Here is a 72,089-nt window from a genome sequence, read left to right as displayed (position 1 = left end):
GTCTATAAATCTCCGTCTATAAATTAAAAAAACGTAACTTAAATATTAATTACATTACCAAGTCACAAATACTTTTGCAGACATACAGTATACTTGAGCTGTTAATAATAATAACATTTTAACATTTAAACATGGCAAACAATATATGTTTTCTAGAAGTTTACTTTCTTTCTTAAATAAGACTAGATCAAGAAATGCTTGACCAAGGCTTGTCATCATATTCATAACATGTTTCACACAAGCAAAAATAACGTAAGATCATTAAAACAGTGAACTGGTCGGGGGGTCCCAGAGCTGTCTTGGAGAAAGATGGGTACAGCCCTGACTGGTAACCTTTCACAGACGGGGCCTTAGCTCTCTACTGGCGAGAGGCCGTCCGGATTGGGTTTACACCGGGTGAGCGCAATTCTTAATCAGAGAAGCGCTGCAAAGGCCACCTCCTACCCGTGGGGAGGAATATGGTGGATATAAGTATGGTCTCGTCCTTGGAGGAGAACGCATGGAACGTGTGGACTGGGTAGTTAACCACGAGGTGGAGGTCCACCTGGGGAAGCTCTTGGGTTACCATGTGTGGGAACCATTGTCATGAGGGTAAAGCAGACGGAACAGCCCACGGGGGGGTGTTACTGCGTCTGATAGCACCAGGCCGGTTAGAACTATCTGTGATAGGTCATATGCTGTCCCGGCCTAAGGGGGAAGGCTGCTCTGCCCAGCCAACGTCTGGGTCTGGGTCTCAGGATAACGTGAGAGTTACCAGGGCCGAATTTAAGGCAATCCGGGGACACAAAGAATGCTTGGAGATCCCTTACCCTCTTGAGCCCCAACAGGGGGGCAGTCTTACTCAGGTGAGGAAGATCGGAACCTCCAAAGGGCTCTTGGACCCACGTTAGGGTCCAAGAGGGTATGGGGCGGAGGTGAGGCGGATTCCGCCCTCTCGCGCTCCTTAGGAACCTGGTGACCAGGTCGTGTTGCCCTAGAAACTTTCCATCAACTGAGTCGTGATGAGTGGCGATAGCGACTACATACACTTTCAGTGTGGAGGGGAGATGTTAATCTCCAGTCTCGTAAGAAGGACAACACAATCCTGATCGAACACCTCAGTGGGTCTTTCTCACTGAGAGAGACACCAGGACGAGAAGAGGCACCATCTAGAGGCGTGTAACCGCCTAGTAGATGGGGCCCTAGCCTGGGTGATGGTCTCTGCCGTAGAGGGAGTGTAGCCATCTCAGGATCTTCTTGTCCCGTTTATAGACCAGACATGGGTGTTCCAGAGGTCTGATCTGGGATGCCAGAACGTGTCCTTCCCCTGAGAGAGCAGGTCCTCTCTCAGGGGAATGGTTCAGGGGGAGTTGCTGTCCAGAGCATCAGCTCTAAAGCCAAGTGTGGTTAAAGCAGTGCGGTGTAACAAATAACACTTGGTGCTCCTCTTCCCTGACCTTGCACAGTGTCTGTGCAAGGAGGCTCCTGGGGGGAACGGTGTGCTTCCGCCCATCAGCTGAGCACCAGGGCATCCGTGCCGAGGGGGGCCTCGGTCAGGGAGTACCAAAGCAGACAATGGGTGGTGTCGCGGGAGGCGAAGAGGTCTATCTGTGCCTGTCCGAACAGCACCCAAATGAGCTTGATCGGGGGTGGAGTCGCCACTCTCCGCAAGGCGTATACTGACAAGAGAGCGCGTCGGCTGTGTGGTTCAGTTTGCCTGGGATGTGTGTGGCCCGCAGGGAGCGGATCACCTGCTAACTCCGCAGGAGGAGGCGTCGGGCAAGTTGTGTTAGCTGCCGTGAGCGTACGTCACCCTGGCGATGTACGGTACGGCTGTCGTGCTTTCCCAGAGGACCAACACGTGCTGGCCCTGCACTAGAGGACGGAGCATTCTCAGCGCAAGCCGCACAGCCCACAACTCTAGGCAATTGCATGCCAGCACAGACGGGGGCCCGTCCAGCGCCCCGCTACTGCGTGTCCGTTGCACACTGCACCCCACCCCTGCAGCGAGGCGTCCGTCGTCACCACGACGTGCTTCGTAACCTGCCCGAGGGGAACCCCGCCCGGAGGAAGGTCATGGAAGACCAGGGGGTTAGGGTGCGTCGGCAGCAGGGCGACAATACCATGGGCCTGCTGTCGGTGTGTCACGCTGTCCTCGGAACTCGACTCTGTAGCCAGTGTTGAAACGGTCTCATGTGCATCAACCCAAGGAGTTTTACCCCCGTGGAGAATGCCATGTGTCCCAGGAGCCTCCAGTTCAACACTGACTAAGCGAGTGCTGCGGACAGCTGCGCCGTCATGGTGCAGAGTTTAGTTCCATACCGAGAAAGAGGATGCTCTGCACTGGGGAGAGTTTGCTCTTTTCTCGTTTGACCTGAAATCCCAATCGATCTAGATGCCGGAGCACGAGGTCCCTCTGTACACAACAGATCTCGCGAGTGTGCCAAGATAAGCCAGTCGTCGAGATAGTTTAATACCCGCAGGGACAGACCGAAAGGGAGGACTCTGTCCTGATATGCCCGCCCCTCGAACGCGAACCGTAGGAACGGCCGGTGTCGAGGGGGATCGAGACATATAAGTAAGTGTCCTTCATATCGACACCTGATAGATGTCAGGATGTGCCCCTGCGTGAGCACCCTGAACTGCAGCTTGTGAAGGTGCTTTGTTCAGGGTACACAGAACTATGGGGCGCAACCTGCCGTCTTTCTTGGGAACGATGAAGTGCGGGTCGTGACCCATAGAACATCTTGGTTTTGAGGGACGAACTCGATACCTATTTTGCCAGAATATTTTGCCTCTACCCGAAGTACGGAGGCGACCCTGCCTCTGACAGAGGGAGAGATGATGCCCCGAAACTTGGGAGAGTCTCTGGCGGACTGGATTGAATAACCAAGACGGACCGCCCGCATTGGTCAGCGAGACAGTGTGGGCAGCTCTCGAGCTCCCAGGGACTGTGACAGGGTGACCAAGGGGACAGTCTGCTTCATCATTCCCACGGGGGTGGTTCGTCGGCAGGCGGAGCTAATCATCTGTCGCGGGGGGTCCCCGGAGGGAAGGTTGGCTCCGCCTTTTTACTTGCCTGGCGGGACAACGGCACGCACTGTCGGTTTGAGAGTGGTGACGGCTGTCGTTTGTATACGACCTCACACCTCGCCAGGGTGTGAGGTCGGTTCGCCGAGCACAGTCCAGTGGAGTGTGCGATCGGCTGCAAGTACACCCGGGAAGAACGGAAAAACTCTGCGAGTAAGTGGGCGCCAGGGCCTGTAAAGGGCCCGGCTTTGGTGACGAGGCAGGAGTCGTCCCGTACCGACCGATCAGAGCCGTGGCTGTGAAGGTTCGGGCCCGATGTTGTTCTCCCTGGGGTCGTCCCGTCAGTGTCCCTTCTCGCGAGAAGGTTGCTGACGGGGTGGAGGTTTCCCCCTCGACCCCTGCTACCGGGGTGCCGCCTGTGGGGGCACAGGAACCGGAGCCGATGTTGAAGGGGTCCTGGGTTGCAGGTAAGCAAACGTCACGCGGGATCTCGGAGGCCCCTAGGCGGCCGAGTCGCGGCGTGAAAAAATGTGGCTAATTGCCACTGTCTGCTTCACCGTCAAAAAACTGCTGAGCGCAGTCCTCAACGGTGTTACCAACAACCCACCCTGCGAGATGGGTGCATCAAGAAAGAGGACTTCCTTGGTGTCACTCTTCTGCACAAGGTATAGCCAGGGGTGTCGCTCCTGGACCACTACCGTGGACATCATCCGACCCAGGGACCGTGCAGCCGCCTTGGTCACCCGTAGAACGCTGTCAGCAGCGGCACGGAGATCCTGCATTATACCCGGGTCGGCCTTACCCTCGTGGAGCTCTCTCAACGCCTTGGCCTGGCGGACCTGCAGGATGGCCATGGCATAGAGAGAGGAGGCAGCCTGGCCTGCGGCATCGCAAGCCTTCGACACCAGTGATGCCGAAGTCTCACGCGCTTTGGGCAGTAGGCGTGGCCGATTCCCCCCAGGTGGTAGCAATCCGCGGCACAGGAGCACCACGGGCGGACGTTCCAACTGGGGGATCTCAACGTAGTCCTTGGCTGCCCCACCATTGAGGGAAGTAAGGGAGCCGGAGCTGGAACGGTCCGTGAGTTGAGCGTTCCAAGTTTTACACAGCTCCTCATGCACCTCCGGGAAAAACATGGCACCCGGGGTGGGCACGGTTTGCACCGCGCTACGACCTCAGGAACCACGCATCCTCGGGTGAGCATGGATGACATCACTTCTGCTTCCTCCTGAACTCGACCGCTGTGGGTGGAGCTCAGATTCGTCAGAGTCGGATGTCAGTCTCCCTCCGATGCTGCGAGCGACATCTCATCTACGTCACACATCGTTTCCGAGTGTGTGCGTGAGAATCCGGACGGTATGCCACCGCCGGTTGGGGAACGTTCAGAAGAGCGAATCGGGGTGCGAACGGCCCGTGAGCACTTGGCTGGCGGGTTTACGTTCGCATATCACTAACGCTGATCTGTCGTTCATGACACAACATCGAGAGACCGACAGAAAGGGAACTTGCATTTAATGCACTGATCAGGTAAATTTACAGACAACAACATCTGCATGAGTAAATTACGTTAGTCCGTAACAGGAACAGCATATGCTATGTTTAGCACTTCACGTTAGCATACATGATCTTACTGATAAGTTGAAGCTAACCAGTAGCTACTCTTGGAAACACCGCATCTATTCGCCATTAGCTTGAAACGGTAACTCACTGCCGCTCACCCCAAAGATGAGACGCCGGAGTTGAGAAGTGAGATCTTATGCACTGTAGTGCGATACAAGTAACGGAGGTGAAGCTAAAGATGATCCAAACACATCAAATCCAGATGAGCTTAGCATAACGCAGGTTAATTTATACGGGTAATGTAGTGAATTGTAGAAGGAATAATCTTAAATAACAGCTTGGAAACCAAAACACTGTCTACCTACTACAAGCTGGGTGTGCTGCAATAGCACATAAAATATTTCCAAACAACTTGCAATAGGGATGGAATAAGTTTTTTTATTTTTAAATTTCAGGATGCAAGACTGAACAGCTGTAGAGGACACAGTCAAGTACTTGTTGTATCACTATTGGTTGACACTGATAACTGCACCTGATGAGATCAGCTGAGCAAGATTGACTTACGTGGTCTGCCAGAACTAACACTTCTTGAGCAAGAAATCCTTGCTCAAAGGGGTCATATGGCGCGAATACGTGTTTTTCAGTTTCTATGGTGTTCTACATACATAGCTAAAATTAAAGTGTCAGAACAAAAATTGCATTCTAAAAGCGAATCCGAACCCAGACCTGGCTGAAACACCTTGTGAAATCACACCCCCGCGAATGTACGTCACTTAGAAACAAGATTACTTGTAGATCTCATTGTATGTCACCGCTGCAGCCATGTTGCGGAGACACTGTGTGTTTCGTTGAGAAAAGAAAAAAGTTAGCCTTTTGTTTGCCCTACCAAAAGATGATACAACTAAAAACGAATTGTTACATTTTATTCAGAACACTGTCCCAGAAAAGTACAATCCGAAATGTTCAAGTTTGTGCCGCGCAATTCACAGACAATTTCTTCACAAACGTGGGAGAGAGATTTAGACCGGCTATGCGCGAAAGCTTTGGTTTAAAAGTGATTCCAACTTCTTTGAAAAGTAGCTTACTGGATGTTCAACCCCATCAGCACCAACTTGCAGCAAAACAGCTCCCACGCCAGTATCACTTGCGTCAACTCTCAAACAGAGAGGTTCCTCAAACCGGGGAGCAACCAACACCGGATTACTGGCCAAAAAAGTCTTAGCGGTTTCAAAAACCTGTTGACAAGCTTCAGTCCATACAAACTGAATTTTTGGACTCAGATGGTCATTAAGAGGCAAAACTACTGTAGCAAAGTTTTTGCAAAATCCTTGATAATATCCTGACATTCCCAAGAAGCATCGTAAATTACAACAGTAGAATTACATATCGCCTCAATTTCACATCAACTGGACGAACATTTCCACAACCTTGCCCAAATAGTGGCCTTCCCAAACTCGCATTTCGTAATTAATTGTAAAATGAGCCTCTGAATAACGCCTAAAAAGTTCTCGAAGCTGATCAAGATGTTCTGACCAATCTAAAAGGCCACACACCCAGGCATGTCAGATAATACCAGATTAATTAAGCTTTGGAAAGTCGCTGGGGCATTCCTAACTCCAAAAGGCATAACCTTGTACAGCAGAAAGAGTCAGGGGTAAAGTCATGTTCTAACACAAGCCACCTTCACACTGCAAGCCTTAATGCTCAATCCCGTTTCGGAGTTTAGGGGTCATTTTCCCAGAGAGGCTTCGTACGGACACCACACGACGTGTCAAAGCGCTACGGTCGTGGACCCTAGTGCCACAAAATGCCTATTCATCCCCTTACCGCCTAATCTTCATCACTGCATCCACGAAGAGCCTTTCGCGTCCCCCTGACCGCCTAACTCTGCCCTAGTCTTCCTCACGTCCGCAGCACGCTTGGTAGTTTGCTGCACCTAGCTTCCTATTCATGGCGCATCCAAAAGATGCCAAAATGTCTAGTTTCTGTTAGAAAGATGTCGGATATCTGAGCCCACCGCGCAGGGGTTTGCTGGCCCATAGAGAACCCCTATCGGAGCCCTATCGGTATACCGTCGACAGTCACATGACAGCCACTTTCTCTAATGTTTCGGGCTCCTGGGGCCTTCGTGACCCTTATGAGAGCCTATGATAAGTGCAACCTATCAAATTATTTTCATAGGAGACCCCCGGACCGACCCCGGGGACTCCAAATGACCCCGATTCCAATTTTATAGCTCCTCACGGCCCCCTCATTCGGTTCTCAAAGTTTGAATTCGGTGCGGCCTCGTTATGTACTATACTCCATGTTTTGGGGACGTTGTGGGCCGTTTATTTTTCTGGAATATTTTTTGCAATATAGCAATATGGGGTGTTTCTATGATACACATCTGTAGGTTTGTCATACAAAAGCTTATTACAGTCTTAAAAATTGACATTTTACAGTCACATGGGACATAGAGATCAATGCGAGGGAGAGAGATGTATTAAATATAAGAAAAAATATTTAAATTCATATCCCGACCTAGCCCTATTGGTGTGTCATCCAGAGCCATGTGATGGGCTCCTTTCGGGCTCCTTGGTTCTCTGCAGGTTCTCTAACCCAACCTATCCTATTTTTTTCATAGGTGGCTATCGTACGATGACCCTGGAGTGGCCCAGGAGTCTTCAAATGACCCCGATTCAAATTCTGTAGATCCTCGTGACCCCCTCATTCGGTTCCCAAAGTTTGAAGTCAGTATGGCCTCGTAATGTAATATATTGACCGTTTTGGGTAGGTTTTGGGCCGTTTATTTTTCCGGAATCTTTTTTGTGATTTTTTTCGAGCTCTTGTCGTATGCTGAGGGGTGTTTTTTGTACAAAAATAAAGCAGAATTATGCAAAAAAGGTTGTGCAGTGACTTATTTCTGTGAAAAGTGCATTGGTATGCAAAATAAGCATGTTAATAAGTGTTTCTGAAGTGTGTAATATACAAATATCTGGTGCTTCTTTGACACAAGAAAGTTGTTTACGTCTAAAATATTGACAATTTACAGAATTGTCCACTCTTATAATACGAGGGACCTGTCAAATAAGTTATGACTGGGACATCCACAGTAAGTCCCACTCATAACACTTTTGAAGGGCTATGCCTCCCATACACTCTACTGTTGGTTGAGCTATATAACTCCTTATAATGACCATTAAAAGGCTTTGTCCATTATTTACCTATCCGGGTCCCGTAAAATAAGCTACGTGTGTTCATGGCACACATAACTTGTTTGACAGGGCTTCCATAGGTAGACAATGTACATCCCACTCATAACACCTTTGGCATGGCTCCCATAGGTAAATGATGGACACACCATTTTTAAGCTTCTGGAGCACATCAGTGAGCCCTAATGCACGTCATTGTGAAGGGCTGTGTCTCTTATACGCTCCATAACTTCTTATCTAGACTTATAATGACCCTTGATAGGCTTTGTCCACTATTTACCTATGAGGGTCCGATTAAATAAGTTACGAATGTACATGCCACATAACTTGATGCCGGGGAAGAGAGCTGGCGTCAAACAGGACCAGGTGATGATCGATGTCCTCTTGTAGAAGTGCGAGGAGTAGACCGGTGAGAGGACGACCTCGCGGCTGAGATAATGGCTCCGTTGTCGTGTCCTTGACGGGGTCAGAATGCTGGATAGCGCTTGAACGAGCCGGTGAGACACGGACAGTGGAACTGTCCCATCTGGATGAGGAGGAAGTATCAGACATGTCGAGGTTGTTCTTTGAAGGCTTTTACGTAGAGCCTCTGGTTGAAGCAAAAGCAGAGATATTTCCCAGACTTACGATGTCGAAAGACTGAAAAAGTGAAGCTAAAATGGTTACCTATTTATTTATGTGCATCAGCCGGGCTTGATCATATGCTCCAGCTTCTCCCAAACTTGGTTAATAAAACATCATATAATAAAAGATCTGTGGTGTATTTTGAGTTGTGTTAAAAATTCACAGACACATTCTGTGGACTCCTAAGATTTACTAAATGTTCAAAATGAAAAGGATTTAACACTCTTTTGACAGTTCTGCTCACTTGGGAACATCATAACTTAAAATATTTTATGTAACTGATTCCTCAAATATTGAATTTTGAATGGTATACTTTCATGTTTTAAATTCTGTACTATATGGAATGCATGGTAACACTAGATGGTAAGTGCCCCATTTTGTTCATGTATTAATTGCTTATGCAAGTTCAGAACATGAATGTTGTGTGTTTTAGCTTTCACAGGTTTTGATGGTTGGTGTAATATTCATGTAAAACGAAGGTAAAAAATGCAGACATGCTTTCAGCTTTCCTGTAGCTCAGTGGTTAGATGGCGCTAACAAGGCCAAGGTCATGGGTTCGATCCCAAGGGATTGTACATACTTAGAAACAAACTGAGTAATACAATCTAATGTTTGTCGCTTTGGAGAAAAGCTGCTGCCAAATGAATAAATGTAAATGTGAAAATCGTATTTCCCATGGGAGCTGTGCATTTTAAGCGTTTAACAGAACTTTCTACCACAGTACATGTAGCTTGTTCTCTGCAGCACCTTTCTGAACTCCTTGTGATCCTTTATCCTAAAGAGAGCAGCAGAGTTTGCAACAAACTCATCCTTATATAACCTAAGATGGTCATTATATGCTTCTTATTCAGATTTGGGGGGAGATAAGGCCTGTAAGATGCTTTGCTGCTGCTCGAACAATGTACCCATTGTGTTTTTTTGCGCTTAATTGGACATATAAAGCTTGAAGTATTTTCTTATTTTGAAGTCAAATTCTGACTGTAACTAACTAGAAATGATCCACTCATGTAAAATCCTAATTAGCCTACATATCCTTTCTGACAGGGCAGACCATGATATGAGTGCATTGACAGTTGATGTTGCGATGGGGAAAAGCAAAACAATATTTTAAATTATTTATTTTTCACCAATAAATGTATACATACAGTTCCATATTTTCTAGGAGTTAAAAATATTTCCAACATTCATCATTGTTTTAACAAATACAGAACGAAAATATAAGATTTTTTGAATAAACCCATTAAGAAAATAGTCTTAAAATATTTATGGCTTCATTTAACAAGATATATGTTTGTGCCAGTGTAATTCTAATATAAAAAGGAATATTTTATATTCTGACAAAGAGAATAATTAATTTTAAGACAGAACTAAATTTAAGTTTCCTCTGCACAAATGTTATTTTACAATAATGTTGATGAGTATATAAGTGTAAAATTGGTCCAAGTAATTGAACTTAAATACCTTACATACTAATATATTGCTGATAAAGTGTCATTTCTCTATTGACAGCCTGAGAGCACAAAGATTAGTCAGGTACTTATCATTGTCTACATAACTCAAAGCTTTCTCGTAGCACTCAATGGCTTGGCTCTTCTCTCCTTTCTCTTTATGAATAAACCCTAGTATCCCATAAGCCTCCCCGTCCTGTGTGTTTTTATAAATCCACTTCTCTGCAATCTTTCTTAAACCACGAGCACTTTTCTGCCCTTCAGGGGAATCTTGGTTAATCTTCAGGCATTCCATGTAGTGCTTGATAGCTAAAGCTTCACGTCTGTTGCAGTACAACTGGAATTCAGCATAATAAAAATTAACCACATGTAGATTATCATTTTTCTCTTTGGCTGTTTTGAAAATCATCTGAAACATCTCTTCAGCTCGTGTAATCTCACACCGTTCTCCGTAATGCAGTGCTAGATCACTCATTGCTGTGATGAAGCAGGGTGCATGAGTAAAAGCCATTTCTAAATGGAAGATGATCTTATCACGAATCTGTTGAACCAAAGTTGATCTGGCGTGATGATATCCCTCCTGCAGCAGTTGGATTTTCTTTGTTTTATAGCAGAGAGCTAATTGATGATGTGCGAGGCTTGAATTAGGTGAATATTCAAGGGCTTTGCTCAACAAATCAATACCCCTGTCCACACATCCTCTATATCTGAAGAATTTTCAAGCATATCGCATGACATGTGGGTGATCTGGAGATCTTTCTATAGCCTCATCTACCAAGCTGTCAGCCTCCCTGTACTTTTTGTATAAAACAAGTTGCATAGCTAAGTAGATCTTAAGCACATCATCATCAGGATTTGTTTCAATGGCTCGTCTCAGTTGCTTGATTACTGGTGAATTCTCAATAGTGAATTCTCCATATTCTGTTCGATACAGAGCGATGGCATAACCAGCGTTCCACTCACCAACTTCTGGTTCCAGATCTAAAGCCTTCTTGAAACATTCTTTGGCTCTCTCATAATACTTGCGAGAAAATTTAAGAAAGGTCCATCCCTTCTCACCAATCACCTCTGGAATAGATAAAGACTCAGATGAAAAGTTTTCATTTATCTTCAGGACTTTCTGCAGGTAACTTTCACACTCTTTGTAGTTCTTCATGTGGTAGTTTATCCAGGCAAGGTTTCCATAGGTAACAATGAGATCTTTGTGGGATTCCTCTTCATGGCACTCTTTGAAAAGCTGCACAGATGTCATGAGACTGCTAAGTGTCTCATCCAGAAACCCTTGAAGGAACTTCACATATGCTAAGGAATTGTAAATTCGTGCGAGCGTTTCTTTTTTATCATAATCCAATTTAAGCTGTTCATCAATCCTATTGAGAACGCTAGGTAGATCCAAGTCATCTTTTATCAGAGCCCAGGTGAAGTGACATTCCAGCTGGTCAAGTTTTGTTTTCAAAACTGTATCATGATCCATACTTGTGAAGAAATAGAAATGATTTGCATAAGAAATTCACATATTTATAATGGTATAATTTGTTATTGTGTATTAGCATTAATGTTGTATTAAACTTACAATTACATTTATTCATTTGGCAGACGCTTTTAGCCAAAGCGACTTACAAAAGAACATATAGACATTTTGTCAACACGCTAAACAGTAGTGTTAGATTACAAGGCCATGCTACTAGGAGGATTAAAGCTGGAGTCAGCTAATGAGAGAATGAACAACAATATTTTATTTTTAGACACCAGACAAAGAGAGTTAATCGTTAACATAGACAGTCTCCTGTTTCACATGACTCCTGTTACACATAGACATACTATTGCGGTAAATTATTTGTTCCTAAATTTTATAAAATAGAACTCAAGGTGGACATGGAGAGGCGAAAGTATTCATAATAATTCCTGAATGAGATTAGTTTCACTTTTTAATTCTTGAAAATGTTTAGTGCATTAGATAAACAAGCTCTCGCAGAATTTGCATTTCAAATGAGCTCTCTTTTACAATCACGTATTTGATATTTTACTAGGTGAAGTAACTAGGCTATCCAAAGAGCATGTTGTTAGCAAGAAGTTAAAATCTTAAATGTTTAGCTTAAAAATTATATCATAACATGTATTTGTTAAAGTATAGCCAAACACTTACCTCATCTTGGTCTGAGTCCGTGTGTTATAGATATTGTTTGATGAGAAAGAGGGTGCATGGGTGCGGCTTTAATATTTCCAGAGCTGGGAGGGTGAACATCAGAATGGAAACTGACACCATGGTGAGGCGTGGGTTGGTTGCCTTAAGCTTTTGTGAAATGTTTGCTTTGCAGGGTATATAAAGTCAGGGATAAATAAATGTTTTTTTTCGTGTTAACTGATACAAAGTTTTAAGACAAAAAAAGCTAATGCCACTGAACGTCTTCTCACATCCTAAACCAAGAAACACTACAATACAACATTGTCAGGGTCCTGTCCAGCCTTTCCTAAGTTTTTGTTCCCTGGGGACAGGGCCGTGACAGTACCATGTCTTGTGTGTGTGTCTCGTCTTGTGTGGAGACACGTGGCTCCGCCCCCTTGTTTCTCAGTTAATCTCCCATTAGTGTTTCATCTCCATCACCTGTTCCATGCCTTCACGCCAGAGCACCTTTAATGTTAAGTCTTGTCACCTGCCCGTCATTCTCCTGCCGCCATTATCCCTCGTTAGTGTTCCCCTTCATAAACCCTGTGTATTCATGGTTCAGGGTTGGTTCATCGTTTGTTATCCAAGTCTCATCATGTCTTAATGTTGGATTACCTTGTTCCTGTTTATTATTCCCTTCGTGGTTTTGGATTTATCATTTGGATTACCGTTTTTGGTATTGGTATACCGTTTTTGGTATTGGTATACCGTTTTTGGTATTACCGATACCATTAGCACAACTTGAAAACAAACTAGTTCTTTCCCTGGCGAACAATAATTCATTGCACATATTATATACCAATTTTCCAAATACATTTTGTAAAAATGTTTTAATTATAAAAGTTTTGGCTACAGAAACTCTATACTTAAAGCTAGGCTTTAATTTAGTCTATACATAATAATAATAATATTTTTTTTTTTTAATGCGTTGCATTCAAGACAGCTTGTCCCATTCGTGAGCAGTTTTACCCCAGTGACTTTGTGGTAATCCATGCAAGCTTTTGTGGTGAAAGGTATTTCAAATTGTTTCCATTTTTTTCTGAAGCTACATTTCAAATACCATACAACTATTTCATCTTGTTATGCTAGTAACAATATCTCAGCTTTTAGTAACATGTTACAGTAGATTGATATTCCCACAGATTTTGTGATGAAACAGAGGCCATCGACTTTGATAAAAAAGAAGCTGATGAAACGAAGAACTATCCAAAACGATTTAAAATGCACCAAGAGATTAAAAATGATCAAAATCTTCTTCAGATTATTTGTTTTACACTAATATTACATTTTCCAATGTGCAATTCTAAACTTTTTTTCTCTATTCCTAATAAGCATCGCTGATGTCATCAAAAACCTTACTGATAGGGTGGACGAAAGCAGCAACTTCAGCATTTGTGTGACCAGGGATCAGATGCTTAAAAGAGGCATCATACAAAGACAGAGGCAGAAAAAGTCTTCTCCGGTAAATGCCCAAAGAAATTCATTTATTGGAGAGGCTGGCATTGACAATGGGGCTCTGCGGACAGAATTTTTAACCGGTCCGCGTATATATATATATATTAGTTGCTACTCTCATTACCTATGCATTTCACGTATTTGTTTACCCTTTTATGAAAAGAAATGATCTCAGAAATAGAGACGCAGTCCTTTGAGCAAGGGGAGGATTGCAAAATCCCCAAGTATTTAAAAGCATACTTGGACAAACATAACTTCAGGTAGTTTATTTAAAAATGGAAATTATGGACTTACGCTTTTCCAATTCCAATTTTATATGTGAATTATATGAGTATGAATATATTTTTATGTTTAGGTAGTGAATATTACATCCTTTTGAAACAAGAAGTTAAACTTGTAAACTCTGACGAGGTCTTACAGTTTACATTTGGGTTTGTTTGGGTTTTTTGTGTTTCAAAGATTCAGGCAGCTGACAACACAAGCCTGATGGAATGTACAGACATGTGTCAATAGAATGAAAATAAGAGATTGTAAGGTAGGACATTTCTTCTGTTAAAGGCAATTTTAGTGGACATGATTTTTTAATTCACCACTTTACTTTGTTTTACAGCTCTGTAGTTCTACACGTTACAGTGAGGTTACTTTCCATGCTACAAGAAATCTACTCTGGAATAAAACTGTATGGGCTTGGTCCAAAAAGATACTGACATTTGTAGACAGCTGTTTGTTCCAGGATCGTTTTGCAAGGCAAGCAATAAATGCTATCTTATTGATAATATGAACTGAATCAAGAACCATTTCAAATATGAATTTATGGTTTTCTCTTTTTTTTGTAAATTTAAGGTGATGCTGATTTTTTAGTGACATCCCTATCAGCTGTCTTCAGTGAAATGGGTACAATGAGGCGTCAAAGAGAGTCCAGAGTAGTCAGTTTTCTGCAGGACTATGTACAGGCCATAGAGGATGAAGGTGAATAATTAGAACAAATTAAAAATGTTATTATACTAAAGTTGAAACTATTCAACTTTCTTTTTGAGTGAATTTTCAGTAGTTGTGGAAATGTTTACTGCATTGTGTTTGGCAATGTCATACCTTACACCCAAAGCTTGAACTGCTAGTACATTCTAAATGTAGAACTTGATTTTATGGAAATGATTACTAATGTAGTGTTAGTAATGGAAACTCGAAGTGATTACTAGGAAAGCTGTGAAAGAAATTTGAATTGCAACTTTGGTTGTGCACGCTTTTTCTTGAGATGAAGCTTCCTGGATTATTGCAATGGATAATGAACATAAACCATTTTTTTCTTTTCTCCACTCCCTGGTCAGCTCTTAACCTGAAATGACAACAATAATAGTGGAATCAACAAAAAATATATTTAAACATTTGATTAAGGCTCTGATAAATTAACATCCTCAAGTAAAAAAAAACATTAACCTTTTTTGAACAAATGTTTTTCATTGAATGGCCATACAAATTCTCAAACCCACTGTATATGTAATATTCAGTCTGTAGTAGAGTAGGCGGGGCGAGACCATGGTTCGAGTCCGGTGAGTAATTGTGAATGAGCGCCAGCCGTGCGCACACCGGGCTCGAATCACGTAGGAGATTGGGAGCATATAAAAGGAACAAGCGACCGGACCGTCGAAGAGAGAGGTCCGGGCCCGAAGTGTTTGTATATGTATTTATGTTCTACTGTGTTGTAGTTCGCCGGCGGTCGTCCGTGAGGGGCAGCCGGCTGTTATATTACTTTATTAAATATTTTAAAAATGTCTCCCGTTTCCCGAATCCTTCCCTACTTGAATCTCGTTACACAGTCAAATGTGGGATGAGCCAAAAATGTCCCACAAGGATTTTGCAAGTGTCATTATGGACGCGTGATTAAAAACATAATGTCTTGCTTTACATGAACTTCTGAAGGGAACAGCTTGATGCTGTAATCTGGCAAAGTAAGGGTGCATAAAGTATATAAAAAGTCATCAAATTCTTTACTACATAATTCTCTAGTCCCTTGTGTTGCACCTAGTAGATGTGGTGTGAAATGATCTCTATATACTCTATCTATATGCTTTCAGTACACTTTGTGTTTTGAATAAAACATAGTCCTGTCGTAAACATAAACATAGGCTATGTATAAGAAATCCAGCCTAAACATCATTCTAATTATCAGATCAGCATTTGATTTCAAGCATTAATTTCACTGTGATTTCAAACTTTGACTTATCCGATCTTAGTCAATATTAAACAATCATGGATATGGTCACACTTGTGTGTGTGGAGTTTGCATGTTCTCCCCGTGCCTCGGGGGTTTCCTCCGGGTACTCCGGTTTCCTCCCCTGGTCCAAAGACATGCATGGTAGGTTGATTGGCATCTCTGGAAAAATTGTCCGTAGGGTGTGTGTGTGAGTGAATGAGTGAGTGTGTGTGCCCTGCGATGGGTTGGCACTCCATCCAGGGTGTATCCTGCCTTGATGCCCGATGACTCCTGAGATAGGCGCAGGCTCCCCGTGACCCGAGGTAGTTCGGATAAGCGGTAGAAAATGGAATGGAATGGAATGGATATGGTCACAAAATTATCCAATGTAAATAACATTCTATGTAGAAAACAGTAAACCACAAAAAATTCTTAAACTGGATTTACACATGCAGGGTCACAGTCAGCCAGGGACTATTTTTCCAGTGGCATGAAGGCTTTTAGTAATTTAAATTCATGCATTGATACATGCTCTTTGACTTTATTATTTGTTTTATGTTGTTACATTAACAGTTTTATAAATAAATAACACACTAGAGGCGAGTGAGACTAACTTAACCATAAACAGTTTGAGGGTTAAAGGTTAACATAGTCAGGCAAATTAGCTTTATCAAACTTTATTAAGGCCCTGTGCAAACCGTTGCAAGGTGATATTATCTTAACTATACTTTTTATCAACTAAATTAAACAGTGAACAAAATCAATACATTCAAAAATTGCCTACCCAGGCCAGCCTGAACACCATGGGCCGGTTTCACAGACAAGGTTTAGCTTAAACCAGGACTATTAAAATATTTATGTTGAGAACAGTATATCAAAATGCATTAGAAGAATACATTGCTGGTGTGCATCTCGAGACAAAACAATGGCAGGGATTTATTTCACTTTTTTCTTCGGCCAAGAAATATTAATTTTAGACGGGGACTAGCCATGTAACTAACAAATTAATTACCTGTTCCGACATGATGGTCCCACAAAACAATTTGAGAGGCTCCTCGGACACATAGCACCCTCAGCGGGGGTGATACCCCTCGGGTTAATGAACATGAAACCGGTCCAACAGTGGCTAAAGAGCCGAGTTCCCTGGAGAGTGTGGCACACAGGCAGCAGGAAAAAGATCATTATGCCTCTCTGTAGCGTACAAACCATCAGGGTGGCATTCTCTCACGGCAGCTAATACAACTTGCCCGACACCTCCTCTTGTGGAGTCACCAGGTGATCCGCTCCCTGAGAGCAACATACCACCCAAGCTACCCCTCGGGTTGATGCACATGAGACAACACTCCAACACAGAGTCAGGTTCCCTGGAGAGTGTGGTACACCACCAGCAGGCGTATGGTCATCACGTCTCTCTGCCGACGCACCCTAACCCCCGGTCTTCAATTTCTACGGGCAGGGGTCGCTCTATGGGCAGGTTACAAGGCATGTCTCGGTCACGATGGACACCTCCCTGCAGGGCTCTTCAGCCCATAGGTGAATCAATGCAGCACGCCGTCTCCCTTTTATACACGGATATCCGGGGGCGGAATCCGGCATGCAAATTTCATTCGCCAATTTCATTGGCCTTTTCTATGTCTGGTCGAAGTTGATAGGTTCTCAAGACAAACCCCATCTGTCGGTTCGACACAACATCTCGTTCTCTCCATCAGGGAACTAAGGTAACATCCGTAACCAAGATGTTTCCTTGGGATGGAGATTATGGTGGAGTGTTTAAAACAAGAAGGGACTGTGAACAACTTGGAAGACAAAGGCTGAATAGCACAGGTTTTAAGACAGGCTGATGAGACCCTTTCCTTGTCTTCTGTTTTTTTTTAAGATTTTGCAATAAATTAGCATTAATGTAGTATTAACCTGTTCTATTAAATAATTTTTCTTAAATTTTAATAAAATAGACCTCGAAATGTACATAGAGAGAAGAAAGAATTCAAAAATGTATCTTTGAAAGAGATAAACTTTTTAATTCTTGAAAAATGTTTGGTGTATTAGATAAACCAGCTCCTGCAGAATTACATTACTAATACATTACAAATATATAGGTGGTTGTGAAGGGTAGTAGCAATAAAATGATTGCTTTGCTCAGCATTGGATACTCCGTGGAAAGGCCGATCCAGAACAAAGACAATTTTACTGTTTTGTGACTAGTCTTCAACGTGCTGTCACAAGAAAGATGAAGCATTTCTGATTCTTCTTCAGAGGTTAAATTCAGGCGCGTGGCGCGTAATTGAATGTCTTTCCATCTTCGCTGTCACGGTTCTGCCTATCTTGTTTGGCTTATTCTTGGTCTTGGGACAGAACCAGTGCAGAATTCCCTGTTTCATGTGGGGAGAGAGATTTTGGACCTTTTGGGCTTCCATACTCTCCCCGAGTCTCGTCTGTGTTTCCCGCCATTTCGTGTCATTAGCTTCCCCTTAGTGTTTCATCTGTTTCACCTGTCCCCTATTAATTATCCTGTCATTGTCTCCCTATAAAGACTCCTCATGTTTCTTTGTCTCGTTGCTCGTGCATTGAATGTGTTAATGCTGAATGTGAATGTGATTGTCTTTACTTCACGTTGTTTGAATGTCTTTCGTATGCTATATGCTGTTCCTGTTTCCCGTTCCTGTTCCGTGTCAAAGTAAGTGTAGTTTAGTCAGTGTTAGTGTTTTGTATCAAGTGTTTGTTTTATCAGTTTAGTTAGTTAGTGTCCTTGTTCGTTGTTGTTAAAGTTATATATATATATCCCTGTATTGTTTTCCCCCATCGTGGGTTTTGTTTTGCTTGTTTTGTGTTTTATAGTCCTGTTATTGTCAAATAAACCCTGTTAACCCCATACACATCCACCTTGTCTTGTGCCTGCACTTGGGTTCTCTACCATGCCTATAGAGAAGATCCATAACAGAATGCACGAGCCAGATCCGAACCCAGCAGGCAGCATGGACGGTAAGGGGTCAGTTCCACGGTCTCTTCAGGCCCACTTAATGCTTGGACTCCGCCAGGGGAGTGTCGGTGACCGGGAGTTCACCAAGCTATTCTCGACGGCGGCGGTGATGACCGAGTTTGGAGAGGAAGAGTTGAAAACAATTTTCAACTGCTGCCTCACTCGGCCCCTCACGCCGTCAGAGAAGAGGCTGCTGGCTCCCCTGGGGTTTGCGGACATGGTCAGGTTCGTGAGCAACCGGAGTGATCCCGGAGGCGAGGTTCCACTTGGGACTTCCACCTCGCGGTCGAGCGCTCCGAAGGATCTCGTCCTGGCCACCGCAGCCCTGGGGGACTCCGTACCCGCTGGCTTGAGCTCCATGGTCGCCGATTCCTCTGGTGGGGCCCAAGATGAACGGGGGAGGAGAGACTCGGGGACGCTGCCAGTAGACTCCTCTGTCCCAGAAAACCCTCTGTCCTCCTCGGGCCCAGCCACGGGTCCGATTTTCCGGAGGAGGAGCCAGGGTGGAGGAGCGTCCAGTCTGGTGCAGCAACCGATACCCAGTCCGGAGCTACCCAGTCCGGAGCTACCCAGTCCGGAGCTACCCAGTCCGGAGCTACCCAGTCCGGAGCTACCCAGTCCGGAGCTACCCAGTCCGGAGCTACCCAGTCCGGAGCTACCCAGTCCGGAGCTACCCAGTCCGGAGCTACCCAGTCCGGAGCTACCCAGTCCGGAGCTACCCAGTCCGGAGCTACCCAGTCCGGAGCTACCCAGTCCGGAGCTACCCAGTCCGGAGCTACCCAGTCCGGAGCTACCCAGTCCGGAGCCGGAGCTATCCAGCCCCAAATATTTTTTGGGGGGGTGCCGTGGGGAGATCGCTGCCACAAGAGACCACCAAGCCCACGTTTTGTTTGGCCTCCGGCAGCGGGGAAGGTTCGTGAAGGACTTTGCCTTTGACTTCCTGGCCGCGGCGCGGTCTTCGGGGTTCAACGAGGCGGAGTTAAAAGCTATTTTTAATAGTTGCCTCGATGAGCCCCTAGAACCCGCTGAAATGCGCCAGTTGAAGTCCAAGGGCTTCGCGGACACAGTCCAGACCCTGCTGGATCGTGAGTGGTCCAGACTGGATTCTCCATCTGGGCTAGCCTCGATTCCCGAGGGTCGTGCCCTGCAGATCGGTTTCTTAGGTCTCTCCTCGCCTCCTGTAGCCACTCCACCGCCAACCAGCTCTGTTGGCAAGCAGGGGAGAAAGAAGAGGCAACGGAGTCCTGCGGTCCCGAGTCCTGCGGTCCCGAGTCCTGCGGTCCCGAGTCCTGCGGTCCCGAGTCCTGCGGTCCCGAGTCCTGCGGTCCCGAGTCCTGCGGTCCCGAGTCCTGCGGTCCCGAGTCCTGCGGTCCCGAGTCCTGCGGTCCCGAGTCCTGCGGTCCCGAGTCCTGCGGTCCCGAGTCCTGCGGTCCCGAGTCCTGCGGTCCCGAGTCCTGCGGTCCCGAGTCCTGCGGTCCCGAGTCCTGCGGTCCCGAGTCCTGCGGTCCCGAGTCCTGCGGTCCCGAGTCCTGCGGTCCCGAGTCCTGCGGTCCCGAGTCCTGCGGTCCCGAGTCCTGCGGTCCCGAGTCCTGCGGTCCCGAGTCCTGCGGTCCCGAGTCCTGCGGTCCCGAGTCCTGCGGTCCCGAGTCCTGCGGTCCCGAGTCCTGCGGTCCCGAGTCCTGCGGTCCCGAGTCCTGCGGTCCCGAGTCCTGCGGTCCCGAGTCCTGCGGTCCCGAGTCCTGCGGTCCCGAGTCCTGCGGTCCCGAGTCCTGCGGTCCCGAGACGTGCGGTGTCAAACCCCAAATATTTTTTGGGGGGGCGCTGTGGGAAGGTGATGGTCCGTCCGGCACCGAGCCCGGCCCAGCAGCCGCCAGAGGTCGCTGCCCAGCCGCCGTCAGAGGTCGCTGCCCAGCCGCCGTCAGAGGTCGCTGCCCAGCCGCCGTCAGAGGTCGCTGCCCAGCCGCCGTCAGAGGTCGCTGCCCAGCCGCCGTCAGAGGTCGCTGCCCAGCCGCCGTCAGAGGTCGCTGCCCAGCCGCCGTCAGAGGTCGCTGCCCAGCCGCCGTCAGAGGTCGCTGCCCAGCCGCCGTCAGAGGTCGCTGCCCAGCCGCCGTCAGAGGTCGCTGCCCAGCCGCCGTCAGAGGTCGCTGCCCAGCCGCCGTCAGAGGTCGCTGCCCAGCCGCCGTCAGAGGTCGCTGCCCAGCCGCCGTCAGAGGTCGCTGCCCAGCCGCCGTCAGAGGTCGCTGCCCAGCCGCCGTCAGAGGTCGCTGCCCAGCCGCCGTCAGAGGTCGCTGCCCAGCCGCCGTCAGAGGTCGCTGCCCAGCCGCCGTCAGAGGTCGCTGCCCAGCCGCCGTCAGAGGTCGCTGCCCAGCCGCCGTCAGAGGTCGCTGCCCAGCCGCCGTCAGAGGTCGCTGCCCAGCCGCCGTCAGAGGTCGCTGCCCAGCCGCCGTCAGAGGTCGCTGCCCAGCCGCCGTCAGAGGTCGCTGCCCAGCCGCCGTCAGAGGTCGCTGCCCAGCCGCCGTCAGAGGTCGCTGCCCAGCCGCCGTCAGAGGTCGCTGCCCAGCCGCCGTCAGAGGTCGCTGCCCAGCCGCCGTCAGAGGTCGCTGCCCAGCCGCCGTCAGAGGTCGCTGCCCAGCCGCCGTCAGAGGTCGCTGCCCAGCCGCCGTCAGAGGTCGCTGCCCAGCCGCCGTCAGAGGTCGCTGCCCAGCCGCCGTCAGAGGTCGCTGCCCAGCCGCCGTCAGAGGTCGCTGCCCAGCCGCCGTCAGAGGTCGCTGCCCAGCCGCCGTCAGAGGTCGCTGCCCAGCCGCCGTCAGAGGTCGCTGCCCAGCCGCCGTCAGAGGTCGCTGCCCAGCCGCCGTCAGAGGTCGCTGCCCAGCCGCCGTCAGAGGTCGCTGCCCAGCCGCCGTCAGAGGTCGCTGCCCAGCCGCCGTCAGAGGTCGCTGCCCAGCCGCCGTCAGAGGTCGCTGCCCAGCCGCCGTCAGAGGTCGCTGCCCAGCCGCCGTCAGAGGTCGCTGCCCAGCCGCCGTCAGAGGTCGCTGCCCAGCCGCCGTCAGAGGTCGCTGCCCAGCCGCCGTCAGAGGTCGCTGCCCAGCCGCCGTCAGAGGTCGCTGCCCAGCCGCCGTCAGAGGTCGCTGCCCAGCCGCCGGCACCAAGCCCGGTCCAGCCACCGGCACCAAGCCCGGTCCAGCCACCGGCACCAAGCCCGGCTGCCCAGCCGATCTTCCAACCCTGGTCCAGCCCGGCATTCCAGCCGTGGTCCAGCCCTACAGTCCTGCAGGGGACTAGGACAGTTCCCCCCAGGACTACCCCTGTCAAGTCCCCTGGGGCTCCGCGCCCTGGCGCGTCCCCAAGGGCTGGAACTTTCCCACCCAGCCCTCCCCCTTTTGGACTTCCCATGTCTTCTTGTTTGCCCCCACCCCCCCTCCCTTGTTTGTTATTTTTATTAAGTCACCCTAATCCCCTATTGATTTTTGCCTGTCTGCCACTGATTTTGTTTTCCATGTTTTGTTTAGTCTTGTCTATGTCTCAGTCTGTCTTGTCCTGTGGGTCTCCTTGAGGAGCGTCAGGATGTCGCTCCTTAAGGCGGGGGTTCTGTCACGGTTCTGCCTATCTTGTTTGGCTTATTCTTGGTCTTGGGACAGAACCAGTGCAGAATTCCCTGTTTCATGTGGGGAGAGAGATTTTGGACCTTTTGGGCTTCCATACTCTCCCCGAGTCTCGTCTGTGTTTCCCGCCATTTCGTGTCATTAGCTTCCCCTTAGTGTTTCATCTGTTTCACCTGTCCCCTATTAATTATCCTGTCATTGTCTCCCTATAAAGACTCCTCATGTTTCTTTGTCTCGTTGCTCGTGCATTGAATGTGTTAATGCTGAATGTGAATGTGATTGTCTTTACTTCACGTTGTTTGAATGTCTTTCGTATGCTATATGCTGTTCCTGTTTCCCGTTCCTGTTCCGTGTCAAAGTAAGTGTAGTTTAGTCAGTGTTAGTGTTTTGTATCAAGTGTTTGTTTTATCAGTTTAGTTAGTTAGTGTCCTTGTTCGTTGTTGTTAAAGTTATATATATATATCCCTGTATTGTTTTCCCCCATCGTGGGTTTTGTTTTGCTTGTTTTGTGTTTTATAGTCCTGTTATTGTCAAATAAACCCTGTTAACCCCATAAACATCCACCTTGTCTTGTGCCTGCACTTGGGTTCTCTACCATGCCTATAGAGAAGATCCATAACATTCGCTGGCTTTAAACTTTCATTTGCTAACTTTTCCCCGCAAATCACACACATTGGTATTGCAGCATGGTATGCGTCAGAACAGTTGACAAATCCAAACTGTAAGAAGTCATCTTTATATGGCCTTGCTGAAGATTTCTGCTTTTACATCGCCCTCGCTGTCTTTCGTGCTGAGCTGTGCTTCGGGATACAAGGATGGACCGCTGACGGCATTTTCAGCTCCTTCATTTAAAAAGGTCTCGGTCTCAGGCCCTCTTTTACTTTTGAAAAAACATAAATTTTTTGGCCTTGACTTGCTCATGTTTAGCATAAAGACTTGCTACTAATGTCACGCTGATGCTAGTGAACTATTTGCGTCATCTCACAGGATTAGAAAAATGGCTGCGTCAACGACACTGCGCACAATTTACGTGGGTCAGGTGACACCGTGTTTGATTTATGAATTATTTTGCCTGTATTTAAATAGATTTAGGTGTATTTCTATAAAAAAAAATGTTATCTTTATTACTGTATAATAAAATGTAATTTATTATTTTAGTAAAAATTGTCTTAAATCATCCTAGCGACCCATTTTTTAATTTGCGCGACCCACCCGAGGGTCGCGACCCAGGGTTTGAAAACCATTGGATTACAGTATGGCCATCTTGGACAGTGTCTGTATGATATTTCAATGTTGTTTGATGGGGACGAGGGTGCTTGAGTGCTGCTTTAAAGGGATACTCCACCCAAAAATGGAAATTCATGAGTCATGAAGTACAGCCCTCCAAGTTGTTACAATCCTGTATAAATGTCTTGTTTGGTTGAACACAAAAAGAGATATTTTTAAAAATGATATCAACTGACATTTCTGAGGCACCATTGACTAGTTGACTGGATTACTTGGTCAAAATAATGTATAGTACAAGTCCAGCATAGAAGGAAATGCATTCAATACTGTTTAAAAGTCTCCCAGGTTGAGACATTAAGAAGCTGGCATATAAAATGCCAAGAGAACAATTTTACAAATTCTAGTCAAAGGGTAACTATTTTGAAGGTACTCAAAAATAGAATGAAGAGTTCATTTATTTTGAATGCTTTTAGTCACAACATAATTTCCCACGCTTACAACATACATGGTTTTGATGAGTTTACTATCATTCTGAAATGTAGAAAAAAATGAATGACTGAATGATCCCAAACTTTTGACCGATAGTGTATCTTAATGGCATGATGCTTACTGCCTACTGCTTACTACTTACTTCATTTTCAGTTTTGTGTTTTAATTTTAATTTCTTATTTGGCGTACTGTGTTATTAGCAGTTATATTTTGATTTTTGAACATTACGGGATAACATAGTCAATGAAAAGAAGCAGATCAATGTTGTGTCTTCTAAAATCGGTCTTTCCAAATTTCCAAGATGAAGCATATCACAGCCCAGTAATTTTATACACCAAGTGTATTATACCCATGTATTTTATTTATGTTAAACAGTTTATACATTCTCAAAAAAATTATAAATGATGTGTAAAATATTTAAGAAAAGTACATTGTGCAAAATATACAGAAAAATAATTGTTAAAATGGGACGTTACTGAATAATGATTTTTTTCCTATAGAAAACAGTACAAATGTCTGAACTACAGTATTTACATAACTTTACTATTTGGATAGCCTGAGAGCACAGAGATTAGTGAGGTACTCCTCCTTGTCTACATAACTCAAAGCTTTCTCATAGCACTCAATTGCCTGGGTATTTTCTCCTTTTTCCTTGTGAATGAACCCAAGTATCCCATAAGCCTCCCCAACCTGGGTGTTTTTATTAATATGCTCTCCGGCAATCTTCCTCAAATTGAGTGCACTTCTCTTCCCTTCAGATGAATCTTGGTTCATCTTCAGGCATTCCATGTAGTGCTTGATAGCTAAAGCTTCACTTCTTTCGGAGTAGTGCTGGAATTTAGCATAATAAAAATGAACCACGTATAGACTGTCATTTTTCTTTTTGGCTGTCTCAAACGTCTTCTGAAACATCTCTTCAGCTTGTAAAATGTCACGTTGTTCTCCGTAATGCAGTGCTAGATCACTCATTGCAGCGATAAAGCCCGTTGAATGCAGTGTTATAGCCATTTTTAAATGGTAGATGATTTGATCACGAATCTGTTGAACCTCAGGATGTCTGGCATGACGATTTCCCTCCTGTAGCAGTTGGATTTTCTTTCTTTTATAGCAGTGAGCTAACTGATGATGTGCGAGCCTTGAATTAGGTGACAGTTCAAGTGCTTTTCTCAATAAAGCAATACCTTGGTCCACACATCCTTTATTCTTATAGAATTTTCCAGCATATCTCAAGACATGTGGGTGATCTGGAGATCTTTGTAAAGCTTTTTCCACCAATCTTTCAGCCTCTTCATAGATTGCGTATTTAACCAGTTGCATAGCTAAGAAGATCTTAAGAACATCATCATCAGGATTTGTTTCAATGGCTCGTCTCAGTTGTTTGATTGTGGATGAATTCTCATGGGTGAAGTCATCAAATTCTGTTCGATACAGAGCGATGGCATAACCAGCATTCCACTCACCAACTTCTGGTTCCAGATCTAAAGCCTTCTTGAAACATTTTCTTGCTCTTTCATAATAGTTTTGAGAAAATTTAAGAAAGGCCCATCCCTTCTCACCAAGCACCTCTGGAACAGATGAAGATTCACATGAAATGTTTTCATTTATCTTTTGGACTTTTTGCATGTAACTTTCACACTCTGTGTAGTTCTTCATGTGGTAATTCAACCAGGCAAGGCTTCCATAGGTGACAATAAGAGCTTTGTGGAATTCCTCCTCATGGCACTCTTTATATAGCTTGACAGATGTCAGGAGATTACTAAATGCCTCTTCTTGAAACCCTTGAAGGAACTTTACATATGCTAAAGCATTGTATGTTCGTATGAGTCTTTCTTTTTTTCCAGAATCCAACTTAAGCTGTTCTTCCAGCCTATTGAGAACATCGGGTAGATCCAAGTCATTTTCTATCAGAGCCCATGTGAAGTGACATTCCAGCTGGTAAAGTTTTGTCCTCAAAACTCTGTTATGATCTATACCGCTAAATAAAGGCAAGTTGAAATATGGATTACTTATATTAGCTATTGTGTCACTCCATAGAATGAGAATAAAAAATATAACTTTAATTTGATTTAAACATGATTAAAATAACAAAACATGCTAGTTTATAAATGTGAATAGATAAAGAAGAGGTGATGCAAAGAAATGTCAAAGGAGATATTATCTTTTATCTTGTTGGAATTTGTAAATATATTGATATCAGATGAGTAGGCTTTCTTTCATACATTTTACACATAAGTCTTTATGATGGCAAGTTCTCTTATCAGACAAAAGCTCTAGGGGTCGACCGATTATCGAACTGGCAGATTATCGACGTCAATATTAAGCGTTTTCTCAATTATCGACATCTGTCATTTTAAAAGCGGATTTGCCGACTAAGTAATTCAATTTTAAAATGTGCTATTTGGCTGTGATGCAGCCAAGAATTAAATGAGAGCCGTCGGAAAACTGCACTCTAGTCTGTTACTCACTCTGAGTAATGCACGCCCTGTGCCCACCGCCCATCTGATTTGTTGGGTGTCACAAGTCTCTGGATGAAGTCACTGGAAGGATTGGACTTCTCACTGAAAACATTTGCTAGTTCGAGCTAATTAGAGATCATGTGCGGCAGTGAAGGCATACTATGAAAAGCCAAGTGATTCAAATATACGTGAATTTTAACAGGTTATGTACACGTCAGTAACGTGTATTTCACCTCAGCGTGTATTTAACGTGTACTTAATGTGTTTAATTACATTTAAAATGTTTACGTATATACTGTTTTATGAAAAACTGTATAAAAAATTAAATAACTTTCTTTCACTACACTCATGCCTTTTTCTTATATAAGCACAACAGTAAACATTCTAGCTTATCCATTCGTCAAATTTAGGTTAGCAACAAAAAAACGAATATTTGTGTTGGAAAGCAGTTACAACAGAGGTAATCAATTAAAACACAATTGATCAATTGCTTACATTTATAACCAGCAGGTGGTGCTTGTTAAAACCTTTTTTGTTCAGAGACTATGCACTTATAATATCAATTAATTTAGGATTAGGATGAGCACTTGTACCTTATTCTTATTAAACACTATTTGTGAAATGAGTGAACAACAACATGAAAGACTGACGTCTGCGCCTACAACCAAATCCTAACTCAAAGTGGTACTGGCACTGAAGTTTTGTCAACCTTTATAAGTTTGAAACAAATAAAGAAGAGACACTTTCTGTGAGCTGTGTCAGAATTTATGAGGTAAATATTTTTTATTGCACACATTTGAATGCGAGCATGAACTACTGCCCCCATCCCGAGAAACTGAAGCCTCTACATCCAGTAGGTACAAGATGAATAGGAGATAAACCAGGTGGAAAACAGATGTCAATATGTTAACTAATTTAATTAAGCAACAATGAACACTATATATTGGCTACTTATTGATGTAGACTTTACTTCCTCTATTTACCCATATGATAAACAAAATAACACTTTGAGATTCATTATGCAATTAAAGTGACATATGATGTATTGATGTCATCTTTGATGGCTGGTCCCAGCTGAGTGGTCAGCAGAAGCATACAATATTAATTATTTGGGTCAACACCATCCTGACACTGGTTTGAGTGAGGGCCTGATCTCCTTATTAGTTAATTAGTCCCTCACCTGATTCTGTTTAAACTTATTATGTTCCCCTATGAATTTAGGCCTGTCTTGTCCCTCAGTTATTGTTTGGTATTGTTCTTCCATGTTTATGGGTGTCAGTATGTGTCTGCTCCTGGTTTATCCTTGTTCAATTATTATTGAAGTTTCTTTGGAATTCTACTTTGTCTGAGCTTGAATTATATAGCTTCCGTGACACTAAGAGACTTTATTTTCACAAAACCAGAACAAAAACATATAACAATGTCCAGGTAAGTATTTAAACAATGGACTCAACAAACTGGCCAAATCTTGCGCATAGTAATCACAGTAACTATTATAATAACCATAGTTTAACCACTGATAGATCATGGATCTGAATTTCTTAAAAGCGCCTAGTTTGTTTATTTTCTTAGAAATTGTTAAATTCTGACTTGAGAGTACTTTCATACATTTGTGTAATTCATTTATTATCTTATTTCTATACTGTATAACTTTTCTTTACCTATTTATATATAATTAGTTTAGTATTTATATATTATATACACACGTCATTCTACCTATTTATTTGACTTTTCTGTAATGCTGTTTTTGTATTGTCTTCACAAGTATAAATGAGTTTTAAATGGTCTGCTCCTCAAGGTTCTTGACATGATGAGACATGAAGGTTACTCACATAAGATTGCTGTGCCATTCCTATCAGATCCAATATTGAAGGCACAGCACTGCTTTTTAACTCTAGCTAGCTCCACAAATTCAGTGTTGACCTGATCCTTGTTCACGAAGGAATCCTCAGAGAAATGAAATGAACACACGGTGCACATTTTCCCAAACTTTAACCCCGCATTCCTAATATCGGAATGAGAAGGAAGGTTATGCAGCAACTGTATTCTTCCCAAACAAGGATGGCACAATATTTAGCAATCTTTAACGGTATGTTTGTTTATTGCTTGCTTGCTCTATCTGGTTCCGTGCCACTTGTCGTACTTCAGTTCAGTCATCCGCGAACCAATCATATTTTTCTGTGGAGGTTGTGTTCAACCTATAACAGATGCAATCTAAGTAACAAGGGCGTTTTCAGTTCTGACACTTATATAATGTTCGCGTGAATACGATCCCCTCTTATATAACAAGAGCTCGGGTTAAAATTGTGATTTTTAATTCGTGCCTCCTTTAACACGCAGCAAAATCTTTTTTTATTACTGCTGATAAGACTTAAATTAGGGTGACCATATGTGCCATTTATCCCGGAAGCGTCCATGCAAGGATTCGAATGACTCTTACGTCAGTCTCATTTGCCGACCGCATACGTCATCGAGGTTTATTATTTCAGATTAAGGCAGCCGTTCAATTTCAAGGTAATAATGACTACAACGAACTACAATGATTATATGTCCTAAATTATGTACAATGTTAACTTAATAATGCTTTTTTATTGAAATGTGAGAACCTCGATGACGTATGCGGTTGACAAATGCGACTCCCGGAAGACGAACGCAAATCTTGGCAAGGACGTGTCAGGGAGAAATGTCTCATGGTTACCCTCTTTAAATTCGCCTACTTTGGTCATACAAATAAGATTAATACTTGATTGGTCTACTTTTATTTGTTTGTACTCATTATCTACAGAATGTTTTGCCTTTGTAAAACAATGACAATAAACAGGCTGTGCTTTCAGGTTTCTCTCTCCGCGTGCATCTTCTTAAACGCCTCATTAAAACAGATTTAAAATTCTGCGTATACTCATCATAGAAACCTAAAGCATATGTCTAAAGAAAGCTTGAAGTGTCTACTTTTAAATGATCCCATTAATATTAATATTTTCGGATTACATAGGCGACGGTGTATGATGTAAAGACAGATGCAGTTTCTCCCGCATCAGCTTGTTATGTGATCACATCCTTGCGACGAGCGCTCTATTTCATGTGATCCGCGCAATCTTCGTTAAATATTTTGATTTAACTATCGTTTGATTATTTCCTTACTGTTTATCCTGGTGTTACTATAGTAAACGAGTAACCATGGTTTTCGGCCAAAGTTCTTGTTAGAGCTCTTGTTATTCTTAATTTTTTTGATGATTCATTCTCTCCCAGAGAAGGGAGGCTAAAAGTCACAATAAAAAGAGAGAGCACTAGAGAGAAAGGGAGGTTGCACTAAAGCTGTGGAATATTTGCAAGTTAAATAATGCTTCCTACTGCATAGGCCTACATGCTAATCAAACATTTACAAACATTTACACATCAAATTTTAGATTAGATGCCAACAAACATTTAGACATCAAATTATAGATTAGATGCCAACAAATAAGGGAATATTAAATACATTTATTTTACGATATAATAGTAACATATTTAATTAACGTTTAAAATAAAATGCATTCTGTAATAAATATTATTATTTATAATAAGCTTGACTTCACAGCAGGTGTGCTGTTTTTATTATGGACAATTAATGTATTATTAAAGGAGCCAGTCTTATGTTGTTTTTAAGGCTTTGATTATGTTTTTGGGTACTTAACAATGTTCATGTTTCTAGTTTTAAAAAAAAGCTTTATATTTCACATATCTCAAGTCTATTCACCGCTCTCCCTCTTCTAACAAAACGACTGTATTTCTTCCGGTCTAAATAAAGTCCCTCCTTACAAAACGTTATGATTGGTAAAGCTGACAAGGTTTGTCTTGATTGGTTCCCGCTTAGTGTGTGTTTTAAGATGTCCCACCCATACCATATCAGCGAGCTTTCTCTTCTCGGGCTGTTGTGATTGGTTGATGCCCCTCTCAGTGCACTTGTATTCATAAACTTTTAGCAATAAACAGTAACAATGGCGGCAACTTCACTTTCTCATTTAAAAACATGCGGATCGATAGAATATATAGGAGGTATAGAGGTCTGCTAGTACATGTGCAAACTTAAATATTTGTTAGAGATCGTGAACTTTGACATTCTTTTGGGCACTCTGAATGGTGACATCACGACCCGGGAATACGAGGGCTGTAGTCCGATTCCAGCCGCTTGGGAGTCCTTAAAAATGCGAATTCTGTTAAAGACAATATCTCGCTTGGCAGTGAACTTTGAGCTTCATAATTTTGTAGGTATTGTTTTTGCTCTAACGGCAACATTACTGGCTAACTAAAGGTTGAAAATGTGATCGCGGAGAACGGGACATTTAATAACTATATATATTATATTTGTGGTGTGGATATATAATTTTCATAAATATATATACAGCTAACAGTTTGGTAACAATAATTCAGGAACAATAGTGTTACTGCTAAATTCTTTGAGAGGCAAATGGTAACTTCCTTAAGGCATTATAGAACTGAGTCATGGCATTGAACATGTATTTCTTTAGTAAATACTAATGATATCTACTCTGTTAATAATGATGTCTGGGGGTTTGAACACAGTTTCATTTATTCTGTCTTATACTTTGTTAAACGTGCTGGATTCTCATGATAAACATGGACAAAGTGTAAAAAATGAGTTTGAGTTACAACGTAGTATTTCTATGCCAAATACATTCCCTCAGCTTCAGGTACGTAAGCAGAATTTTGGAAATATGAGTTTCAAAAACTGAATTTGTCACAAACATCAAAAAATACTATTTTGATCATGCAGTATGCGCATTTTAAAACGTTTGGAGAGATCTGTAATGAAATTAAACACATAGTCGATTGATATTTTTATACAAATACTTCCAGATTGAAATACAACTTGTCTTTCATACAGGATCATAATGCATTTGGGTTTGAAATTAAATAAAGGTAAGAGGTTTCCATTTTTGAGTTAACTGACCTTTTAACTTTTTTGTGTAGCTACAGAAGTTGCAGACACTTTTATAGAAAATAGATGAACTAAATTATTAAGAAACAGAATTAAATAACGAGAATTTGTTTAAAAGTGATGCGTTTTGAATTTCTGAAAATCATATGTGACCCTGGATCACAAAACCAGTCTTAAGTAGCATGGTTACTTTTTTTGTAAAAGCCAAAAATACATTGTATTGGTCAAAATGACCTCCCCTGGTCCAAAGACATGCATGGTAGGTTGATTGGCATCTCTGGAAAAAATTGTCCGTAGTGTCTGAGTGCGTGAGTTAATGAGTGTGTGTGTGTGCCCTGCGATGGGTTGGCACTCCATCCAGGGTGTATCCTGCCTTGATGCCCAAAGACTCCTGAGATAGGCGCAGGCTCCCCGTGACCCGAGGTAGTTCGGATAAGCGGTAGAAAATGGATGGATGGATGGATGGTCAAAATGATTGATTTTTCTTTTATGCCGAAAATCATTAGGATATTAAGTAAAGATCATGTTCCATGAAGATATTTTGTAAATTTCCTACCCTAAATACTTAAAAACATTACTTTTGTGAGTGGATGGCCTGCTACAGCATCCCTGATGGACAACTTTAAAGGCTATTTTCTCAATGTTTAGATTTTTCTAGCAACCTCAGATTCCAGAGTTATAAATCTCTGTATCTCCGCCACATATTGTCCAATCCTTAACAACTCATACATCAATAGAAAGCTTAATTATTCAGCTTTCAGATGATGTAAAAATGTCAATTTCCAAAAATTGACCCAAAAGACTGGTTTTGTTGTCCAGGGTCACATATAGTTGTTTTAATAGGCTTACAACAACCTATAAACACACCTGAATCAAAGCCACGCAGTTTAGCATGAACTAGAGGAGGTCTGGTAATGTTTTTGTCGCGTCAAACTGACATTAAAATGTTTTTGACGTTTTGTTGTTTGGATTACTGGATAATACAATTGGTCATTTACCTAGGTTTGTTGTTTAAATATTGACGCGCGTCAAGCCAGGGCCGGATTATCCAATGGGCATTATGGGTACAGGCCCAGGGTCCCATGCGCACATTTTATTTGTATTTTCAGTTAATGAAAACACATAACGTATAAGCAATAAAAAGCACAGATATATATTTTCAACTAACCAGAATGACATAATTGGTCAAGAGTGCACCTAACAATGCCAGCGCGCAACAACGCCAGCGCATAACCAAGCGTAACGTAAGAATGAGGAGGAAAAGAGGATAGGGAGGCATCTTTAGTAAGAAATGTGTCGTCTATTTAAACGTTCTTTAAATGGAGCCAGAGAATCAGGAAAAAGACGTTGTGAAAGATGACAAGCAAGCTAGCCAGGGTCGGGGACCGAAGGAGGCTAGTGTTTGCGGCGCAGCAGAACCGGTTGACAAGACTAGTTTTAAGTGGAGGCTGCGGAGAACAACCAGAGGTTGAGGCCAGTGTTAGTGGCGGAGCGTGAGTAGAACCGGAGGCTGCCGAGGCTGGTGGTATAGCGGCGAAAGAAGCAGCACACAGTTGATTTATCAGGTGTCTGACCAAGCATTGTGGTGACCAGTCAACAAAAAACAATTTCTTTTTACAGAAACTATTTTCCAACTGCTTCATAGTGTTACAGATACACAATTCTGAAAAGATAAATAACAATCTGAAAAATAATGAAACAAAGTAGCAAATAGTATTAAAAGTTTATGTTATGACACATGTTTATGTTGTTTTTTTATTATTGGATATCAGGTTAAACAACTTTTAATTGGATCTTTTGCTTATGAAAACTAAATTAAACCTCAAATAAGGCTATTTATTGTGTGAAAGACCATCCATTGGCCCAACGACGGAATCCAATGGCGCGGTTGAAGGGATCTTGTGTTCTGCTTCTCCTCAGCGATTTCTACATTAAGTTATTTTAGAACTGTTACAATTTATTAAATTCATGAGTCTGTGGTTAAGGCCGATCTGACTCCAATTTTAATATAATATTGAATAACTTGTATGACATTTCAAATGTATCTGTTGATCTAAGTTAATGTATCTATAAATCTCCATACTTTAATATTTATTATTTATAGTTTTTCTTTCAATTGGGACCGGCAGTCGCACAGATTCTCGAGCCGGCAGGGTTCATGAATCTCACGGACACAAAACGGGAAGTTCTGATCTAGTCAGAGGTTGCCGGGTAAACTAATATCATTAAGTTTGGCCGCGATATGCTTGCTCAGAAACATAACAATAGTTATTTTAGTCACGATAATGCAACGTGCTAAGCCTGTTGATAGGTGGAAATCTGTAACGTGAGCTTTAGTAATACCCCATTTATAATTTAAAGTCTAGTATAAACTAGTCCATCCTATCCTGACACATCAATTTTGTGGTAACAGAACAGGTTCCTTTCAATCTACTGGTAATAACAGACTTTGAAGAATTTTGATAACATCAACAATAACAATTTATTATACCAGGCAGGCACAACATTAATTAAATTCATAGAATGCACATACAAAGAAATTCCTAATAATCAAAGATTATCCACATAGTATAAGAACAAAATTAAACCACAAAGTTTATCATACCTGGTAAAATCGAGACACACAGTTGCAGTTTGGGAAGTTCTGGTTACAGAAGCTTCCCTAAATCTTTTGGCAATGCACCTTTTATACCCAAATGTAACAAAGAATCATGAATTCAATGGTCATTGTGAAATTTAGTTTAACTTGTTGCAGACGAGATCATCAAATGGGATGCCAATTTATCTTTTAGAGGATTGGCTTTATCTGGGAATCCTTTTCAGAGGAGTGCAGGTAATGTCCTCAAGTTAAAAAAGTTCTAATACACTATTTGTTAGGTTTGAAGGAACAAGACCCTTTCACCCAACGCACCAAGACCTTTAAAACAATACCAAACATGATGTTCAAATCTTGCATGACAAAACATTATAAACACAATATGGAATGTGTAAGCACTTTTCCAATGATCACGGCCTGAAGAGATGAAGGGGAGGAGAGAGGTTTGATAAGAATAGGGGTTCAGGTCATGGACATCAACCCCTGATAGGAGGAAAGGATATCCTTCCTCAGGATCTAGCAACAAATGGGGTTTGATTGATTTGTGTCCTAGCATCCCAAACAACCTTAGTTCTTAGCACTTTTCCATCTGCCTTAGAATTGTATTATTTGAAAAGAGAGTTTCACTTATGTAGTCTTGAATTTTGACATTTAAAACCTTTAACAAAAAAGCTTGTCCAGTTTTAAACAATAAAACTTTTTTAAATATCCCAAATATAAGTAGCAATTGAGTTGTAGCCCATTCGAGATGTGCTGGCTAGGATCTTCACAGTTATACATTTATATTATTCAATTTCCTTCAAGAGAAAGTATTATTAAGGTTATTTATTAATATCAGAATAAGACGAATAAAACGTATCACATGACATACTCCCGTTGTATAACGCCAAAAAACAGTCTTTGTTTTTTCCCACTTAGGCCTACTTTAAAAATAATGCTTGGTTTGTGGTTCATTAATATTAAATAAAAACACAACACTAAAATAGCCTATGTTAAACATACCTTACTGTGAATTTATATTTAAACTTTTATTGAAAAACTAAAAAAGATTGAAAACACACATCATAATGCAAATAAATACAAAAAACCTTTGGATTTTCCCCTCGCTTTAAAACATTTTTAGTTTGTGTTTCACATTTTATGAAAACACAACATCATTAAAGAAAAATTAAAGACAACTCACTTAAAAAAATTTAACAAAGTTTTTTTGTGCTCATGTCTCTGTCATGTCAATCATTTCTCCGTTTCACTGTCCTCACGCAATCTCTCTGATGCACTGTGCTGTTCCGCTGTTTGCAGAAGACGCATCTGCTAGCGTTATATCAAGAACACAGGCCTGACGTTCAAACTGCACAGCTCGCTTTGTCATACGGTGAAAACGCTTCTGACGTTTAATCAAAAATGCGTGATAGTGGGAGACTTAACAGCTTTAACAACGTCTCAGACTCTCCCGAATGTAATTATAAAGCTCCTTCACAAACATAGATTTATTTTGGAAGCACCAAAGATGTAGGCCTAGAGGTGAACTGATTGTATTATGATATGAACTACCAATCAGGCAACGTTAAATAACTTAGAGATTTACAGAGCTGAAAAATAATCGATATTTTCACACATTGTTTTTACCTGTCAATTTACTTGTTTTTCATTTTCAAGTTCTGTTCTGCGCTTTGGGAAGTTTCTTCGCCTGATCCATTTGGGCATTTGACTGTCAAAGAGGGATTGGTTGACACAATAACTTGATTAAATAAACTATATATTTATTGAAATCGTTTAAAATACTAGACAAATGTGAAACTAGAACGTGTTAGATAATGACTTTTTCGTTATATTTCTTATTATTTACAACGTTTTAATGAAAAAAACCTTTAAATAATATTTTGGCACAATGGCGCCCTCCCCTTGTGTGGCGCCCCTATGCACCACATATACTGCATACCCCATTTTGCGCCACTGACCGAACCTGTGCCCTGTGATAGTGGACTTTACTCCTGACCTTTCACATACTGAACAGCTGACATTTTTCTTAGATTTGTGAGTAAAGAAGGGAAAATAATCGAACAATTTGTTGGCTTTCTCCCCGTGCCTCGGGGGTTTCCTCCGGGTACTCCGGTTTCCTCCCCTGGTCCAAAGACATGCATGGTGGGTTGATTGGCATCTCTGGAAAAAATTGTCCGTAGGGTGTGAGTGTGTGAGTGAATGAGTGAGTGTGTGTGCCCTGCGATGGGTTGGCACTCCATCCAGGGTGTATCCTGCCTTGATGCCCGATGACTCCTGAGATAGGCGCAGGCTCCCCGTGACCCGAGGTAGTTCGGATAAGCGGTAGAAAATGGAATGGAATGGAATTTGTTGGCTTTGAACCAATTGAGAGTCACACAGGGGATAGTCTGTTTAACACTGTAAAGACATTGCTTGACAGTTTAAGCTTAGATATTGTAAACGGCAGAGGCAAAGGATATGATAATGACAGCAATATCTCAGGCTGTTTTAACAGGCTGCAGGCTCACTTCAAGAATAGATATCCATTAATCCGTTACATACCATGCGCAGCACCATCTCTAAATTTGGTGGGTGTCAATGGTATAGAAGGCAAATGTCAAGATGGAAGTCAGTTCTTTGACCTCATGCAGTCCCTATATGCATTTTGTGCTGGTTCCACTCATAGATGGAACATATTCTTCAAAAATACAAATATTAAGCTAGACATGACATGACATTGAAATCGCTGTTATCAACATGTTGTTGTTGCCGTGCAGATGCCTCTAAGGCCCTTTGTGGAAATTATGCAAATATCAGGGAAATACTTCAGAGCCTATCGTCTGATACAGGGGAAAAACGTGATACGCAGTGAGGCAGCGGTACTGTGCACAAAATTGCGCTCTCTTTAAATGTAATTTATGGCACAGTTTTGCCACTGTATCTTAAGCAGATTCAAAGTGACAAGTGAGTCATTACAAAAGGCTGACATTGAATTGATGACAGCAATTCATCTGTTTGAGTCTTTGAGATTATGGGTTGTATCACTTCGAGAGCAATTAGACAATTCTGAAACATCTGCAAATGTTCCCTGTGTGTGCATGTCATATAAGGATGAACTGCTGCGGGTCAAAAAGCGCAAAGTGTTTTTAGATGAATCTACAGAGCATGAAGTAACTCTGAAAGGCCGGGAGCAATACCAGGTAGAATCATTCAATGTCATTATTTACAACCTTGTCAGCTGTTTAAACCATAGAGGGGATGCATGCCGAAACATAAATAACAGGTTTGGGATTCTACTAAACATGCAATCTAATCATTTTCCCACTGTTTGAAAACAGGCTGATGTGCTCTAGGGTTGTACGGTAAACCGGTTCTTGAAATTTACCGGTACATGTTAGATTTCAATCGGTTCAATACCAGAATTTTGCTCATTTTGGTTAAGAAACAGTACTGTTTCAAAGTTCACCGCTATAAGGCAGTATGCCACAGAACTGACACAGAACCTGCAACATAAAAAAACAAGATGAATTGCTCTGTATCCACTTTTGCGACCATTTAAACTGACACAGGATTTATTATGAGGCTCTTTCTACTGCAATATGTCTGTACATCCCCATTCAACAGCTTACATCGCATATATGACTTTATCTCTGTTCCAGACATCTCAGTTAGCCTAATAATCATCATGAAGTTCTTTTTCGTTTCTTGTATATGTTCTTATACTGTCAAATACACACGCTGTTATATCAAAAACACAAAGTTTACATAAGCACCTGACCATTGGCATTGTGTTTTAATTGTAAATTTAAAAAGCGGAGCGGCACGCGTTTTGGCAAGAAGGACACAACGTCTCCTTCCATCTGTCGAGCCGGCAGATGGGGTTCCTATGGAAATCGCCACGGCGCTGTGCCGTATCACTATCTCTAGCGAAGCGACAGTGAAAGGGCTGGGCGTGTTAGACGTGAGCGCTACCACAAAATTGTAACCTACCAGTGGATAGGTAGGGGGTCCCAGAGCTTCAGCCCTCACAGCTGCGCCTTGTTTCTCTAACAGCGAGAAGCCACCCGGTACTGCAAGGCCACTGGGTAAGCGCTACTACCTCAAATGGGGGATGCGCTACAGAGACCACTTCCTACTGTAGGGAGGAGTTTAGTGGACTCACCAACATGGTCTCGCCATCAGGGGAGAGCTCATGGGAAAATGTGCGGACTGAAGTATTTTACCGCAAGGTGGAGGTCCACCTAGGGAAGGTCATGGGTTACCAAGGTGACTTTAGGTTTAGTGTTTTTTTGTAACAGTTTGCACTCTCTTTCCATGCAATTTTAAAGACCTCTTATTGGGTTTGTTTGCATTTTCGCTCCAGTTTACTTGTTTCTCTTTTTAGGGTGCGAGTGGTGTTATTATACCATGGTGCTATGATCTTTTCATTAATCTTTTTTGACTTCATAGGTGCGACCGCTTCTAATGTATTAGAGAAAATAGTGCCCATGTTGCTGGTCATGTCATCGAGAAATTCTATATTTGTTGGCAGGGTCAAATCTGGCAAGTTCTTTACGAAACTATCTTTGGTAGTTGAAGTGATTGTTCTACCCTGTCGATAACGAGATATACAACTGATTTCTGCAGTGCGCAGTGTACATGTTATAAGATGGTGATCGGAAACGTTGTCGCTTTGAGGTATAACATCGATATTGGTTAGATCGGCTCCGTGAGATATAATTAAGTCTAGTGTATGATGTAAGTCGATGAGTAGGTCTATTGATGTATTGTGTTACACCACAAGAGTGTAGAAGCTCTTTAAACGCCACTGCTAATGGATCGTTAGCACCATCTATGTGGATATTAAAATCTCTGACAATCAGTACTTTATCGACATAAACCAATAGGTCCGATAAGAAGTCTGTGAACTCTATCAGAAAATTAGTGTAAGGCCCAGGGTGTCAGGGTTCCGTCCTTCCTGTTTCGGGCTTTCATGCCTTGTGGACGGGACCGTGACAGTACAATGTCTTGATGTATGTTTTATTATTTGTGGAGACACGCGGCTGTATGTTTTGATAATTCGCCGCGTGTCCTCCTGTCCGTGTAGCTCCGCCCCTTGTTTCTCTGTTAGTCTCCCATTAGTGTTTTATCTCCGTCACCTGTCTCCCTTTAATGTTTTGCCTTGTTACGCCTCCTGTCTCATTATCCCTCGCTAGTATTCAATTCAAGTTTATTTATATAGCGCTTTTCACAATGTGTATTGTTTCAAAGCAGCTTTGCAGGGGCAAACAGGAAAAACAGAAAAGTTAATCACAGCACAGTGCATGTATTATACAACGAGTAAGATCATTCTAATAAATAATATCTAATTTCTAATTAAATAAATAAATGAATAAATGCAGTATCCCGGTGAGCAGGCCAACACTGCCTTGCTGTGGCGAGGAACCCAAACTCCAATGATTGATTAATGGAGAAAAAAACCTCGGGAGAAACCAGGCTCAACCGGGAGGGCCAGATCCCCTCTGACGTGTCATAGCTGCTCTCAAACTGGTGACATGTGATTTTAGTTTAGCATTTAATACCAAATATTGTAACTTCAGCATTAATAAGACAAATAGTCCGTCTTTGCTCTTGGTTGGGGATGTAGTGGTCTGAGCTGGGATGGTCCGATGGTCGTATTTCTCTTGGCTGGTGGTGGAATTGCCTTAGATGGAGCTGGGATGGTCAATCAGTCTGCAGCTGTAGCTGGCGTAATCTCAAAGTGGGGATGGGCATCTGTCGGTCGTCTGGACATGATGGAACTTCTTCCTACCGGAAAGAGAATAAAGAGAATAATTAGCGTAGCTGCTGTTCATTAACTATGCATTAAGTGAAAGCTTGTCTGAAAAGATGTGTCTTTAATCTAGATTTAAATTGGGAGAGTGTGTCTGACCCTCGAATAGTATCAGGAAGGCTATTCCAGAGTTTAGGTGCTACGTATGAGAAAGCTCGTCCCCCTTTGGTGGATTTTGTTATTCTAGGTGTTGTCAAAAGTCCTCAGTTTTGAGATCTTAGAGAGCGTGATGGGTTGTAACGTGATAAAAGCTCGGTTAAGTAAGTAGGTGCTAAACCGTTCAGGGCTTTGTAAGTATTCCCTTCTTAAACCCTGTGTTTCCCGAGTCCGGGGTCGGTTCGTTGTATGCTGTTCGTAAATTTTATGCTTTTATGTTTAGGTTGTTCTGGTTCATACTGTGGTTTACCTGTGCGCACTGGATTATTTTTCCCCGCCTTTTCGTGTGGGAATGTTCGTGTAGTCTTCGTGTGGCATTGTCCCCTGTATGTTCTGGATTATTTTTTCCCAGCCTTTTCGTGTGGGATTGTCCGTGTATTCTTCGTGTGATATTGTTTATTTGCTCCTGTTATTTTTACCCCCTCGTGGGTTTTGTTTTCACCATTTTGTTTATTAAATATTTTTTACTCGCTGTACTGCATCTGGGTCCTGTTTCCCTATCACACCCATTATACGCAACACAGGGGGTCTATACACAGTTGCCAATGTAAGAGAGAGCAAAGTTTTTTTACTTTTGATTGAATGTATCCACAACGGCTGCCCCTGCTTGCTGGAAACCCAACACTTGAGGCAGCCATTGTGTCCATTCCCCCTTCTCGATGAGTGTATTGCACCCATGAGAGTAGCGGGACATGCCACACTGGAGAAATTTGCTCTTTTAGAGAAAAAACTTCAGAACTGCCGAGACGCCCAGGGGAAGTCGCTGCAGGAAGGGACAGTCCGCTGCAGGAAGGGACAGTCCGCTGCAGGAAGGGACAGTCCGCTGCACCATGTCGTAAGATTCCAGCAGTAATTCAGCATAGAGGTTGAAGTCTCGAAGTCGATCATGTGTAAAGGCTCCGAAGAACAAAAGGAGAATGAATGCACCATGCTGTCTCCCTTGTGTACCCGGATATCCGGGGGCGAAGTCCGACATGCAAATTTAATTTGCCAATTTCATTGGCCTTTTCTAAGCTAGTCGAAGTTGATAGGTTCTCAAGGGCAAACCCCATCTGTCGGTCCGACACAACGTCGAGAGACCGACAGAAAAGGAACCATGGTGTCATATTTTTTAATTCTTTTATTTTAAAGCAATCTGTTCATTCAGAGAGTGGCACCGCCTGTCATTTTACAAGTCTAATTATTATTTTAAAAATGTTGAAAATGTATTTATACTAAATTATAGAATAAAGTTAAACGTTATAATTGTATCAAGTTTAAAAGAAAAATTCCCCCGGACACAACAAAAACACTGACCCACTAAACAGTGCAATATTCTATAAAAAAATATTAATCATTTAGTTTGAAAAATGACAGGCGTGTAAAAGCAAGTAAATGGAAAGCAAGTCGTAGTCGTGTCTGCCCCTTTAAATGACGAGCAATACGCTTGATCACCTGTTCTACAGATGACGTTGTCCTCAAATGACGTTGATTCTGGTGCTTATCTGCGAAATATGTATAGCCTATGGTTTTGCGCTTTGATTTAGCTCCTGCTGTCGTTTAGCTGCCTTACATCGGGCAGTTTCTAACTCACGCAAAAAAATGAGGTAAGTTTAATTTATGTTGCTGAACTTCTGTTTGCGCTTGCCTCGGACTGTGGTGACGCCCACTGCATTAGGAAATTGTATTACTGATGCGTCACTAAATTAACAAATGTAGGTTCACAATAAACATTACATATGAAATGATGAATGAATAAATACCGTAATGGAAAGAAGAGCTGTATTTTGATGTGTGTGAAAGTTTTCGGCCAAAATGTTGTCTAAGCAACAACGACCACTCCGCTTCCTGTTAGTATGTCCAGGACTCCAGGTGTGTGCAATCTCTTTTGCCATGAACTCAGAAGCAGGCCTACATACTATTCCAACTGAAAACAGTACCTACTATTAGGATTGGTATAAATAGGCGATTTGGAACGAGTGGATTTTGTTTTTAAAGAAATGCACCAATTGCATGAACGAATTGTAAACGCTGAACAGTTAAAGGGAAAACAACCACAAACGCAGCTTGGAGACGTTAAGCAGGAGAACAAGGAATACGCTAATATAGATCTTAAAAAGTCGTTATACGCAAACAAGTAAACCCTTATGGCGTATGGTTACCGACTATTTCATTATTTTTAACGTGAATTTTGCTGAGAGTATACAATATACTGTAACTTTCATCTTCATCACTTTATAAGTGCGTATGCATAGGCCTATACAACATATAAGTTAGTAAGTTTCTTTAACTGGAATTGTGTTCTTCTTTATTCCATGTTTTTATCTGTTGTCAAAATGTCTTATTGTCATGGAATAATTGTTTTATTATGTAAATACCAAACAAGGATAGCTTTTAGATTGCTATGTCTTTGTCTAAAACATGTTAGATAGCAAAAGATTAATGCAAAAATCTGATGAGGTTTACACCAGAGGGTTTTTTCCCAGGTAGTCTTTGCCTTGTAACTACATTTAGCAAATGTTTGAATAATTTTTCTCTATGATAAAGTTATTATTAAATATGTTGTATGTATACATGCATGTTCTATATAAAGGGGGTCATCTTCCCCATAGAATAAATACATTTATTAATTCTTATTTATTGCAGTTGTACAGAGGATAAACGTCTCAATACAGAACTTACCAAGCTGGAATGTCACTTTACATGGAAAATGAAAAAAGAGGATACAAATATCACTGATCATTTAATTAAACTAGAGGATAATCTGGATTTATATCTGGGTCAGAAAGATGGGATTGCACGCACACACAACTCTTTGGCATACGTCAAGTATCTCTTGGGTTCTTATGAAGAAGCCCTAACAAACCTGGAGAAATCTGTGGAGCTCACTAAAGATTGTTATGGGGAAAACTGCGACGCGGGACTAATTGTCACATATGGAAATTTTGCTTGGTTACACTTTCACATGAAACGGTATGCTGAATGCAAAAGTTACCTGGACAAACTGAAGGAGATTAAGGAACAAAAACAACCTGTCTCTACTTTTGATGTTCATCCTCGTGTAGTCGGTGAGAAAGCCTGGGCCTTGTTTAAATTTTCACGTAAATACTATAACAGAGCAATAGAGTGTTTCAGAATAGCATTAGAGATGGAGCCAGAAAGAGGCGAGTGGAATGCTGGTTATGCCATTGTACTATATAGAACAGAAACTAAATGCACTAGTCCAGAGGATTCAACTGCAATTCAACAACTCAGACAGGCGATAGAAACAAACCCAGATAATGATGAAATAAAGCTTCTTTTAGCTCTGAAACTTGCTGAGTTTAAGCTGTTTGATGAAGCAGAGGATCTGGTGGAAAGGGCACTTGATAAGTCTCCAGATAGTCCACATGTGATTCGATATGTTGGGAAATACATGAGAAACTATGGCCAACCTGTAGACCGGTCAATTGGCTTGTTGAAAAGAGCTTTGGAGGGGACTCCGAATTCAGGATTTATACACCATCAGTTAGCTCTGTGCTACAAAAAGAAAAAACAAGAATTTGGCTCGCATAGTGACTGTAAGAAATTTCTTCAGTTATGCATATATCACCTTGAGAAGGCTATCACCCTGAAGAGTGGCTTCATATTTGCAATGACAGATCTAGCATTTCTCTACGGTGAGGATGGGCAAATTGAGCGGGCTGATGAAATGTTTCAGAAAGCCTTGTCCACAGTTGAAGACAAGACTGAAGATCAGCAGGCAGTTTACTTGCATTACGGGGGGTTCCAGGAACACAGAAACAGGAGTGAAACTATGGCTGTCAATTATTACATGAAATGTTTCAAAATTGCACCTAACTCACGAAACGGCATTAAGAGTGCTATGAATCTGAGGAAGATTGCAGATAAGCATTTATCTAAAAACATAAATGACACGTGGGCTTTAGGCATACTAGAAATCATAGAGCAGGTAAAAGGTGGGAATCAATCCACTTCAGAGAACTGCGTACATCTTTTAGAGTCTACATGCAATGAGGATTAATACAGAATGTACATTTATTACATTTTAAAGACTGTAAAATGTGAATAATTGGAAATTACTGCAGTTATTATAATTGAAGATTGATTTTCCAAGAAAGACTAAATGCAAATAAAGCTATAAATCAATTTAAAGGTATTGACTGTGGTAACACTTAAGGTGTTTATTCAGTTTACTGAAAGTGCTTAACAGCCGTTATTTGTGTTTTCTAGCCTTATTTCTATAGCTTAACTTATAAAGTTTGATATATTTTTTTGTCAAGCTAAATAATATATTATCAAGGTGTAAGGTCAAGTATGATCTGATTTCTTTGAATTTTGTAACAATTCAAAATTATTATGCAATAAAAACATTGTCATATGCTTATTCAGCTTTGACTATATTGTTGTTCAGAACTGCTGTTGTGAAAAACGACTTGTGTATGATGGTTCTGAAATCTATGCATCCACACTCATTTGTATTTTAAAAGCCTTCTTTTAACAATATATTTATTTAAATCTGGCAAAGTGGTAAGATATGACAGAACAACTCTCTAGATCAGGGGTCTGCAAACTTTGTGACCAAAAGAGCCATTTTGGGCCTTCACCCACCAAATAAAATTTGCCTGTAGCCGCAATATATATGTTACCTTTAAATTACTAATAGACAGGTTATGTATGTATGGTAGTAGTTACCCAGTTGTACTACTATGTGGCAATATAGCGTGAATTTTCCTGTATTAAGATGATAAGCAATTTATACATTTTTTTCCCTTGCAAGAAATAGAAGAGTTTCCTTGCAATAGGAGTGTTGCACGAGCTGCTTTAGTAAGACTTTTGCTTTTTTCAGTGAACTTTTGTTTTGGCTTTTGTTTTTGAAGCGTTTGATGAAAAGCGATTAGAGACGTCTACTCTCTGCATACGGACATCTTGCATAAACATTATGAGAAGCACGCAAGCCATGGGTGTCGCTAGCACTATTTATTCGGGGCTCAAGTCCCAAATGTTTTTTATCTAGCCCCGAATGTTTTGGTCTAGAAATATCCCACACGGACCGAGTCTGACACAAACAGGCACGCACATACACACACCACGTGACTGATTTCAACCTATCTCTAGAACATCACCATGCAGTTGATCTGCTTGACAAAATAAAATATAAGGTATTATTAGGAGGTCAGTGAGGGATATGTGCGATTTTCTTACCTGGCTCCTGCCTCACATTAGTGCAACAGCTCAAAATGACTCCCAAATGAGCTTAAACAAGAACTTGTGTCTCGGTTATCGTGGCTCAACAAATGGTCGCCTCACTCACAACTCGCTGAATCATTCAGAGAAATTTCTGAATTAATATCTGACTCACTCACTAATCTTCAAATGAGTAACTCAGTTTGTTTAAACAAAGGGTATATTTATATTTCATTTATTTGTATTTACTGAAAATTATTTGTGAGGTCGAGAAAGATGACTTGTGTTCACCAGGATGACCCTGTGTGTTATAGATTAAGCATCTATTATTGAGGAATAAAATACCTTGAAATGATGCAACTGACCATTCAGAATCAAGTGTTTTGAAAGCCATTAAAAATAATTATGTAACAGTTTATAAACATACAGTAGTGATGGTTGTTTAATTTGTCATGAATGCACAGGCCTATGTACAGTGACCCCCCACACTTCTCTTGTTAATTTCTTACCCTATTGCCTTAGTCCACATTAAGTCCACATACCACACCTAGTCATATTACTAATTGTTTGTTCATGCTTGCATGTGTTTGGTATATTTTTCTTAATTATAAAGATAAACAAAGGTGTTCCCTTTCGAGAGCGGTCACTTTGACATTGCGGAGAACCGCATATGAAACTCCTCCCCTTTTTCACTTTTCCTGAAGTCTTATTGGATAACGGCTATGGGCGTAAATCCCGGGGGGACGGAGGGGACACGTCCCCCTCCATTCGAGGGTTCAAAATCAATGAACCCCCTCAAATCAATTAAAATGGCATTCTCTATTGTCATAAATATATCGATGTTCTCCTAAACTAAATGTGTAATTGAAAGAAAATACAAACTCAAAAGATGCGTTTTAAGATTAGAAACTGTTGAGTTTTCCCTCTCCCCTGCCTCTTATAGTGGTTTGGCCCACTGCCTGCTCTCCCCGTTCAGTGTCACCTGTGCAACACATTCAAGTCAGGGATGCGGCTCAGTTTATCAGTGGTTGTTGAACTCCAGTAAGAAGGCTATTTTATTCACATTAAATGAAGTGACTCTCTTTAATGTAGTTGATGCTGATTCATTAATAATTAGTTGTTGCAAATGCTGATTAACGATGTATTTCGGTATTTTAATCTGGTAGCGGTTAAAACGTTACATAGCTAGTAAACGTTAGCTAGTTAACGTTAGCTTGTTACATAGGACGTCACACACTGCAACTAACACGCCGAAGCCGTTTCCCATGCATTGTTTTATTTTTGGCGACCTGGTATGATATGAACATAAACGGCCACAATTAGTCACCGATCCTGCCACTCAGGTCACATGTCACACACAGCCGCAAACATACCGGCTACAATTTTGTGACGTTGGCACAATATCTAGCGTCCACAAAAGCTGCACAGCTTTCATTCAATTGGAGAAGGTCGTTTTCTCAGCATCTATTTTGTGCAGTATGTGCGCGGTGGATTCAGTTTACTGAAACTCGGGCGATTCATCAACGAGTACAACACACAATTTAAGCATCTGTCACTGTTACTTAGTGTTTGTTTGGCTACATGAACATGAACAAAATTTGTCGGCGGAGGCAGTGCACTACAGGGGAAAATAACAACCACTCATTAATGTCGATGTACGGTGACTTTGTCAGACGATGTTGCAGTATAAATCAGGATAAAAAGTGTTTAAAAAGTGACTCATTGTTATCATGTAGTATCACAGGTAGTGTGTTTTAATATTTGTTTCCTGTCTTCACAACAGAGACAGAAAATATATAAATGGAAAAAAACTTTTTTGTTCACTTGTATTACAGTATGTGACAGTTCAGTTCAGTTATAATATGATTGCAAGTCTGCATGATAAACTTAATGCATATTGTCGCTTTGTGTCGTAGTAAGTAAAATTTTGACTGTATTATTTTTGTCCCCTTCAAAAATTGCTCTTGAGAAGTTTTATGTGTATGGGCCCCCCTACTGTTAAATGAGATTCATGCCCATGATAACGCCAGTAAAAAAACTGGCCAATTGTCGCAAGAAATGCAACAGTATGCAAATACTAACGAATCAAGACAATTTAAATACAGTGCATGTGACGACAATCCTCAGAATCTTGCTGTGCAAAATCAGAGAGCAGATGGTAACGGTGATCCTCGTCGCTCCGTTCTGGCCGAATCAACTGTGGTTTCCAGACCTGAGCGAGTTGTTAACGACATCGCCTTAAATAATCACAGTATCGGTGCATTGTTGTTACAACTTCAGTGCGGAGAGGAGAGATTCATCACTTATGCATGCGCTCACCTTACACCAGCTCAGAGGAGATACTGTGTAACGAGACGAGAATTGCTTGCTGTTGTTTTCTACACCCGCCAATTACGACAAGAGTTTTCTTCTACGCACTGATCATAACATTCTAACCTGGTTGTTCCCGTTCAAACATCCCGAGGGACAGCTTGCCCGCTGGCTGGAAGAGCTGTGTTAGTATGACTTTGACATCAAACATCGAGCTGGAAAACTTCACTCAAACGCTGATGCGATGTCGACGTGCTGACGAGGCCCCAAATATGTGCAACTGCTATCAAGCTGGGAACAGTGTTGCAAATCTGCCATGTGGAGGCTGTAAACAATGGCAAAAGTTGCATGACCACTGGGAGAGCTTTGAGGATGATGAGGATTGAGGTTGGTGATGTGGTGCCACTCGCAGTAAGGAGCATTGAGTATGCTGCAGGGGAACAAGTTGTTGAAGACCCTGGCAGGAGTGAGGAAGAGAGGGCAGCTGTAGAGTTGTTGGGAGCACCGCGGGTGAACTGGCTGGAAGATTTCCCAAAAGAAAAGCTAGCACAAGAGCAGAGAGCTGATCCTGATTTAGCCATCCTGCATGAGTGTAATCAGGCAGGAGTTCTTCCAACAAAGGATGACGTTGCATTGAGAAGTCCAGCAGTAAGAAAATTCTGGCTGTGTTGGCAGCAAGTTGAACTTCATCAGGGAGTCCTCTATTATCGTTGGGAAAGGCCTGGAGGACTCAGTCCCTCTCAACTGTTGCTAGTACCGGCCTCAATACAAACAGAAGTGTTACAAGCATGTCATAATTCCCCACAGTCTGGTCATTTGGGAGAAGGTTCCAAAGTTTCCACTGGTATGGCATGGTGTAGGCACTGCAATGCTTGAAAAGATGCTGGACCGACTAAGCGGGCCCAACTTCAGAATTACCAAGCAGGGGCACCAATGGATCGGATCCACATCGATATACTGGGCCCATTTCCTGTGTCTAGCTCAGGAAACAAGTACGTCTTAATCATTATTGACCAGTTCACTCGATGGGTGGAAGCCTTTCCTGTGCCAGACCAAGGGGCTGAAACTATGGCTAAGACACTTGTGTACGAGTTCATCTCCAGGTTTGGGGCCCCGCTGGAGCTACACACAGACCAGGGTCGAAATTTTGAAAGTTCGCTGTTCAGAGATGTTTGTAGTCTCCTGCAGATCACGAAAACGCGGATAAACCCCTTACCATCCGGCCTCCAACGGACAAGTAGAGAGGTTCAATCGAACGCTCCTCCAGATGGATCGGTGCTACGTGAACCAGGATCAGAAAAACTGGAATGAGCATCTTCCGCTCCTTACAGCCACGTACCGCAGCGCTCAGCATGCAATCACTGGAATCACACTGAATAGGCTCATGCTTGGAAGGGAAGTTTACCAAACCCAGGATCTATGTTTCGGTGTCGCAGAGCAAAGGTCGGAAAAAGGGTGGAAGTGCCAGACTTTCTGTAAAACCTGGAAAAAGGAATGAGGGATGCACATGATGTTGCCAGGGAACACCTCCATGTAGCCCAACAACGACAAAAGAAGATCTATGATCTCATGGCTCGGGAGAGGAAGTACATTGTTGGAGATTTGGTGTACATGCGGGACAGTACTAAGAAAAAGGGACAGAGGCCAAAACTCCAGCCACCGTAGAAAGGACCTTTCGTGATATCTGCCTGATGTGGCCCAGTAATGTATGAGGTCCAGGGGTTAAAGTAAAAGAGAGTCATGCATCATGAACGCCTCAAGCCCTATGACTGCGACCAATTCCAGCGAGGGTCCGACACCAGAGGAGTGAGATCCTGCAAAAGAGTAAGGATACCCCTGACAACCCTGTTCTGTCAGACGCCCTTCAAGAGCCGGAACCGGCTGCATCCCCGAAAGACAGTGAAACGGAATCCATGTCCTCTGACCCTGAACCCCAGGAGAACCAGGGTACGGAGAAGAAGTGGCAGCCAGCAGCTCGGTGACGTAGGAAGAACAGAAGTGGACCTGGACTAATGTCAGTCATAGGAGGAAAAGAGACAATCAAGAGAACGGTTAAAGTAGGGAAATACGGAAGCCTGTGAGATATGACTGTTAATGTTTTATTATTGCCTTTATATTGTTCATTACAGTTATTGCAGCTTAGAAATTGTTGGTTATTACTGTTTTCATTTTCCTGAAGGGACTCAGTAATGTTGTATTGATAGTGTAGTGAAAATGGGTACGGTCCCTTTAAGCTATCCTCTGTGTTCATCTTGTCTCTATTCCTATTGGCTGTGTAATGTGTCAGTCACAGGGCATGTGCTTAGTAACGGAAATAGAGGAGTTTCTAGTTAGTCTTATGGTTGTTCAAATGCTCATTGCACGGTCGGAAAAGCTGCCATCCTGTGCCGGAGCGAGACAACCCAACAGTGTGAGATTTGACACGTAACCTGTGTATGTCAACTACTGTACTGTTGGTGAGTCTACCAGTGTAACCATACTGTTGAGGATGTAAAGGTATTGTTCAGAGAACGGAATCTTTGTCGTGGCTCGTTACTTCCACGCATCCACACAGGCCAACGCTTGACGAGGATAGTTAATAAAGAACGCGAAACACGACAATATACTGTCCCAAAAGGTAACATTCGGGGTGCTCTTAAACAATAATCCTCCAGTCCGTGCTTGTGTTCGAAGGTCCTCGTACCTGCTTCCCTCACTGTCCTTCTGTCCTCCATTCCGGGGCGAATGGTGACAGCGGTTGTTGTTTCTCGACCCAGGACCTCGAGTACTAGGCGCACGCGGCCATTATGTCCGGCAGCTAAACCAGCAGAAGTGCTACGCAATCAGCGCTAGCTGCCGGGCTGTTTCCCAGGTGAGGCTGATCCCAGGTCAGCTCCACGTCACAGGATGGAGAACTAAAGTGTGACCCAGATAGCAAACTGACCTTGAATCAACGTACAATCTATATCTCTCGCGGCATCAAAGTGACGTTGATTTCCAACGTCGACATTGCTCATCGGGGTAATGTTGAATCAACATCAGTCACGCCATTCAAAACTAACCGAAAAATCTATGCAATTTTTTCACTTATCTAACATTGATTTGATGTTGATTTCAGCTCGGGAAAACGGTGTTAGAGATAAACACATATTCAACACAAAATCGACACAATTCGTTTTCTTACATACCATTGAATCAATGCTGATTTCAGCTTGGTGAAATTACTTAAAGGTACAGTTTGTAGAAATCGCCACTAGAGGGCGCACGATCAAAACGACAACAATCGCGTAGCTTGATGACACTGTGTAGAAGCGTGGAATGATGAAGTATGTTGTCTTCAGCTCCATCGCTGATGGCCGTCAATCAGACGGAAACGAGAAATCATGTTAGCGGAAGAGGTAAAGTAATAAAGTCTTATAAATGCTTCGTTTGATGAAATCCTTTTATTTCATTATAATGAATTAGACCGGAGAAATGTAAGGTTTAAAACTAAATTGTTAGTCATAGATGTTACAGTAATTGTCCAATTTGATGGTGCGATAACACCAGTTTTAAGTGTTCAAATCAACCATTATAAAAGTTATTTTGAACATACCCACGTCATTTGCAATAATGCGAGACGGACCCGCGGTACAAACTACTTCACCATCTGTCTACGAACGTATCACACGGTTGCTACGACAGTAAAGGCGGTAACAAAGGGTAACCTGGAAATGAAGCCATTGACAGGCGACTAAACGGCCCCAGTCCACTGATTAGATTGGCAATTCTCTCAGGATTTAGAAGCAGTTGGAAACGTTTGTAGTCATTTATGCTGCATGTTAAAAATGATGAGTTTAACTCACCAAATATGATTCTCCACCAGATCTATCAAGATCACATCCATGAAATGAGTTCTTTAAAACGTCAATTTCAGTCAAGGAGTTAGTGTAGCTCAAATGAAAATACTTATAATAATCGTCATTACAAATACATATTTTACAATTTCTGATTAGCAGTATAGTGATAAAAATCCTATATGCATTCGTCTAGCAAATGCATCAATGAAATGATACACTAACGTTTCTTATGACCATAAGTACTGTGACTTTACCAAACAGAAGTTAGAGCAGAGGTAGCATAGATCGAAACACAGTTAAAGTGACCAGATTGTGAGTGTGAGCTCAGAAAACCATCAAAAATGCCTATATGGTTTTTTACTAGACTCTACTTTACATGGTAAACATAATGACGATTGCATAAACACCAACAAATACATGAAACACAAACGTGATAGGAAGCGCAGAGAGATAGTGAGAGAGAGAGAAAGAGAGAGCATGGCAGGGAGGGAGGTAAAACATGTCTGAAAACCAATAAAATCATCTTAAACAAAGAGTCACGCTCATAACACAGCTATTCTATATATAGAATCGGATACTTGCTATCTCGGTGTTGGACCAATATCCGTTTGCGCATGGATGGAAATCTGGAATGTTTCAGAATGCATTCCTGTTGAAACGCTGAGTTTAGGTTCTGAGTTTGAAGTTCCATGGCCTACCCAGAGGGGAGCCGTAAGCCGGGGTGTCTCTTGGATTGTCCTCCGCGTTCTCTTTCTATTCCCTTCCAATTCCTAAATTGAAGTGGATCGGTGATGGTGTTTTCAAATGCATACCTGCCCTGCCCCCAGGTGGTCTGCGGGCCAATGCCATGAAAGTGAAAAGTGGGCCAGAGAAAGTTCCTTTGTTTCTCATAGTGCCTCATTTGAATAGCTCTGACAGTATGGTCAGTTTGGATTTAATACCTAAACTTAGTTATGGACATAGTATGATGCATGCTATTTTTTTATAACATAGCTCATCATTTAGGGAATTCAGAGAGGTGTAGTAAAATATGAAACATGGAAGGCATTGAACTGTGAATCATCCCAATGTATGAATACATCAAATGAACCCTAAATCAAACTTGTATATCTAACAGATAAAGACTGTTTAAAATGGCATGAGCTCCAACACACAACCTAGACTTACTATATATAAATATTTCGAAACATTTATTGAAAAGGATGGTTTTAATCACATAAGTTTTTATTTGTTAGAGAAGTTTCTCTGGTTAGGCTCAGATGTTAAGTTAGAGATGAGACAGACACTTCTCACCAATGGTTTGAAGCTTAGGAGTCGTAAATATCCTACAGAGAAACCAAAGGGTTATCACACTCTCGGTGAGAGTTCAAAACTTAAATCAAAACTTTGGAGCCAGGTTTGCTGGGGTCTTTTGATGATAGTATCTAGAAACCAGGACAAAAGGGAGTGAGGGGGTTTATGGCTTTCCTCTCAATGATCCAGTCACTATACGTCCGTAAGTACTCAGCTGAAAAAAATATATATCATTGGCCTATTGGTTTTTGGATATTTTTATAACTCTACTTTTAACAATTAACATAATAAACATAAAATTTAACATCTCAAAGTACATAGATACATAAGCTTGTGAATGTAATAATTTATTAAACATCACATTTTGTTGCATTGGTTATTATTATTTATACAAAATATACATTTACAAAAACATATTTAGAGCATACAAACCTTCTATGCAAGACTAATATAAATTTACTCTCAAATACACACAGATGTTAAAAGTATAGGCTACTATAAATAGTCAAAATTCATAGTGGAATATTTTATCAAGAATAATACTGAAAATTGTTGTATCAACTGTGTTTGTGTCTAGTATATTCAGTGAGGCAGAAAAGGGGATGTAAGACATAAAGAGACTGACATCCTCAGACATGATTCACTATTAATTTTGCTTCTTTACTATAAAATAAACTAAACAAACTCAACTCAACTCAACTCAACTTTATTTATATAGCGCTTTTTACAATTTTCATTGTTACAAAGCAGCTGTACATGAGACACATTTAATACAAGTATGAATTCTAAAGCAGCCCCCCCGGCCAGGCAGATAGTGCAAAACAATATGCAAACGGTGGTGAGGACTATGTGACTCTCCTTTTCGTTCACCAAAAACAAACACACAAAAAATATTTATTTAGGTGACTTAGAGGGCCCGTTTCAATAAGGAGGTTCAACCAACTCTTGGTTAAACCTTGAATTCAGAATTGTTTTATTTAGAAATAAGAAACTTTGAGAACATGTTTTGTGAACATCTTATTTTTAATTAGTTCAATTTACTCTGGGTAGGCTTACCCTTGGTTAAGCGCTTGCTCCACGACTACAAAAAGCCACCATCAATGGATCGGTCATGACTCTGCCTCATCATGTAATTTCTTTCTTGGTATTGTGGCAGTCATGGCGAAGCCTTAGGTTTTATGTGGAGAGAGGCGTATGGTCTTCCATAATCTCTCTGAGTCTTGTTTGTGTTTCCTGCCCTTTCATCACGTTATTGCCTGTTAATTAGTTCATACCCTGCACCTGCCCCTGTTTATTTTGATTCCTTTAAATAGTCCTCATGTTTCGTTGTTCTGTGTTCGGTCATTTTGTGTACTAACCTGTCTTTTGATATACCTCTTTGATATTACCCGTTACCCATGCTTGTGTTCCTGTTTGTTATTATCCAGTCAAGTAAGTCTAGTTAAGTGTTAGTTTTTGTACTCTTTTCAAATGTTGTACTTATATAACGATTCACCATGGCAACGGCACCAAAAAAGCAACATGGCAGCAGAAAGCACTTGAGAGCCGGGGGACTACCTTCTGAAACGGGCACCAGTTCAAGTCAAAGACCGGTTAGAGTTGGAGATTAAAATTCCAAAATTTAGTCAAATTCTGGAAGATAAATTCTTCAAACCGTGTTACAAATTGAAGTGGTGCTGGTCGCTCTGGAGTCTCTTCCAACCAATCTGTCTTTCTGTTAAAGACGACCTGTTTCATAATAATGCACACCTGAATAAAAGGCATCACTAGATACCCTCGTTACAACAACAAACTCCACAAACTGTCAAAGGTGCTTAGTTTTATTTAATAACATGGTAGTAGTCAACAGTAAAGTCACTGTGGTGTACTGTAGACCACGCCGCTATTTAACCTTCCCCTTTTATTTCAGTCCCTGTGGCGATGTATTGATTGTTACTCGTGTCTAAAAATCAAGCTGTCTGCTTCTCTAATATTTTTTCAGAACACAGAGAATCAGATTTAATCTCCATACTTATGGACAGCGGGGATTATTCATAAACCCTGATTTTGGACTCTTCACTGGCTCTTCTTTTCCTCGCCATTGCTCGCTACCTTTCCAGACTAGGATTACACACAGATTTTTGTTTGTTTACTGAGCTGTGTCAAGGAATTCCCTGGCATTTTTTTGCTTGGTTTGCCGTGTTTGAACTCTATTTTGATTCTCTTCCGCATCTGAGTATTATATATATACTGTGACAAATTGGACATCTGGTAGCATACAAAAGCTTACAATAGTTTGAATTCCAAGTCACATATTTTTTTCAGTGGCCATGTTAATTTATTAGAGCATTTACATCTAAGCATGTCATGATTGTGTTGTAGTAGCAGCGCTGAAGCAGAAGGCAGCTAGAGTCTTCTGCTGTAACACTGCTCGCGCTCAATTAAAATGAAAGTGCATTGTTAAGTGTACTGCAAAAATGCATATGGATTGACAAGAAAAGTAACAATTTAATTATAATGCGTGCAAGTGATGTCAAATGTTTTTTAAAAAGTTACCAAAACTTCAAAAACACAGCTCTTTTCAGAAGGTTGCTGGCCAAACAACATTAGCAAACATAACATCTTAAATGTTTCCCTCACGTACACTGGTACACAGACAGTACTGGGTTCTCTTATCATCAGATAACTGGTAACTTGTTATAGCATGTCTTGTATTATTGACCCCCTGTGAATTGTTTGTTTGATATCAATCTTGCAAGTCACTTTGTATAAATGCATCTGCAGAATAAAGGCATACATGCAAGTAGTATACTTTGTCATGAACCTCAAATTGAGACATGGCCTGGGAACCCAAGTGCAGGCAGACACAGACGGTATTGATGGTAACATATTTATTAGACACTAACAAGACTATAAAAAGACAACAAAACCCACGCGGGGGAAAACAATACAGGGAAATATATAACAGACAATAAACAATGACACTGACTTACTAAAACTAAGAAAACAAACACTAGGAACAAACACTAAACTGACACTTACTATACAGGGGAAACAGGAACAAGGCAAGACGAACAACAAGGACATCAACAACAAGGACATCAACAACAAGGACATCAACAACAAGGACATCAACAACAAGGACATCAACAACAAGGACATCAACAACAAGGACATCAACAACAAGGACATCAACAACAAGGACATCAACAACAAGGACATCAACAACAAGGACATCAACAACAAGGACATCAACAACAAGGACATCAACAACAAGGACATCAACAACAAGGACATCAACAACAAGGACATCAACAACAAGGACATCAAACAACAAGGACATCAAACAACAAGGACAGCAAACAGCAAACAGCAAACAGCAAACAGCAAACAGCAAACAGCAAACAGCAAACAGCAAACAGCAAACAGCAAACAGCAAACACAGCTTACAGGTACACGGGTAAGAAACAAGTACAATGCACAAGCACAGGACAATGAAACATGAGGACTCTTTATAGGGGAGAAAGACACAGGATCATAACGAGAAACAGGTGCTGGGGATTAGCACTAAGGAGAGGCTGACGAGGAACGTGATGCAGGGAACAATGACGAGACACGAGAAAGAACTATGTCTTTCTCACATAAAACCATCAGGCAATGCCATGGCTCCACTTGAGACAGGAATAAAACATGACATGGTAGTGGAACCATGACAATACTTATTAAGTTGAAAAAATTACAGTTTTCTAAAATCATTAGGAATCATGGTGTTTTAGAAATATGTACAGCAAGAAGAGTTAATAAATTCTTTGGATAGATTACAGTACAGCCAATCACTTAACCTACTGTATGAGGCTGTTTAAGAAATACTCTAGAAGCTGTTTGTTGGAAAATGGCGCAGATGCATCTTTAATATTCTCTCCGAGAGATTGAAGGATCAAAATCATAATCCAAAATGAAAACATGGCCAAAGGAGAGAGAGAGACCGTGTTTGAAAGATAAAGAGGTTACATATAGACCGTAGTACAGTTCCCTTTGTACGCGTACTCGAGGGACAGCGTACAATGTGCGTGACGCAAATTCCATCATCATAATATTACACGCATCGCAGGAATTTTGTTTCTTCAGGTTGCGCATGCACATTCCATTTCTTGCGGTAACCACCATGTGGCAACTGTGTCGTGGGAGCATCGATTCAATTGAGTTGAAGAAAACCTATCCCCTGTAGGCATGGAGAGATATTGCAATATGTTGTAATGCGCTTTCATATGTACGCGTATGGGTCAAAAGCAGTATACTTTGCAAGGCTGTGCGTTCGGCTATACGTATACGTAACAAAAACAGGTTTAAAGCTGTGGAATATTTGCAAGTATAACTAAGTAAATTTTCCTATAAAAACAATTACAAACGTCGACACAGCTACAAAAAAAAAGGAGACAAACAAATATATACACTCACCTGAAGGATTATTAGGAACACCATAGGCCTACAAATACTGTGTTTGACCCCCTTTCGCTTTCAGAACTGCCTTAATTCTACATGGCATTGATTCAACAAGGTGCTGAAAGCATTCTTTAGAAATGTTGGCCCATATTGATTGGATAGCAACTTGCAGTTGATGGAGATTTGTGGTATGCACAAAGCTCCCGTTCCACCACATCCCAAAGATGCCCTATTAGGTTGAGATCTGGTGACTGTGGGGGCCATTTTAGTACAGTGAACTCATTGTCATGTTCAAGAAACCAATTTGAAATGATTCGAGCTTTGTGACATGGTGCATTATCCTGCTGGAAGTAGTCATCAGAGGATGGGTACATGGTGATCATAAAGGGATGGACATGGTCAGAAACAATGCTCAGGTAGGCCGTGGCATTTAAACGATGCCCAATTGCCACTAAGGGGCCTAAAGTGTGCCAAGAAAACATCCCCCACACCATTACACCACCACCATAATTGCATTAATGAGAAATTGAACAGGTGTTCCTAATAATGCTTTAGGTGAGTGTGTATATATATATATATATATATACACAGTATATGTAACATTTGTTTTTAATACATCATTATTTAAGAGAATAGAAGGGTTCATACAACAATGATGGAGATAAAGAGAACAATATCATTGAGATCACTTTAAGAACAAAGTTGTTCAACGCTGATGATCGATAAAACATATAGACAAACAGTCTTGTTTGCTGTTTCCCAGTTTTCTGGTTCATTGCATGTGGTTTTGTGGGTTACTATGTTTTGCTTTTTTGGATTTTGTTTTATGTTTGGAATTATTATCAAAGCGTTGCATTGATTATGGATTATGTCCAATTATTCCCCCCAGCATTTTCTAGATTTTTAATATTAACTGCCTTTGAATCCATCCTGTTTTAAAATGTAGGTTTTTTGGTAGGGAACAGTTGTCTCTTAATTGAATAGGTAACTTATCATTGGTGAGGAAAGAGTTATTAAAGTTTTCATTGGGGTTTCTTAGTCTTGAGGCCCAGAGCAGTGCTCTACAGAACCAGTGTTACCAGGTTAACGTCCCTCTGTTTTAAAGGGATAGTTCACCCAAAATTTAAAATGGTGTCATCATTTACTCATCCTAATTTTTTTCCAAACCTGTATAGATGTATTTGTTCTGATGAACACAAATAAAGATACTAAATTTCTGGTACATCATTGACTACCATAGGAAAAAAAATGGTAGTCAAAGATGCCCTAGAGCTGTTTGCTTTCCCAAATTCTTCACAAGATTTCATTGTGTGTTCTGCAGAACAAAAAAAGATATAATCTTTTTTTCCTGCTATGGTAGTCAAAATTGTCCAAGTAATGTCTAACATTTTCCCAAATGTCTTTCTTTGTGTTCATCAGAGCACATACATTTAAACAGGTGTGTATAAATCATACATACTTCACATACAGACTCATCCCCAGACAACTCTTATCATTTTTTATAATCTATTTACCTAATGATCTGTTTGTCAAACATAAGTAATAAATATTTTGATAGAAAATACACAAAATATATACTGTCCACGATTTTTTTATTTCTGTTATTAACTGTTTAAGCGCCCTGAATATCTTTAACACGTGCCTTAAAATAAAATGTATGATGTTTAAATACTTTTTTCAGTCAAAAACTTGAATACATGATAGAACTGAGACATAACAATGCAATTATTTCTGTAGTAAATACTAATGATGTCTGTTCACATTTTTTATAAATAAAGTGCATTAAATTATTATGTTATTATGCATTGATTATGTAAACTTATACCACATGGCTGTTGAATTCTTCAATCTGATTGGTTGTCAAACATTCTATGTGTGTATGCATTCATTTTCAGTAAAGTGCTCACCTATGAAGGTGTTCCAGGTCTGTTGACCGCATTACAGTTCCATATCACTTTGCCAATTTTAAACAATAGAAAGGTCATATTGCGTAGCCTATAGGGCATCACCTCACACATCACCCTGCTCTTGATCTGACATTTATAATGTAAAACTTTACTGTTAATGGAAACATGTGCAGTTTCATTTCAATAAACAAAGAATAAATGACTCCGGTCAGTTCAATTATTCAAAAGTTAATGCACGCTCCGCTTCGCATCGTGGCCACATTACTACCTCAGATGTGCATTAACTTTCAATTATTGAACGCCCCATCGTCAATTATTCCTTACATAAAGGATGTAAAAACTTTACTATATGGACAGCCTAAGAGCACAGAGATTGTTGAGGTACTCATCATTTTCTCCGTAACTCAAAGCTTTCTCATAGCACTCAATGGCTTGGCTCTTCTCTCCTTTCTCTTTGTGAATGAATCCTAGTATCCCATAAGCCTTTCCATCCTGTGTGTTTTTATTGATGTGCTTCTCTGCAATCCTATTCAACTTGTATTCACTTCTCTTCCCTTCATATGAACCTGGGTTCATCTTCAGGCATTCCATGTAGTGCTTGATAGCTAAAACTTCATCTCTTTTGCAGTACAACTGGAATTCAGCGTAATGAAAATGAACCACATGCAGATTATCATTTTTCTCTTTGGCTGTGTCAAACGTCATCTGAAACATCTCTTCGGCTCGTGAAACATCATGTTGTTCTCCGTAATGCAGTGCTAGATCACTCATAGCTTTGATAAAGCCGGTTGCATGGGTGGTAGCCATTTCTAAATGGTAGATGATCTGATCACGAATCTGTTGAACCCTAGATGATCTGGTGTGATGATTTCCCTCCTGCAGCAGTTGGATTTTCTTCATTTTATAGCAGAGAGCTAACTGATGATGTGTGAAACCTGAATGAGGTGACAGTTCGAGTGCTTTACTCAATAGAGCAATAGCTCGGTCCACAGATCTATAATTTCTAAAGAATTTTCCAGCATATCTCAAGACACGTGGGTGATCTGGAGATCTTTCTAAAGCATCTTCAACCAATCTTTCAGCCTCTTCATAGCTCCTGTATATAACCAGTCGCATTGCTAAGTAGATCTTATAAATATCATCATTAGGATTTGTTTCAATGGCTCGTCTCAGTTGCTTGATTACTGGTGAATTCTCAATAGTGAATTCCCCATATTCTGTTCGATACAGAGCGATGGCATAACCAGCGTTCCACTTACCAACTTCTGGTTCCAGATCTAAAGCCTTCTTGAAACATTCTTTGGATTTTTCATAATACTTGTAAGAAAATCTACGAAAGGTCCATCCCTTCTCACCAAGCACCTCTGGAACAGACGAAGACTCTGATGAAATGTTTTCATTTATCTTCAGGACTTTCTGCAGGTAACTTTCACAATCTGTGTAGTTCGTCATGTGGTAGTTTATCCAGGCAAGGTTTCCATAGGTGACAATGAGAGACTTGTTAAATTCCTCTTCATGGCACCCTTTGTAAAGCTTCAATGATGTCATGAGATTGCTAAGTGCCTCTTCTTGAAACCCCTGAAGGAACTTTACATATGCTAAAGCATTGTAAGTTTGTGTGAGCTCTTCTTTTTTCTCAACATCCAATTTGAGCTTTTCATTCAGCCTATTAAGATCAATATCATCTTTTTTCAGAGCCCAGGTGAAGTGACATTCCAGCTGGTCAAGTTTTGTTCTCAACTGATCCATACTGGTAAAAAAAGCATTACATTTTTATTATTTTCTAGAATAAGTATTACTGTAATACCTGTACTTGTACCTTTTATTTGTATATTATTAATGTATTTATAAGTTTATACTAGAGCCTGACCCATTAATCTCTTTGCATAATTTATCGGCCGATATGAGCCTGTCACAAATACATTGCAGTTTATGCCGCAGACATGCCATTGATATAATTTTTTTTACAGAACTCCTACAGTGACCTCCACTAATATTCCCACCCTTGATAAATATGAGCAAAGAAGGCTGTAAAGATAAATCTGCATTGTTTCTCCTTTTGAAAATATCCAATATTTCAACATTTCATTTAAGTAAAACAATTTGAAGTAGGGGGAATATATCATTATGAAAAATAATATTCTCTAATACACCCTGGTCACAATTATTAGCACCATTAGAAATTCTTGTGGGTAGATATCTCCAAATTATATTCTAATTAATATTTACATATTAAATCGTATCTTAAATACATATCTTTGTGTTTATCCATCTGTCTGTGTTGTGCATGTCAAACTAAAATCATCTTTTTTATGATTTTATTATGTTGTATTGTTTTTCATTAGAATTTGTTGATTAATCATGTTTAATTTGAAATATTTAATACATATTATTTTATTCATAGTTAGGTAGTATTCTATTTAATAAAAACTTATTTTTACCTTCATTATGTTATTTAAAATAAGTTTAAATCAAAAATGTTTTGAAATTCACAACATTTCAACACAACTTTTCCTCATGAATTCAAAGACTACTATTGGACTATTGAAAGTAAATTTCATATTATGCATTACTTTAGAAAGAGCTTACGAATTACTAGCACCGTTTTGATGTAAGACCAAATGGTGCTACCGAATAACATTCAGATTTAGTTACAAAAGCTAGTAGTTCCTAAGCCTCTATATGCACTTTACGTTCACATTTAAATAAGAACTTATGAATGGCTGGTGCAACCCTACCCTGTTGTGCAATATAGTTTTGTTGAGCTACTTGTAGAAAAAGTAAAAAATCTAATTTCCAACATCAGGGAAATGATCAAGAACTTTTAATGGACGGGAGATGTTGAAAATACGCTTGAAACCGGATGTGTTTCTATATTGTCTCAATGCATTGTGAGGAGAAGAATTTGATTGGCCAAAGACTCTTCAAAGAGCACAGATGGAAAATTGCAGTAATCAGTTGAATTTTGGGGTCAGAAAGCATTAAATAAAAATAAAGGAATATTGCACATCCATCACCATAAGTTGTTTGGGACACTGTTCAAGAAATAAATCTTCTGCTCTCATGCAAAAACAAACTACACCATATTAATCTGCCATAATGGATCTTCAACCAAGACTGCGTTCTATGGCCATGTGAAATGAAAAATCGTTTTTTTTTGGCAGCAATAACACAAATAACACAAGATAGATTTGGTGCACACAGGGATATCCAAATTCAAGAGTTAAAAATTTCAACAGATCTTTATTGTTGTGAATCTACTTTTATACCAGAGGTCCTGGACATCTTGATAAAATAATGGAGCACCAACATTTGAAGGAGGTCGAAGGAGTCATTTACGAAAACCAGACTTTATCAATGCTTAAGTGTTAAAATCGGGTCTCTGGTGCATTTGCCTATTCATAAAACGTGAAAAATTAAAATCCAGTCACTTTGTTTGTGTCATACTATCTCTGCAAGACTGAGAGAAAACGAGCGGTTCAGATTTCCCTCACTTTCTTACGTAGGCCATATGTCTGCCTCTTTTTTGAACCTGTCCACCCATGGCACTGCAGCCATTTTTGTTTTCCCGTGTGTGAAGTTCTAACACCATGGCAGGAGTAGGCAAACCAGAGCAAATCATGCTAACTGTTCTACTGCTGGCTGCACAGACCAACACAGATCACTGTTCCTGCAGCCTCACAGGTGACAAAAGAGCAATGAATTTATTTAGTTTGGAATGGAAATCCTCCACAATGAATGAGGTAAAGCTGCAAATAAAGACCTCAACTGTAAAGTAGATAAAATGTCACCATGACACATTTGTCCGTTCACTCATAGAAAGCAATGTGTGTGGCTTGTAAACACACGACATGTTTGTCCTGTGTTACTTTCACTTAGAGAAAACAAGATGCGTATGTCTTGAGTACCTTCACCTATAGAGAGCTGTGTGTATGGTATGTAAAAACGTGACGGGTTTGTCATGGATACATGGACTCGGATGACTTGCCATATATTCTCAAACCTTGTCAGACATAAAAGAAAGACTCAGAAGTTTGTTATTCATGCAAATGGAGGTTGCAAAAAGTTTTGAATAGCAGTGTGGCAATAATTGTGACCAGGGTGAAGTAGAGAAAAACTTTTTTCATAATGTGATTTTCCCCCCACTTTAAATTGTTTTACTTGAATGAAATAAAATGAATATTGTATATTTGTTTGTATACAAGATCAAAAGGAGAAACAATGCAGATTTATTTTTACAGCCTTCCTTGCTCATATTTACCAAGGATGCTATTTGCCAAGTAGTCTCCGCTGCAGACTGTAGCGCGCTTTCGTCATGCATTTCGACGTCATGGATGTATAAGTGCGAATAAGCAATGTGACGTCCTGCATGCCTTTAAACCGCATGCGCAATACAGACAACGTTTATTTACTTCTGTATCATGTTCAAACAACACGGGCAGGGATTCTATTTCAATGGCACTGAGACAATGAGCATATTTATGGTGTCTTTACAATTGTGTCTTTTTGTTTAGGGATTTGTATTACAGTGCCTTTGTCAAAGTCACAGAGGATGTCATTAAAAAAAGTTATAACATTTTGTGATACGTGTTCAAATTTCTAATTTTTGGTTTCTTTTTAATATGTTCAAAAAAGAGCCATTTAACACATTACGACTTGAAATATCAGTGCTTTTTAAGTTTTATTTAATTTAAATTATTTATCTTTGCATCTATAACCTGAGCACTGTGCTGGTTTATATTAACTGCACTTCTATTTCTTATTTATCTTTCTTTTGACCTTATTATTTTTCTCAAATTTTTTATCAATTTTATTGCTGTTTTATTGTTTCTAAAATCTCAATTTAATATGTGATCTTAAAGGTACAATGTGTAGGATTTTGAAGGATTTATTCACCTAAATGTAATATATAATACAAAACTATGTTGTGAGTGGTGAAGAAATACCTTACAAAATGAAACGAAATGTTTATATTACCTTACAATGAGCCATTTTATGTATATACACCGCGGGCACACCCTTACATGTAATTTATTAATGTGCACAGCCATGTTTCTATAGTAGCACTACACGGACAAACTAAGCGCGTTTCGTAAAACGAAAGATGCGCGAGAATATGTTCTTCTTCTTCGGCTGTTTTTTGGGGCAGCTTCAAAGCGACTACATAGAAGGATTAGCAGAAGAAGAGGAAGAACAATAACAGCATTTACTTGTCGTGTTTTTTAGTAGAAATATAAACGGTTCTTTGTTGCAGTAAGAAGCAAAATTTGCGCTAATGGCGGACCACACATACTCCGCACAAGAGCCGTTAGAGCGTCAATCTGTTCGTTCAAAAAAGAGAAAATACGACGCAGCAAGGCGAAGTCGAGACAAAAAACGGCAGAAAACCCGAATAAACATCGGCATGGCTTTTCCCAAATGGAGGGCACTGAAGCAGGAAAAGGATTTGCTAAGCGACGCCGAAGTTGCAAGCTTTCTGCTGGACCGGTAAGTTTGTCTAATTTCCGCTATATAAGTGAAGTGTTTGTTTGATAGCTTTAGCTAATAGATGAGCATGAGCATCAAGTGAGTTTTTCTTGTTTTTAGCACTTTGTTATTGTACTATTATTCCTTTTTGCATGGCCGTGTGCAAATCAAGTTAGAAATCATTTTTACAATCATAATTTGCATACATCGGGTGTAAATTATATTATAATACTGCTTAGCTTCTGTGCATACAAATGTGTAATTTAATAATTGATAGGATAAAATCCAAACTTCCACGTTGCATAGTTTATCAGTAATACAGTGTCAACGAAGATTTGAGAAGATACAATTGATCAATTGGGGTGATGCCTTACTTTAGCATTAGCAAGCGGTTTAAATAGGCTGTATGTTACGAACCAAGTTACCGTGCCAAAAAATGCTATGCAAAATAAGCGAATACATCACTGACACAATGTTATACAAGTAACAATAATTTTCACTATAACGATTAGAGTAAATAATGAATTAAGTCAATTTAATTAATTTGTTTTTCTTTGTAAATAAACCTCGTCACTTGATTTGCAAAGGTTACTCTCTGCTGTCTCAGACGACGACATCTCTGTCCTGTGTCCGTAACTTCAGTGTGTTGTTCGCCTGTGAGATGTAGATTGCAATTATCAACACCACCGATAGTGGCCGCTATCATTTATTGAACCCTTTTGTCCTGTGACGGCAACCGTAGCTACTCTAATAGAAGGGAGAGGATGGTGGCGGAGCTTTAGGTTGCAATTTCCAATTACGCCAATAGTGGTCTCTGTTACTTACACAGTTCACCTTTAAATAGTTAGCATTTTAAAGATACGTCTCATTTCTCTCTGTCAATCATTTTTTGTAAAGTACTTTGAATTGCCCTTGTGTTTGAAATGTGCTATATAAATAAACTTTCCTTGCCTTGCCTTAGATGCACTTACTCTAATAACGTAATTATAGATATAATATAAGTAATAAGGTACTTCGCGCGTGCGCACACTGCGTTCAAGACAACTTGGATTTCGCGAATTCCCGACCTCAAACACAGAAGTAAACGTTTTAACAGCACGAAATTGCATGAATAAACTCTCTTCTGTAAGCCTTATTAATAAATTAAAATCATCGTTTTAGCTACCTTTAATATGACCCGACGCCGCGTGATTGACAGGAATGCATTGATATCGGACATAGAGGTAAAGCATGTTTGACAGAGGGCAGTTTGGACTAGGGGGCGGTACGACACATTAGGCGGAAAGACATGTGTCGCCCCGCCCACTTCAACTTTTCATTGGTTCATTATTAGGAACAGCTTCTTGGTTTAGACAAGTGTGACGCTTAGGACGGTTGGAAACGAGAAAGTAGATAACAGCGACAATAAACAACATAATAATAACAATAAGAGAACGAACGAGGACAAGTCTATGGAAAGTTCCATTAAGTAGAAATGTCAACAATAAAGCAAAGTTTGGGTTTCTAGCTAACATTAAAAAAACGCACGAACATAATATCTATCATCAGCACTGCACTTTACCCCATAACACATTGATAACCCATCTCATATAATATTTTAATAGCACCCACCACAACTGCCAGCCATACTCTGTTATTCTGCTACATCACGTACGTAAATACACATTATATTGCTACTAGTTACATGTATAGAGAAAAGATTACTTTATCACTTGTTTTACGAACAGAACATGTCTTATTGTCAGAACTGTGTTTTTGTACAGATATGTTTATTGTATTTATATTGTAACAGAACATAGGCGCTGCCTACGGTCACAATAGTGTCAATAAATGTAATGTCCTTGCCTTAAATAGGAGTATTGTGGAAAAAACGTGAACAAAAAAAACTGGGTGTAAAATGTTAAGGAATGTGATGTTTTCTGGGTCTTTTACAGGTGTGTTATTTCCAAACAGGCTGCAAAACCCGCGTTTCATTTGTACAGTTTCCAAATGTCATTCACGAACATGGATCTGTATCACATGAGACACTGTAAAATAACAAAGCGGGCAAAGTTGAATAGATTAAAACATATTCTTCTCTGGTTTAAATGGTGTGATAATCGTGTTTGTTGGGGATAGTTGACAGTTTCTAAAGTGGAAAAAACAGAGACGCTTGTGATTTTATAGGTTAAAAGACACTGTATGAGCTGAGACGCTGTGATATGAGCTGTGTCCTAAAGCTTGTTGCCTACCTGTCACGCAATGACTTCGGATGCAGTGTTTGTTAAGTAACTGCCTACGCCACATTAAATTCTCGAACATCATGGTAAACCTTAAAATACTAAGTTTGATCAATATAAATCTCCTTTTACTGTCATCATCATACTTCGATAAACCAATAAGCTGTAAAAGTATCACACTTCTCTATAACAATAAGCTCCTGATCATGAACCAATGAAAAGTTGATGTGGGAGGGGGCGAAATATGTCGTTCCGCCTAATGTGTCGTACCGCCCCTCTTCCAGACTGCATTCTGGGGCTATTCAGTCAAACAGGATAAATGTTGGCGGCTGAACCGTAAGTCCTAAAAATTTGTTTAAAGACGAAAATCGTACAATGCACGCACAGTGTTCGCTCACTATTCCGAATTTATAACACACACGTACAGCGTTCGATGCGATCCGTCAGAGCAGAAAGGAAAACCGCTGCTGTATGTTTTCATTCTTTCTCCGGTAGGGTTAATTTGGACATTGTGGTCGCTTATTTTGTCCATTCATTGTAAAGATCCGAAGAAATCCATACTTTACATCGCCATAAACCCTCCCCTTGAAGAAACAAGAACAGAAGTGGTCGAGAGTGAATAAATGAGACGGATGCCAGGTGTAAACGGGTCCCCTTGTGTTGCGATCGGACAAACGCGTTGTCTTAACCGTAAGTTGCTTACTAGTTTGTAAAATACATAAAGTACTGTAAAGTTAATACACAATAACACTCATGCTTATCACTACGATCACATCACTGAGTCTAGACGGCAGTGCGCTGGTGGCATGAGTCTGTTGAATAGTGATTCAAAGTAGTCACATAGTTGGTAAGCTTTATCATAATAATTTAAGATACATTATTAGGGCCCTATGATTTTTGATAAATCAATAAAAGTATACATCATAAAGTGTATAGTTCAATAGTTAAATACTCTATATTCTGTTTATGTAGGAAGACTGTATTCTACGCTGTAAACAACAGATAAAGTACTGGCAGAAATTGACCAGTAAATTTTATTTTATTTTACGGACGTCGCCGTTAATTCTAAAATGCAATGTAATGCAGTGCAAAGTGTAAAATACTGGAAAAACAACTGGAAAAATGAATATGGAAAGTTCCTTCATATTAAAACAGTGCATTGTGCCCTATTTTTACGGGTTTCTTTAGAGTGGACAGCACTCCAAACTTTTGACTGGTAGGCTACTGTTCTGTTCTATAATATACACATAAAAAATATTGGCCGAAAAATCGATTTTAGACTGTTTTTACTCCCTAATATTTGTATCGACTTCGGCCCCTCAAAAAAACATATTGGTCGGGCTCTAGTTTATACATGTGCAGTAGGTCTAAAAAGGAAAAATGTCTGTATATATAGGATCAACATATATATATATATCAACACATAAACATATACTGTATATATTAGTAAAAATATAATGTATACTGTAAACTGTATTTTACTGTTTATAGTTGTCATATTAGATGAACAAGCTCACAAAGTGCAATTTTACTTAATTATAAATTACATCATACAATGGATTTACATGGATTGTAGCTAAACACTTACCTCATCTTGAGTCAGTATAGAAAATATTGTAGAAGCTGTTTGATCGCAGAGATGGTCCCAACATGGCTTTTATATTCTCTTCCAGAGATGGGAGGATCAAAATCAGAATGGAAACTGAAACCTTGAAAGAGAGCACTAGATGAAGCCTTAAAGCTGTGCTGCAACGATATGTCCATGAATTCTGACTTCTTTACAATGTTATATGTGCTGTCTTCTCATGCTTAACATAGTCAACTTGTCAAAAAAGCCAGACTGTTTACATGCCATGTGCAAAATAAAAATGCTTTGTTCTGTAAAACAATAAACATCAAGAGTCACAGCATGTGTAAAATATTGTTTATGATGAATACAGTAAGTCCGTACTAATTATAGAAAGACTTGCTAAATATATGTATATGTAACAGTTCAGTTATGTTTTATTCTCATTCCTTTGGCAAAGGTTTCTGAAAGCACATCAGTATCTGAGTGTTGTTGGGCTCTCTTGAGATATATATCCGCTTGTGCCTCCTGCTTGTCTTCAGCAGATACAAAAGCCATAATGTGAAATGCTCCTTTCACTTTGCTCTGTGTGTTGAGACGCTTCTCTGCGATCTTTTTGAGCTTCTCGCCAGCTTGTTTTCTGTCATAGCTGTCTATGGGAATTTTGTATGCTATCTTGAACTGACCGATTGCTTTTCATCATCCTTTCTCTTATAGAGAATCAGAGGAAGAGCATTCAAAAACCGCTGAGCGGCACAAGAAAATGCTAGCTGACCGATAGTTTTTAGTCTGTAACGGGGGTTGGTGAAGGGAAAGTGAATTGGCAGAGCGGAGAGAGGAGCCACGTAAGGGTTAACTAAGTCAGATACATAACTAGGAGCCAATCCATGGGACGCTTTATAAGTTAAAACCAAAGTTTTCAACTCAATGCGAGATTGAACAGATTGATAAACTTTTGGGCTTCTTCCCACTTTAAGCTTTGTAGTTTCAGGGCCAACAGTACAATAATCTCAGTATTAGTGGTATCAAAGTTCAGAGCCCTTCTGAGCTGTTTAACTCTTTTCTGTATTATCTTGCCTGTTTTTGTTCATACCTTCTATTCTATATAGCACTACTGCATAGCCCACGTTATACAACACTGCCCTGTAAGGAAACTCTCCTTTGCTCACCTGTAAAATGATCCTCCAAGCCTCAGAAAACTCCACGCTTTCACACGATCTACTGCGACGGGTTGCCAGAGTTATCCGCCGAGCCTTTGTCCATGCAAATAGATTTCACCTTCATCAGGTACTTTTCCACATCGAGGTTCTGCAAGTGATAGTGGATACATGCAAAGTAGGAGAATGTCACCAAGTAGTTGCCGTCTTTTCTTTTGTGTTCTTCTAATGCTGATTCAGCCTTTCGAAGATAATCCAGCGCTCTTTCCGTTTTGCCATCCAAGTGGCTGCTGAACACCAGAATGTTGAAATATTTGGCATGATATGTCTGTGGGCAAAATTTGATCCTGTCATAGAGTTTTTCTGGCAAGATTTTAAAATCTCTTAACCCCCCATGTGAAAAGGCATTCCAGCTCCCTGAGTTTAGCGTCCATGTTTTTAATGCTGGAGTCATGAAGCATTGAGATATATTAAGATTATTGGGTATTTTTAAGAACAGGTCTCAATAAATTCAGTAAAAATAGGATTTTCAAAGTGCAGTTACTAGTTATTATGTATATTAGTTTTAATATGCCAATGAACACACACAATAGGACTACCACAAATATAAATCTATGTGTACTATGTGTAACAACAGGTTAATATGAAGGTTTAATCCATTTTTTGAACGGTATGTTTGAGGCAAACCAGTGAAATGCTCCCAAAACCATTTAAGATAGGTCTGTTTTTTCCTGTATAAAAAAAGTGAAAATTAACCCGTTTAACAAATTCGAAAACTAATAGGCTATTTTTGTGCAGACCTTTTCTCCTATTCCGCTGTCACGTCACGAAATCGAAAGTAACCCGCATATGGATAAGTTTCGATTTTGAGATAAATTACTATTAGCTGTTGCTCTTTGGTCATACGCCCATTATGAAGCTATTTTAATATTTTCGTTTCCAACTGACGTATTTCATATTTTGTAAAGTCAAAATATTCAAAGAAGAATAAAAATAAAGTACAAGTATTTTTCTTGTAACAATGAAAATTGTAAAAAGCGCTATATAAATAAAGTTGAGTTGAGTTTCTAATTTAATAATAATGGTAGAAGTGGGATTGTATAAGTACATTTGAAGTGTTTGGTTCCACAATAAGATAACTTAATTTTTTCCCAAAATCATGTTTCTATTATATTAACATGTTTTTTTGTTGTGTTATTTAGCTTTATTTTTTTAGTTACTGTGGCTCAAATCAAAACAAACCAACTGCAGTTTGATTGATATTAATTGGACCTTCACAATAAAAAAAAAAGATTTTACAATTTTCTTAAAAACTTAAATTTGCAGGACACAGGCCCTCCATGAATGACTTTGGACACCCCTTGTATAGGCTAACACATGACTTTTACAGGAGTTTTTATCTTGGTATTTCAAAGAAAACTTTGTAAGAGGTTGTAACAGGCTAGTCAATGTATCATGAAATAACAAATAATTATATTGATATTTACACGAATATTACCATGGACATACTTCAAAACTTTATTGATCGTAGTTCGTGTCTTTAGTTAATGCATTTACTAATGAATACAACCTTATTGTAGTGTTACCTTTTATTTTTTTTAACTTCATATATACATATACGCATTTTAAAACATAGATCAATATGTAAATCAGTTTTACTAGGAATTATATACTGTAGTGCAACACACTGAGCAACAGGTCAGCAATAATGTGATTTCCTCCTGTTAATATTGCAGGACCAATTGCCAAATCCAACCAGAAGGTGGCAGCATTTACCTTGTAAAAAGGAAAGAAATGTTCGAACTCAGTTCAACAAGGTCAAGTGGAAGGAAAAAAACAGCTGGTATCACCTGAACCCCTGCACAAGAGTTCCTGAAGAAAAAAAAGAACAGGAGAAAATAGACCGGAAACAAACAAGCAAGAATGTCAGATAGTTGAAACCGATTACAAAACAATAAAAATATTAACTCTGATAATATGACTGTTCGTCTTATGCCTGTCACAAGTTCAAGCTACAGTCAACACAACTCCAGATCCCATCATTCAGACTCTCACACTTCCCTTCCATTTATGGTGACGACACCTCCCTTTATAAGTCACGGGAAGGTACTCTGTGTTCTCACTAAACAGATCACAGCGGTCTTTGAAAACGCATTTTTTGCACAATGAATCATTTGTTAAAAATGGTTTGTATTGTTAATTTCATTATTAATTATATGAAACTTCTTTGGCAAAGTTATTATGAACTTGTAAAGCGATGTCGTTAATAGAAAAGCAATAAGATGTTAAAACATTTTATTTATATATTAAAATATGCAACCTATTTTTGTTCTTTTTATTTTTTTCTAATGTTTCTTTTTTTCTTATATTGCTCTGTTAAGTGTGTCTTTAGAATGTGCTTTCAATAAAAGAAGGTTTGCTAAATCACCCAGCATAGGGAGATCATCTATGACACGATTATTACATTTCAAATGATTTCCCACCAGTCTTTTGTAGGTTCTCACACCAATTATACAAATGTCTAGCTTGAAATGTGACGGGTTGCATGTAGTGTGGAACGAACGGTCTATGGTGTTCTAGATGTGAAAGATAACGCAATGAGTTATTTCCTTAGGTGTATAAACCCAATAGCAGGAGATCAAAGAGACACGAGGCTTGAGTCATCTAGCATCAATCTTTACTTGTAAGACAAAAAGAAAGTACAAAATAACATGGTAAGATGTGCTTCCAAAAACAGAGTAACATAAAGTAGACACGAGGGTCTAAAAACTTAACAAAACACTTGACTTGAGATGACCATCAGCAAGGTTCACAGGATGAATGGCTCAAGACTGAACAATGTGGCTGAGTCCGAAATTGCATACTCAATGAGGAGGTACT

General features: G+C 40.7%; 4 protein-coding genes and 1 pseudogene across 4 annotated transcripts; 1 reads left to right on the top strand and 4 right to left on the bottom strand.

Moving 5' to 3' along the window:
- Nucleotides 1-9,747: 9,747 nt before the first annotated feature.
- Nucleotides 9,748-11,991, bottom strand: LOC130439301 (interferon-induced protein with tetratricopeptide repeats 5-like). The gene is made up of 2 exons (XM_056771854.1): nucleotides 11,982-11,991; nucleotides 9,748-11,310 (listed from the first exon to the last, which is right to left on the bottom strand). The coding sequence occupies exons 1-2, from the start codon at nucleotides 11,984-11,986 to the stop codon at nucleotides 10,554-10,556; spliced, it is 762 nt and encodes a 253-aa protein (XP_056627832.1). The 5' UTR covers nucleotides 11,987-11,991; the 3' UTR covers nucleotides 9,748-10,553.
- A 12,498-nt stretch (nucleotides 11,992-24,489) lies between these two features.
- LOC130439425 (interferon-induced protein with tetratricopeptide repeats 5-like) lies at nucleotides 24,490-36,493 on the bottom strand. Its single transcript, XM_056772046.1, has 3 exons — nucleotides 36,479-36,493; nucleotides 26,412-26,527; nucleotides 24,490-25,921 (listed from the first exon to the last, which is right to left on the bottom strand). Exons 1-3 carry the CDS (start codon nucleotides 36,491-36,493, stop codon nucleotides 24,490-24,492), a joined length of 1,563 nt encoding a protein of 520 aa, XP_056628024.1.
- Nucleotides 36,494-41,340: 4,847 nt separating this feature from the next.
- On the top strand, nucleotides 41,341-44,145 carry LOC130439219 (interferon-induced protein with tetratricopeptide repeats 5-like). The gene is made up of 2 exons (XM_056771703.1): nucleotides 41,341-41,470; nucleotides 42,510-44,145. Exons 1-2 carry the CDS (start codon nucleotides 41,466-41,468, stop codon nucleotides 43,885-43,887), a joined length of 1,383 nt encoding a protein of 460 aa, XP_056627681.1. The 5' UTR covers nucleotides 41,341-41,465; the 3' UTR covers nucleotides 43,888-44,145.
- A 14,081-nt stretch (nucleotides 44,146-58,226) lies between these two features.
- Nucleotides 58,227-69,347, bottom strand: LOC130439053 (interferon-induced protein with tetratricopeptide repeats 5-like). Its single transcript, XM_056771463.1, has 3 exons — nucleotides 69,222-69,347; nucleotides 68,074-68,194; nucleotides 58,227-60,550 (listed from the first exon to the last, which is right to left on the bottom strand). The coding sequence occupies exons 2-3, from the start codon at nucleotides 68,076-68,078 to the stop codon at nucleotides 59,146-59,148; spliced, it is 1,410 nt and encodes a 469-aa protein (XP_056627441.1). The 5' UTR covers nucleotides 68,079-68,194; nucleotides 69,222-69,347; the 3' UTR covers nucleotides 58,227-59,145.
- On the bottom strand, nucleotides 68,972-69,670 carry LOC130439424 (interferon-induced protein with tetratricopeptide repeats 5-like; annotated as a pseudogene).
- Between the last annotated feature and the right edge of the window lie 2,419 nt (nucleotides 69,671-72,089).

This window comes from Triplophysa dalaica, chromosome 17 (assembly GCF_015846415.1).
Source record: "Triplophysa dalaica isolate WHDGS20190420 chromosome 17, ASM1584641v1, whole genome shotgun sequence".
Taxonomy (NCBI): Eukaryota; Metazoa; Chordata; class Actinopteri; order Cypriniformes; family Nemacheilidae; genus Triplophysa; species Triplophysa dalaica.
The sequence above is the reverse complement of the archived record's forward strand: the minus strand, read 5'-3'. Positions and strand labels throughout refer to the sequence as shown.

Bases quoted from the DNA above. Each gene is read 5' to 3' on its own strand.
- LOC130439425 (XM_056772046.1), bottom strand. The intron at 25,922-26,411 runs GTGAGTAACAGA...GCCTTTATTTAG, and splicing joins CAGGGCGTGCATTACTCAGA to CGGTATAGATCATAACAGAG.